The sequence below is a fragment of the Dermacentor silvarum genome, chromosome 1, assembly GCF_013339745.2.
Source record: "Dermacentor silvarum isolate Dsil-2018 chromosome 1, BIME_Dsil_1.4, whole genome shotgun sequence".
Classification (NCBI taxonomy): Eukaryota; Metazoa; Arthropoda; class Arachnida; order Ixodida; family Ixodidae; genus Dermacentor; species Dermacentor silvarum.
In genome coordinates, this window is record NC_051154.1 from 278082884 (window position 1) to 278154972 (window position 72089).

General features: G+C 47.7%; 1 long non-coding RNA gene across 1 annotated transcript; it reads right to left on the reverse strand.

The window, feature by feature from the left end:
• Positions 1-43011: 43011 nt before the first annotated feature.
• LOC119452658 (uncharacterized) lies at positions 43012-59253 on the reverse strand. The gene is made up of 3 exons (XR_007464877.1): positions 59125-59253; positions 46279-46517; positions 43012-43084 (listed from the first exon to the last, which is right to left on the reverse strand). It is a non-coding gene; the product is annotated as an uncharacterized LOC119452658 (long non-coding RNA).
• Positions 59254-72089: the final 12836 nt, after the last annotated feature.

Consider the following 72089-nt stretch of genomic DNA (forward strand, 5'->3'; position numbering starts at 1 on the left):
ATTTGCATACTTTAAATATTTGGCGCAAGTTAACTGAAACATCCTGTATATTGAAGATGCTCGAGACGAGCCGCCGCGAGAAAGACGATGAAGTGTGTCTGGGCTTTTGGCACGAGCAAGGTGTCGGCCTGGCGGTTTGATTCCAGCGTAAATATATTGTAAATAGCCTCTTTCGTGTGTGTCTTTCCACACGTAACAATATGTTTCAAAATTATGACTTAGAGAATGTGCTTGTGATGATATTTTTCTTAATAAGGACAACGTGTGAGTGCCTCCAGATTTTCGTATTTGGAGTTACTTTTGCCACGGTCCAATTGTCTGGTAGTGTGGAAGTTTAAATTGCCTTTCGGAAGATGAGGCCGAAATACTTGTTACGCAACTCCGCATATGTATTGAGAAAAAAAAACTTGACCGACGCTTAAAATTCGCCTTTAAGAGTAGAACGCGATAGCCCTAACTTCATTCTGACGCTTCCCGGACATTCAGCTTATGCGACCATAATCTTACAGGACATGCAGCTTATGCGACCATAATCTTCAGCGGCGAACACTTGCGGCAAGCGTTAGGCACGAAGGCGAGCTTTCTGTTTATTTATTTTCGTTCCTACGCACGGCCGGCTCCGCCGCGCTGCTCCGGATGCGCGGAGGCGAGCGCTCTCTTCTGGTGTTGCAAGGAACCAAGCGGAGCACGCGGCGCGCGCCGCGCGCCGCGCTGTGATTCGCAGAAAATTTTCGCACACGGTCAACGCCGGCGACTTTGTGTTTTCTGCGTAACGTGGCCCTTAAGGCTATCCCGTTAAAGTATTAGGAATGTCGTTAGGACCGTCCTTATTTAGGACCTAGTTAGAAGCGGAGTTTAAGAATTCCGGCGTCAGTGACGTGGACGGGAGCAATAGTCTCATTTGTAGCCACTCCGAGAAGATTGATATTTAATGTACTCTGTAATGGTAGCAGACATGGTCTTACTTGGGGATCAGATATACATACTGTAATATGTACCTTGCTGCGACTTGCAAATAAAATGAATGTACGAAATATAAAATATAAAATATTTGCAGTGGAACCTTGTGTGCGCGTAGGCTGCAATACGACCCGTTCAATTCGAACTAAATTATGTAGGATTCATTGTGGCCCAGTTAAAGTCTGAAAGGGTTAGTCTCTCAGAAGGATGGATCGAGAGTTATGACCGTGTTGTTGCATGAATTCTCAAAGGGAATCTATGCACTCATGGCCTGCGTATGGACTCCGGTATACGCATCTCCCGATAATTGGATTGACATTGCACAGAATCTTAGAGAACACTGCTTCAGTATCCTCACACGCAGGCAGGAACACAAAAGGAATTTATTTTTCATTAGTGGAGCGACGCCTTCATCGCGACTTGATAGATCTTTTAAATGCGAAGCATTTCTTAGCGAACATTTGCCACTTTGACGGTATCTATCTATCTATCTATCTATCTATCTATCTATCTATCTATCTATCTATCTATCTATCTATCTATCTATCTATCTATCTATCTGTCTATCTATCTATCTATCCAACCGCCTACGTCTTGGTGCTCTGGTGCTCTCGTGGTGGTGCCGTTAACTTGGTATTTACCAAAATTGGCATACTATGGCAAGAGTGTATGACGAACATAAATGATAGGTCATGACATGATCATCATGACATGCACGTCATGTAGGTCGTGAAACAGCTGCCTATGTCTTGGTGCTCTCATGATCGTTTCGTTAACTTGGTAGGTACCAAGTTGGCATTGTATGACAACAGTGTATGACGAACATAAATGATAGATCATGACATAAATGTCATGACACGGGTGTCCGGTAGGTCATAAAACAGCCGCCTAAAATGACAATGACTATGGATAAAAAGATTAACACTCAAAAACCACCCAAAGGGGTTCAACGTGGGCACTAAGTGAAGGCAACACTTGAAGATGATGCTTGAAGTCATAGTCAGAAGCATGAGTCAGCAAAAATGACAATGAATCAGCAAAAAAAGATTATCACTCAAGAACCACTCAAATGGGTTCTGACGTGGGTACTAACTGAAGGAAACACTAAAGGATGATGGTAGAAGTCATAGTCATGAGCATGACTCAGCAAAAACGACAATCACCCAGCGAAAAAAATAACACTCAAAAACCACTTAAATTGGTTCTGACATAGGTACTAATTGAAGAAAAAGGCTAAAGGTCAATGGTTGAAGTCATAGTCCTGAGCATGGCTAAGGCAGCAATGCCTAGGAGACCTTAATGTCTCCTAGGCATTGCTAAATGGACTCCTGAGGACTCATGACGTTAATGTCATGACATGCGTGTCATGTAGGTCATGAAAAGTCCGCCTCGTCTTGGTGCTCTCATGGTCGTTTTGATAACTTGGTGGGCTCTCCCCGCACACTGCTTCGCATAACATCGATTCCGACAGGCCGTGGGATCTGCCGGCTTTTCTAATCACTGAGTAGTTTGGAGGTGAAATTTCTTGGCTATGGATTGTAGTTGAAAGCCATGTTTAAGTGACGCTAACAATGTCAGGATCGCGATCAAGTAAAATATCTTCAAATGTGTCCAGCTTGTTTACCATACTTCTGGCGTTTATATACATGAGTATTAGTTCTCTCACTTCTAGCTGCTTCGAGTCACTGGTTTTCTAATCCATTCGTTGTTTTCTTGTCATGGCACTTTATTGTTTTTTTGTCACACCAGACGCTACTGAATGCTTATTCGCAGTAGAATGTACATTGGTACGTGAAGTTGCAAAATGTGTAAATAGGCTGCAGCCTGGTGAGGTACATTCAAGGTCAAAAGAATAAAATTTTATCAACAAAAGTAGAATGGGAATTTTACACGGTCGGCCACAAGTTACACAAGTAACAGCATATTTCCTTTTCGTGGGCTGGGTTACTAGCGCCTCTAAAGAAGACCATGAATCATTGTACAACGGTTGATATAAGCTCGCTTAACTTGCTTAATCTTTATCAGTGGATAGCTTCTAGATGTGAATCTGTATCCCAAGCACTAAAATGTTTTCTCTTCTTTGCAGCTCTCAGCCTCATGTGAAAGTGCATTCGAAAAAGTTGCCAGCTACACCAAAGTGACGCATCTTTCACTCACCATGGACACTGCAAAACCCCGCTGTGCTTTCAAGCCTCATGTAACCGAATTGCTATTTGTCCTCCGCCTCGTACAATTGTCACTTACGAACTTCTCTGACGTCAAACTTTCTACCATTGCAAGTCAGTGTCCCCAGCTGAAGTCCCTTCGAATAAGCGCGTGTGACATTGATGATGAAAACACCCCTATCGAAGATTTCGCTCACCTGGAATATCTTCGCATCGGTAGCGATATGAAGGAACACGCATTCTGTACGCTCCTGAGGTCCTGCCCGAACCTTCAGGAACTGCACCTCGTAAAAGTTGAACTGACGACAGCGTTTGTCGTAGGCCCGTCGTGTGGCGAGCGTCCCTGTCTAGAACACGTGCAGCGGCTTACACTTGGCACAAGAAAAGGTTCCAAATGCGCCCTCGAGGACCGAAACGACCTGCCATCGCTACTTGACTCCACTCTGCTCGGTCTTCCTTCGCTTCGCCTCGTGCGCACTGACAGCTTCAATATCCGCCTCCACATCATTAGCTGCTTCCCAAGTATTTCGTTGGAATGGTGTAGCTGTACCTTCTGCTTAGTAGAGTTTGTGAAAATCAACTGCGTCGAAGAGAAATCCCCGGAATAAGAATAAGGCTTAGTGCAGGTAAAGCCCCAAGAATGGGGCGATGAGGCCATAAAGGCTGAAGGAGCAATGGACGAAAAAGACGAGGTAAAAATAGAAAGTCAGAACGGAAAATAATTAAGGCAGGAAATACAGCGCTCGTTCCTATGCTTTTAAAATCAGAATGAAAGCCTGAGACAGACGAAGGACTAGACAAGGTCGAGTCAATAACTTGAGTAGAGTCATTGAAAGCGCTCGAACAGGGAAACTCTCAAGAGGCAGTAGATGTCGTAGATGCATTGGAAGCAGTGTAACCACGACTACCAAGTGTACAAGATGCATGACATGGTGTCTGATAGCGGTAGGATATTGTGTTAGAGCTTTCAATTTTCGGTGTAATGGCGTGATGTAGAGAATTTCGAAGAGTGATCACTAGCCTTCAGTTACTTTTTTTAACCTATAATGAGCACTAAGATGCTGTGATATCGCAGGCAGAATGCGTATTAACATGCAGTGTCAAGGCTTGCACGCCCTACGGATGTCTTTGATCCCTTGCCCACGTCATGCATTTTTCACCGACCAATTGATTTCTTTTGTATTAACCGTAACATACAACTAGAGCTTATTTGGAAATAAATGTTAGCGTTCTACTTTTGAAATGACTGGTTATGGATGACATCGTGGAATCGTGGATCAAATTAAAATTGTTCCAAGGACTCCTTGCTCACAAGTGCGGTATATTTTGGAATATTCAAACTCTGCCTAAACGTTTCAGTATATAGCGAAGGGGGCTAGTTGCCTGTCTTTCAATGCAGTCAATGTATTACTGTGAAGTCTAAGGGAAAGCGAGCGACAACTTCATTTTTCCCACGAAACGCAGTGGAATAAAAATACGGACAAGTCTGCACTCGGTCGTGCAAAGCTTAGGCATAGCGATACTGTCGATCCTGAAGTCTCACTGGCTGCTACCAGTGGCGTAGCCAGAAATTTTGTTCGGGGCGGGGGGGGGGGGGGGGGGATTGCTCACGTTGCTGCACGGCCTCTTTCTTATGGTATTTATCGAGGGATCAAATACACCATTCGTCACTGCATTGCCATTGCCAATGTCATTGTATATTAGATGCTGCACACAAATTATTGAACGCTACGCACTATTACGTAAACTGTGTATTTTTTCGTTAAAAATATATTCGTATGTCCCAAAAATTCTGGCAGACATAACTGATATCAATGCTACCGCGTTTTTTTTTCTCTATATATTAAGTAAAGAACAGATCACACGAACTTAATTTAGGACTATATCAGTTCGAAACCAGCAAAGCAGTGCATCCAGCTGATTTGAAAAACGCAAAGGCGATGAAAACAACACGTCGAGGACAAATATTTTGATGAAACTTTGTCATTCAATAACCTTGTTTACAGTTTTACACATATGGAATTGCCAGGGAAAAACCTCAGTGATGTTGTCTTTCGTCGAAATTGATTGCGCAGGAGCAGCTGTTACCGGTCGTGAATTGTAAGTACACCGAGATTATTGTTGCAAGAGTGAGTACATATAAAAAGCAGGATTTCTGCAAAATATACATTAGAAATGCGAATATGGAATGAAATATACAAATGCGAAGATACAATTCTTGATAAAGGGCAAGAAACTGTCGCTGTAAACAAAGTTCACTGCTTGTATACGCAAAATCTCGCAACAAGATATTTAATTATACTTATAAGTCTCCAGTAAATATACGTATTTAAGCAAATGTCACTGTATATAAAGCGTCAACCAAGACATACATATTGCGCCGTCACAGATTGTAAGTAAACTTTGCGTATAGAAAGACAGACGATCCAGGCAAGAACAAAACTATGATCGCAGAAATCTTGATATGTACTTGGGCCATGCGGCGGTCACGACAGATCCGCATGGGTAGAATTATAGAGGAATAATGCAGTTATCAGTACAAAAATGTGTAATTTAACTGTCTGCAGAGCGGCAACAAATATTCTGCACCCAATAATAACAAAGGGTATTCCTTCGGTTCAAAAAAGAAGTAAAAGTAGGCAGCTAAAAAGGAAAGGCCAAACGAAAGCCACAGATGATACGGCAAATTGAACTACCGAATATCCGAGTGTGTTTGTTGGGAAACGCCACCTGGGCCGGGCTTTCAATGAGCAAGGTCGGTCAAAATTGGTTATTGATGTCCTCGTATTTTCCTATTCGCATGATAATTTTGATCATGATGCTAACTCTTAGAATAAACGGTGAAAATTTCTGCGGTTTCAAAAGCTAATGAACAGTCATACGTTTTCATAATTACGAGTTTATGTGCCTGAAGGAACAGAGCTTTTTACTTGTATTGATTTTTGCTGCTTCGCTATCTAAAAGACAAACTTCACTCGGTGTGGAAGTTTAGCGAAGCGGTCAATGACTTCGGACACGTTGATGCCGACGTCTCTGTGGGCGTATACAAACGCCAGCCTAACCATGCGTTCCTCAGACATTGTAGAGCGCAAGGAGTTTTTTAGTAATCTCATGTTAAAAAATATTCTCTCTGCGCTAGCAGTAGTCACTGGAAGGGTGACTAGATTCTGCAAAAGTTTGTACACATTTGTAAAGTTTCTACCCTGATCACGAGAAAGAAATTTACAGAAGAATAAAATTGGGTTGTAGTGCATGCGGCAGGCATCGCCAAATCCTGACTGGGAGCTTATCACTGTCGTTGAAAATAAAAGTGTACAATCATTGCATCCTACCAGTGCTAACCTATGGGGCAGAAACTTTGAGGTAAACACAGAAGCTCGAGAACAAGTTAAGGACTGCACAAAGAGCGATGGAAGGAAAAATCTTAGGACTAACGTTAAGAGACAGGAATAGAGCGGTGTGGATCAGAGAACAAACGGGGATAGCCGATATTCTAGTTGACATTAAGCGGAAGAAATGGAGCTGGGCAGGCAATGTAGTGCGTAGGATGGATAACCGGTGTGCCATTAGGGTTACAGAATGGATACCAAGAGAAGGGAAGCGCAGTCGAGGTCGGCAGAAAGCCAGATGGAATGATGAAGTTAGGAAATTTGCAGGCGCAAGTTGGAATAGGCTAGCGCAAGACAGGGGTAATTGGAGATCGCAGGGAGAGAGAGGCCTTCGTCCTGCAGTGGACATAAAATATAGGCGGATGTTGATGACAGAGAACCTGCAGTTGCAATGAGATAGGCCTCTATTCCGGTGCTAAAACCTAAAAACACTCCTTCAATATCGTTGGCATCCTTGTTTAGGTACCTTGCCCAAACAGTAAGCTGTTCGATTCCAGCAATATCCGTCGTTTCGTAAGCAAGTATGGAGAAGCAGCCTGCAGCGTTTACTTTGGCGTGTAGGCTTTCTTTAAATATTTCACCACAGATTTCTATAATTTAGTTTTGTACATCTGGGCTTAAATACAAGGCATTACTCGGGCAACTTTCCAAATCGTTCTTCAGATATGTATCTCCATAATCAGCTCGCATGAGAAGAAGCGCTCCCAAAATACCAGTATTTTCAGCGGAGGCTTTGAGGTCCAGAGGTTTGAGGCAGCGGAGTACAGTGGTCCATAGGACCACTGTCCTCCGCTGCCTCAAACCTCTGGGCAGTGGTCCATAGAACCACGGTCCCTATGAACATGGAAAGCCAGACCTTGTTGCCGGCAAAAAAGAACTGCCTCAATAATAGGCTGTTAACTTTCTTCTGTTTTCTCTTATTTTACTTTGCCTGCACTGGTCCAGCTGACCGATCACATTAGGCGTGCTTCCTTAAAATGTTTGGTGAAAATTATCAGCTGCCAGCTGACAGTCATGGTGATACTTAGTATTTTCGTGTGTGTAGAAGATTGCGAGCGCATGCTTCCATTTCTGGAACGGCTTCGACACGAGGGCTCCGGTGCACGCATGTTGGCCCAAATTTATAAGAACATTAATCTCATAAAGTTCCAGAATTGAAAATCTAAAGCACTCCTTTGGAAATGTCAGTGCACCTTTCGCGTCAAAAGTTTATGAGAACTTTATACCCATAAAGTTTCGGAATTGAAATCCATGCACTCCATAGATTCCGCGGCCGCTGCGAGATGCCGCAACGCGCCTGCTCGCTATCGAAAAGCCCCTGAAACTTTGTGCTCGGATAGGGCTCCTCACGTTATGTGACTCCAGGTGCAAGGGCGTTGCCAGGAAATCCAGCCCGAGTTCGCAATGTTCATGCCGAAATGTCTTTTCGCGCGTGAAAAAGACATTGTAGTCAAAATCCAGAATGATTCCCGGTGCCGGCGGTTGTTTTGGTTGGCAGTGCATGCCAGCGCGAAAAAATTTCATACTGACTGACTACGGGGACTCGCCGCCAGGGGGCCGAGGAGAACAGACGTGTCTCACATGGGCTCCCGCTTTTCGTGCTTCTCATCCCGGAACAAGGCCAGTGACGAATCTAAGTTTTGCACCGGTGCAACCGGCAAGACGAGAGAAATCGCCGGACAATAGCCTATTTCGGGTAAGTGCACCTTATTTCAAGATATCAAGTCGACCGCACACCCACCCGGTTAAGCGTAACGCCAAAGCAGCTGCGCAATCCCAGCGGAGGAAACGCCGTCGCGGCGCACGCCACGTGAGCACGAGCGCACGAGCGCTCGCCCACGCCGCGGCGAAGAGCCGATGAGCCGAGAGGCAGCTGCAGCAAGCGAAATGTCAAAGGCGCAGAAGGAAGAGGAAGCAAATGCAATGCAAACGGACACTACGATGAGCCGAGAGGCTGCTGCAGCAAGCGAAATGTCAGAGAACCAGAAAGAAGAGGAAACAAATGGAATGCAAACGGACCGGAGGGAAGAAAACACCGGGGAAGATATGTGGAACTATGATGCAGAAAGCGGCAGAACAATCGAAGCGGAAAGCGCCTGGCTCACGAGGAGCAAAAAGGGCAAGAAGGACACCACGAATGTAAAGACGCCGGCAACAAAACCAAATAATGAGCAGACGTCCAATCCAGCACCGCCACAGCAACAACGCTGACCCAGGATGCCGCCCCTGCCACTAGACGACTTTAAGATCGTCTACCGCCCGCAGGCAGGTCTCGACCTCGCCAAATGGAACACCGTTGCAGTTATGCACGCCATCGGCCGAACAAGTGGACTATCGCAGCAAGACTTCAATGACAAAGTACGCGTGCAAGTACAGAGAATCGAAAATTTAATCATCGCAAGCACGGCCGACAAGGAAGATGCCAAGATGCTGGTCAGCATCAACAAAATACAGCTTGGAGGCACTTATCACAACGTCAAAGGCAACATACGAACCCCTGTTGACGTCTCCAGAGGCGTCATCAATGGCCTCATACCCGGAACGAGTACCGCAGAACTCGTGGCAGGAATCCTAGCACCGGCAAGATACACCGTTCTTCACGCCAGAATGCTGGGTCAGTCTACCGCGGCAGTCGTATTCTTCGAAGGACCGCACGTTCCCTATTACATCATCTTCCAGAGCGTTGATTTCCGCTGCAGACCATATCGAAAGTCAGTGCAGTACTGCCGCACCTGTGGCACAACGGGACACCGTCAAGACGTCTGTCCGAGACCAGTCCCAGATTTCTGCTACAAATGCGGCAAGACCGGACAACCACAAAACCATGATTGCAAACCAACCTGCAAGCTCTGCGGAGAAGGGCACGAAACTGCAAGTACAGAGTGCAAGAAGAGACTGAAGCCAAGCCCACCACCCTACAATATACGGCAACAGCGCCTCAACAGGCTCCAAGAAAGAGACAACCGCTGGAGCAGTGAAGAGTTCCCGGAGCTGAGCACCGCGGCCACCAGCTCGAGCAGTATCAGTGCGGGCAGCTCCCCAAGGCACAGCAGGTCCAAGTCAATACTGCGAAATGCCTCGCGCTCCCGCTCTCGTTCTCGCTCGCGCTCCCACTCGGTCAAGCGCGCGAGCTACGCCGACGTGGCAAGTGGCTCGAGCGCCTCGAGTGGTACGAGCAGCTTGGACTCCACGTCGACCGAAGCCACAGCCATACGGGTCCTCGAAAAAAAACAGCAGAACCAGCAGAGCAAACTGCAGAATCAGCACAGCCAATTGCAAAGCCAGCAAAACCTCATAGACAAACTACTCCGCAGTCAACAGAGACAGCAAGAGCTCACCGACAAACTGCTCCAAAAATGCAAGGAACAGCAAGTACTCACAGACAAGCTGCATCAAAAATGCCAGGAGCTCGTAAACATTAACAGACAGTCGGGAACGACGCTGACCAAGGCGGATGTCGAAGCCCTAGTAGATGCAAGGTGCCTGATATTTCAAGAAGCCTTTATGAACAACATTCACGCCACGATGGAAAAAATCGTCCAATCAGCAGTCGAAAAAACAGCCGCAACCTTCGAAAACAAGATCGCAACGCTAAACGCCAAGATCGATGGGATCGCGCCACAGCTCAACAACTTTATCGCGCATGTAAAGAAAAACTACGTCACCAATGCACAGCTAGGCAATTCGCGCCACACGACTCGGAAGAAAGCGCGGGCGAACAGCCACAGCGACTCTCGCTCCATCTCGCCCACTCGCGATCGCCGATGCGAATTCGAATCCATCGACGATGGCGACCACTAACCACAAGGCGAAGAACCAGCATTCAACTATACGCATATGGCAATGGAACTGTCGCTCGTACCGCCCTCGACACGCAAGCCTGCAAGAATTCATCAAGCTGAATCAACCCGACGTCATAGCACTACAGGAAACCAACACGCAGAATGTCCGACTGCAAGGATACACCACTTATGCACACAGCCAACGCACTGCCATACTGGTCAAGAAAACTCTCACGGCGCAAGAACACGACATAGAGAACACCCAGACAGAACACACCCTAATCGAGGTTTTACCGGAACGAAAGACGCAGAAAAGCCTATTCGTGGCCAGCGTGTACAGCCCCCCTCGGGACCAGTTACCGGACTTCGATCATTTTTTACGAAAAATCAAGAAGTCCACGAATGGCCACCAAGTCGTAATAGTGGGGGACTTCAACGCCTCGCACACGGCATGGGGCTATCATACCACCACGAGGAAGGGTGCTAGAGTGCACGATGCCGCCCAACAACACAGACTCACCCTCTGGAATGATCCTCTCCAGAACACGAGAATTGGAAACAGCGTCTCCAGGGACACAAACCCCGATCTAACTTTTACGGCGGACGTCCCCTGGGCAGAGTGGAGTCGGCTTCCGGAAACCCTAGGGAGCGATCACCATATCCTCCAATTAGATGTAGCACACACCCGTAGACAGACCAAGACCGGAATTGCACGACTAACCGAATGGAAATCCTTTAGGGACAACCTAGATTCCGGAGCAACTATAACCGACATTGACGAGTGGCTCAAAAATGTGCTAGATATAGCAGAACGCCACACCAAGGTCATACAACTTGATGCCGATACGCCTGCGGTTGACGCGCACCTTCTCCACCTCTGGGAAGCCAGAAGTGCCCTCCTCAAGAGATGGAAGCGACAAAAGCTCAACAGAAAGCTAAAGACACGCGTCGCTCTCCTTACCAAGCAGGCTCAAGAATATGCGGACCAAATCGCCAGGCACAACTGGCACGCTTTCTGTGACAAGCTACAAGGGACCCTGAGCACCAAAAGGACATGGCACCTCCTACGCGCACTCCTAGCCACGGAACCTACCAAAGCGGAACAGAAGCAACATCTCCACAGACTTATCCACAACCACGACGGGCCAGAGGAACACCTCCTCCGAGAAGTACAAAAGAAGCTCTGCGGAGATGCACCTTCTCGCGCGTCAACTAGCAGCAACGTATACGCTGAAAAACCGAATCTAGAACTCGACCGACCCTTCACGCAGGCAGAACTCCACGTAGCCCTAGCCAAGCTGACTAGAAATACCAGCCCCGGCAAAGACCGGATTGCAAACAAGCATTTACGCAACCTACCGCAGCAGGCCACTGCGGCTCTCCTCCGGTACTACAACGAGTGCTGGGAGAAAGGAGAACTGCCTGCTGTATGGAAGCACTCGGAGATCACTCTGATACCCAAGCCCAACAAGCCTCTCAGCTTGGAGAACCTACGCCCGATTTCCCTCACCTCGTGCGTGGGAAAGTTCTTCGAACATATGGTGCACGACCGCATTAGCCAGTACCTCGAAGATAATGGCCACCTACCAGACACCATGTTCGGCTTCAGGCAGCACCTTTCAACGCAGGACGTACTCTTACAACTGAAAGAAGGCCTCCTCGATCAGCTTAACACTCGAAGCAAGTACTGCATACTGGCAGTAGACGTCAAGGGAGCCTTTGATAACGTCAGTCACGACGCGATCCTGCACAACCTCGAAGGCACCGGCTGCGGCACTAGGACCTACGCGTACGTCAGAAACTTTCTGACAGACCGCACGGCAACCGTCGGGATCTGTAACATCCGCAGCGAAAGCTTCCAACTTCCAAACAGAGGCACCCCGCAAGGGTCGGTCATCTCACCGCTACTCTTCAACGTGGCTATGATCAAGTTACCCAAACTCCTCGAGACCATACCAGATCTGCATCACGCGATGTACGCTGATGACATCACGCTCTGGACCAGAGCTGAGAACTTTGCAAGGCAAGAAACCGCCCTACAAGAAGCCGTAAACACCATCGAAAGCCATCTCCAAAACTGTGGCCTCCGCTGCGCCCCCGAGAAATCTGAGCATGTCGTCCTGAAAGCAAGAACGAGAGGCAGGCCACCCAGCTACGAAGAGCCCACCCCTGCGTCACCCTCAATGGGACGCCAATCCGAAAGTCGATACGGTACGAATACTGGGACTCCTTATTCATAAGGACGGATCCGGAGCGGCCAGCCTACCAAGACTACAACGCACCCTTTCGCAGCTCTCGCACCTCGTCAAGAGGATCCCAAGCCAAAGAAGCGGCCTCAAGGAGCAAGACACGCTCAGAATAATACAAGCACTGCTCACCAGCCGCATCACATACGGTATGCCGTACCTGGCTTTAAAGAACGCAGAGATCGAAAAGATCAACATCATGATAAGGAAGGCAATCAAAGTCGCCCTGGGACTCCCCCCCCCCCCCATGGCTTCTACTACACGTCTCCTTAAGATGGGCGTCCACAACACGTGGCAAGAGCTCGCTGAAGCGCACAAGAACAGCCAACTGGAACGACTCAAGCTTACACCCACCGGTAGATCAGTACTCCGACACCTGAACTACAGTGAGACGTACGTCGCAGACACGGACAAGAAAGAACGAATTCCATCGGACGTTCGAGAGTCCCTCTGCATTGCACCCATCCCGCGCAACATGCATCCCATATACCACAAGAGTAGAAGGCAAGCTAGAGCCAACGCCATCAAACGAAGATTCAAGCAAGACCCACACGCCCGCTACACCGACGCGGCCAAGTATCCGCATCGAAACGCATACGCTCTCAGCGTCGTAGACTCCCGAGGCCGCGAGTTAGCATCGGCAACCGTCAAGGCACGCAACCCGGAAACGGCGGAAGAAGCGGCAATCGCTCTCGGAACCGCCACATGCAGCAGTCATTTTCACCGACTCTCAGGCCGCCTGTAGAAATTTCTCGAGGGGCCGCCTCTCGGCTGATGCACTCAAGGTACTACAACGACGTAGCACTCCACTCCCGTACACCTGCGTAACATGGGTACCCGGACACGAGGGGCTAGAGGGGAACGAAGTGGCCCACACCGCTGCCCGCGAGCACGTCAGCCGGGCTCCCCTCGCCCCACACGCCCTCCGACCCGCGGCAGAAGAGGTGGAAGCCGTACCCAACAACTATTCGGCGATATTGCAACACTACAGGCTCGAGCGCCGCGTGTACGCTCCACCGCACCCAAACCTCGACAAAGAAGAAAGCGTGGTCCTCAGACGCCTACAAAGTAATACCTACACTCACGGCACTATAATGCACCGCCTCTACCCGACATTCCACAGCTACCTCTGCCCACTCTGCAACGTTCCCGACACCCTGGCACACTTGCTCTTGGAATGCCCGTGGCATGAAGACAGCGAAATGCAGCCGGAAATGGATGCTAACCGAGCACCACAAGCAAACGAAGACCACCTGTTTGAAACGTGGGAGGCCAAGCTCGCCCTCGGGGACCTGGAAGACCAACGACAACTCGTCGCCAGGGCCAAGAGGGCAGCCGAAGCCAGAGGGTTCCTGGACTTAGGAACCGTCCCACCTAAGGGTGATACCGGGCCTCGCTCGGGACACTGTTTCAATAATAAACGTTTCTTTCTCTCTCTCTCTGACTGACTACGCCCCTGGCTGCTATTGCTAGGTATTAATTTAGGTATTAGGTATTAACAGCGCTCCTGCATGCCACAAATGCAGGCAGGCTAACCTAGGTTGGCACAGGGCCGATAACGCTGTTGCTTGCTGACGCCGAACGCGTTGGAGGCTAGCCGCTCGATATCAATTGGCCAGCTTCGCTGTGTCTTTAGCTTTGCACGGCCTAGTGCCAGCTTTCGCTTTCCTGGCTCAGCGCGCCGCGGAGAAAAGAAAGGCGGGGGTCGGGAAGGGAGAACGCTGGCAAGGAGGCCGCGTGCGCATGCGCCGCGCCGCCCTCCTGCGCCCTCCTGGCTGCCATGGCTACGGCGCGGCAGTTTCTTGATACGAAGCACAAATTGCGGCTGGCTTAAGCAGCTTCGCAGTTAAAATATTTGCTAGCTTACACCAATGCCACGTGACATTTCCTATCGATGCAGTATGTAAAATGCTTTTTTAGAATGAGCAATTGGGCTAGTTGGTTTAAGATCAGAAATGAAGGATCTCGGAACACATGAACGATAGTGGGACTATGTGTCCACGTCTTTATTTGTTTAATTGTTTATACCTTCAGGCTTATACGCATTACAGAAGAGTAGGACAAGAACAAAACAGTACAAATTAAGATGGTATATATACTATCGACAATATACAACCGGATAAAACAAATGAACTAGCGATTTGCTTTTGAGAATGTCACAGGGGACGACTGTAAGAGAAATACGACGGTAGTTGTGAAGATCATGGCTTGGTAGGGGTTTGTGCACTGGTACCATTTCAACTTCTGGCCATCATTCAGAATCGTCGTAAATTTAAGTGATCGTGAAAAAGTACAGCTTAAAATTATGGGTGACTATACCATGGTATTCTTTAGAAGTTTGCTGTTTATCCTACAAGTTACACTGGATTGTGTGTTTAAAGCCCCTGAATAATAGCACACATGCCCTCTAATGTGATGGCAATTGATTCTATCGTAGCAAAGTTAAGTGCAACTAATGTACCTAAATACTTTATCTTTAAATTCTCGAAAGTGTTTTTTTTATTTTTATATTTATTTTTCTCGAAATCGCAATCCCATACATGCAGCTTTATTTTGGTTAAACTCTCAATTAAATTATCAGCGGAACCCACCTAACCATAACTATCAATGGTAATGTGCTTAGCATTCAATAAATATAGCGCCACAAGCTATTGCCGCGGTCGAAACGAGTTATGTACGAGGCGTGTACTGTAGTGGGTCTGAACTTTCACGTTTCCCTAAGAACACTGAGCGTCATCAAGCGTCGCCTCCGCGAAGCGTTAGTGTGGCCTCAGGAATGCATTGCGCGCAGATGCGTGGGAGGGCCTACGAACGCTGAGAACTGTTCCCTCGCTTGTCGCTCTCAGTGGCATATACTCAGTGACTCAAGTTGGCAATAGGTTCATTGAACAGCGGCATATACCCAGTGCATTCATGGTGCAACCCACGAAATTCCAGGATTCCTAACTGGTGCAGTCGACAGGATGGAAGTTCGTGGGTTGTGGTGGTCCCAGATGGTGCCCCTCGATGGCGCGAGTGCACGGTGGCAACACGAAGGAAGAACCAGCGTCTGGTGGAAGACAACGTTTATTCCGCAGCAAAGCGTCCGGCCGGGCTGCGCCCAGACAACCGTCCCCTCTCATGCCGAGCGCCCATTTTTAAAGGCTCGGTCGCGCTCGGTCAAACAACCCAACAAAAACGCGTACATTCTTTGACTGTCTTGCTTTCACCCGCCCCTACGGGAGCAACACTCACTTCGTCAAAGCCCGCAAGCGTCTTTCAGTCACTCGCTACCGGTTAATTGTCATTGGTCATGCCCGCTTAAGCAAACAGCAACCGGTGGTGGCCCTCTGCAGTAACATGTGTTGAAAAAGCCGCATCCAGCGGAATTACCTGCCTCCGTAAATTAAGGAGCCGCCGTCACGGCTCATTTCCACGAAATACACTTTCCACGCGTGCTTTATCATTTCTCTGCCCACTGGCTCGGGGGACCCTGTCACGGCTTTCAGCGTAATATCCATGACAGCCCACGTGTGCATTCCTAATGCTCGGCTACACTGCAGCGGCATCCAGTTAGCCAAGAAAAGCATGGCGAACCGTAACGACCCAACCTATACACTCTCAAACTGACTCCTGACGAAGACAGCTAAGAAAAGCATAGCGAACGGTAGCAGACGACCCTACCTATATGCTCTCACTGACTTGGTCCTAGGGTTGGTTTTGAACCCTGATCCCTCACAACAAAAGCCCCGGCAAGGTCTTGATCAGGGCTAGTTGGTTCATGATTTAGAACTGAGGTTTGTTTTTAGAACTGCGCTTGTTTGTGGTATTTGTTTCTTCGTGTCCTTGTTTTATTCGCGCTGTTCAAACCTCCGTTCTAAAACAGAAGACATAGGTAGACGGGAAAACCGTTAGATAGAACCACAGCCTCCGGAAACGGCGCGAGGTACCCCAAAACTGCTAACGCATTAGAATTGTACAACCATTGCTTTCTGCCAATACTAACATTAGGGGCAGAAACTTGGAGGTTATCAAAGTATCTGAGATCATGTGGATAAATTAACGATCGATGGGAAGAAAAGTGATAGGCGTCACTTTAAAATACAGGAGAGAGAAAGAGATCGCGGCTGAAGACCATCGGGGTGTCGGCGTTTTTGCATTGCAGAAGCCATTATGTCGCAGGGAATATTATTGAATTGTTGAATAAATTGCAAAACGAACTTCTAGAGCCTATGACGAAAGCCCTGGTTGATCTGCCGTGTTGAGCTAAAGGCGTCTAAAAGTTCACATCATAACATTTCACTTTAAGATCAATAACTTCATCGCAGCGAGAATGTGCGTTTGGCACATACCAACAAATTATATATACGATGAGTTCAACTAGTCGTCGTCAAGCGCATTCCAAGAAAGAAAGGCGTACAGACGGGATAAACGTGCGGCTTCCAACCTTCCGCACCAGGCTTGTCTTGAATACGGAGGTATGTCTGCCGTTCCATGAGGAATTGGCGAACATACCTGAAAGCATTATGCCCACAGTTTGTCTGTGAGAGGTGGGTAAGAATGATGTCATGGGTGACGTTATCGAAAGCTCCCTTGAGGTCTAAGGCGAGGACTACCTTGTCGTCACTGGGGTGTTCCGCTGGTTCGATAACGTCTCGGTGTAGTTGCAGGAGAATGTCCTGTGCAGAGCCATGTGGGCGAAAACCGTACATGGTGTCCGCAAAGGTGTGTTGGGCTTCCAGATATTCAGAGAGCCTATCTCGGACCATGCTTTCCATAAGTTTCGCCACACAGGAGGTTAAGGAAATGGGTCTGAGATTGTCAATGTTAATGGATTTGCCTGACTTGGGTATGAAAGTAACCAATGCCGTTTTCCAATCAATCGGTAGGGGCTCACGCCCCTCCCAGATCTGATTGAAATAGTCGAGGAGGTGAAGGTACGCCGAGTCAGGGAGGTTGGCTAAAAGCCTAACCGTCACTCGATCCCTGCCTGGCGCCGTTTCTCGTTTCATTTGGTGGATTTGGTGGATTTGGTGGCACCGGGAAGGAACCGATGTTAATCCCTGTCTTCATCGTTGTGCAGGTTGCTTTGTGGCCTGCCGGCCTCATTACCGTGTCCAAAGAAAATGCCTTCCACGAGGACTACGCTACTACGCCTGCGCTGGACCGATGCAACATCGAAGCCGCACCAGACTCGGCATCCATCCTTCCTACGGCACTGCGCATGCTCCGACTGACCTACCCTGCGACGTCGGCAACCGCCTACCGTATAAATAAGGAGCACCCACGCGCATCCTTCAGTGGATTTGGTGGCACCGGGAAGGAACCGATGTTAATCCCTGTCTTCATCGTTGTGCAGGTTGCTTTGTGGCCTGCCGGCCTCATTACCGTGTCCAAAGAAAATGCCTTCCACGAGGACTACGCTACTACGCCTGCGCTGGACCGATGCAACATCGAAGCCGCACCAGACTCGGCATCCATCCTTCCTACGGCACTGCGCATGCTCCGACTGACCTACCCTGCGACGTCGGCAACCGCCTACCGTATAAATAAGGAGCACCCACGCGCATCCTTCAGTGGATTTGGTGGCACCGGGAAGGAACCGATGTTAATCCCTGTCTTCATCGTTGTGCAGGTTAGTAACAAACATGCGATTTCTTCCATACGAGATGACTCTCTAACCTTGACGGTGCTGCCAAGTCCACAATTCCTGATTGCCACAGTGTCGGATTGTATTGCTGTCATTAAGATGTTATTACTAGCTTCCGGCGATGTGGAACTTAATCCGGGGCCTACCTCGGATTCAGAGTCGGAGTCTAGTGCCACCAGCGAAATGTTAAAAAAGATTTTGAAGCAGCAAGCCAAAACGAACAAAAGATTGAAGGAATTAACCACTAACCTAAAACAAGTTGAATCAACGGTTGACAGCATTCAGAAGAGGGTTACTTCTATTGAAAAAGAAATGGGTAAGCTGCAGACGTTTGAACAAAAACTTGCTGAATGCGAAGCAACTTGTAGCAACACCAGCGCACAGGTCTTAGAATTGTTGGTTAAGGTAGGCGACTTGGAAAATAGAAGCCGACGCAACAACCTTATAATATGGCATCAAAGAGGAACCAGAAGAAGACGTCAAGTCACTGGAGGATCAAATTAAACATAAAGTATTTAAGGACGTGTTAGACATCGAAGTTACATCAGTGGAACGAATTCACAGAATAGGAAAATACAAGAAGGACCATCACCGGCCCGTTATTGTAAGATTTTATGATTTCACCGAAAAAGCCAAAATCCTGTCCTGCTGCAATAAGTTGAAAGGAACTGAAATCGTGATTTCGGAGGACTTTTCCAAAAGAATGCGAGATATACGAGCTAAACTTTGGCATTCCGCTGCCGACGAAAGAGCCAATGGCGTTAAAGTGTCACGTCTGTACGACAAGATAAAAATTGATAAAAAGATTTTCGCTTGGGACTCTGTTAATAATCGCAGAATTGAGGTGACATCGTCTGCGTCTGCGCAAAAGCCCTCAACGAAAAGGCAATCTGCGAAATGACAAAACCGCACCAAAAATCTCAGAATTATCTCGCTAAATGCACGCAGCATTGTTAATAAACTACATCTTCTGGAAATTATATTAATAACTCATGATCCCCATGTTTTAATTATTACTGAAACCTGGTTACATGATGGCGTTCAAGATTCTGAAATAGTTCCCTCTTCATACAAACTAATTCGCAAAGACAGAACAACGCGAGGAGGGGGCGTAGCGATTGCTATTAAGAATAATCTAAAGTTTACTCGTCTAGATGATATCGATGACCATGAAAGTGTATGGGGTATAATCACCTATCATGGAAAATCCATATTCTTGGGTGGTGTATATCGACCGCCAAATGCTCCTCCCGAATATTTAGAAATTATGCATGACTACATTGTTCAACGTACAAATTCACGGTCAAAAATAATTATATGTGGAGATTTTAACCTGCCTGGTATTAACTGGTCTGAAATAGCTCACGATGGCAAGGAGGCAGCTAGTGCAGAATCACTTTTACTAACTGCATTCAGCTTTTCATTAAATCAATTGGTCTGTTCCGATACCCGAGTTACTGACGCTAGTTCTTCATTGCTTGATCTTGTGCTGGTAAGCAGTTCACTTGAAGATTGTGCTGTTGATGTTCAAGACGGTATCTCCGATCATAAGATGTTAATTTTGTCGTGTCCTTTTTCGCCTTCTCAAAAAACTACAACACCGAACGTTACTCTTGTCAGGGATTATACGCATGCCGATGACAGTGCTGTATTTGACTATCTAGAGTCCTGTTTTCCTGAATTCGAAAAAATGCAGGATGTAACCGCATTATGGTCACGCTTTAAAGAAGTTATAAGCTACTGTGAAAACCGCTATATTCCGTTAAAAAAGAAACGCGTTCATCGGGAGTACCCCTGGATCACACGTGATATAATACAGACGAAAAGGAAAATCAAGCGGCGCCGGAGGCGCGGAAAGACGGACGAGCTTCAGAAACTTATCAGTACCTTAAACGATAAAATTCGCACTGCAAGGCTTCGCTTCTTTTCCGTCACGCTGCCTTCATTCATGAACTGCGAACCGCACAAATTCTGGCGCTACTTATCCAAAGAACGCCCTGTCATTTCACAACTTACATGTGCAAACAAAATCATAACTGAGCCTGGCGCCATCGCAAATGAATTCAATATGTTTTTCCAATCTGTCTTCACACGCGTATCTTCTGAAGCAACACTCCCAGCGTATTCCCTCAACTACGTAATGCCAGAACTTGTAATTGACGAACATGGAATATTGAGCCTCCTGTCTAAACTTGATTTAAAGAAGTCACCGGGCCCCGACAATATATCAAATACTTTTCTTAATAGATATGCAGTTTGGATTAGCAAATACTTGTATAAATTGTACACGACATCTTTGGCAACACTGTCAATTCCTGACGACTGGCGATGGGCAAAAGTTATTCCGATACATAAATCTGGTTCCAGAGCCGAGGCTAGCAACTACCGTCCGGTTTCACTAACCAGCACATGTTGCAAGATATTAGAGCACATCATTTTTAAAGCTATCATAACACATTTAGAAAGGAATAACTTACTATACAGTCGGCAACATGGTTTTCGATCAGGCCTATCAACCGTAACCCAGCTTGCAGAGATAACTAATGATATTGCTAACGTGATTAATGATAGAGGGCAACTAGATGCAATCTTTCTCGATTTTTCAAAAGCGTTTGATGTCGTTCCCCACCATGAACTAATCACAAAAATGCGTGCAATAGGTATTGAGAATAATATAATTTCATGGGTTGAGTGCTATCTGCGAAACCGCAAGCAATTCGTTGCCTTGAACGATGAAGTATCAGGCAATTTAAGTGTTTTCTCTGGCGTCCCCCAAGGATCGGTTTTGGCACCAATTTTGTTCCTTATTTATATTAATGACATTCATTTGTGCATTAAATCACCCATTCAATTACGGCTATTCGCAGATGACTGCGTCATATACTCAACAATAAATACAAAGGAAGACCAAGTTCAGCTGAATCATTCATTACAATTAATTCATGCATGGTGTAAAAAGTGGGGAATGGCACTCAACGCCAAAAAAACTGTGAGCATAACTTTTACAAATAAGAAAACTCCGCTGAACTTTGCCTACACTCTTGACAATAAGGAAATTGGTAAAAGTAACCACGTGAAATATCTGGGCGTAACGCTGACGTCCAACCTAAGCTGGGAGTCCCACATTGATGCTGTGTGTTCTAGGGCACAAGGAAAATTGGCGTTTTTGAGGAGAAAGCTTCGTAATGCACCTCCTGCAACGAAGCTAACTGCCTATAAAACTCTTATAAGACCTGCCCTAGAATATGCAGACATCATTTGGGATCCGTATCAAAAATATCTGGTTAAGAAAATAGAACGGATTCAAAATTTGGCAGTTCGGTTCATTTTTTCAGATTATTCTAGGCATACTAGCGTAACAAATCTGCTGAACAAAGCCCAGCTTCCCTCACTCGCACACCGCAGAATAACTTCCAAGCTAAAATTTTTGTATCTTCTTTATCATGGTCGTTTCAAAATTCCACGAGACGATTACCTCTTTGAACCTTTTAAACATTCTTCACGAACAAACCATAACAAAGTGCTTCGACAACCCATTAGTCACAACAATGCCCATAAATACTCTGTTTTTCCCTCCTCTATTTCTTATTGGAATCGATTACCGGAAAGTGCTGTCAACTGTGAGACCGTGCAATCATTTACTGATCACATTCAGGATTTAGAATTTGTATGAATGATAAAACTCATGTGGTATTTGTTTCTGGAAAAGAGAAATCCAGCTGTTAATTCTTGTCTATATTACCTTTTGTTCCTTTGTCTTAACAATGTCGTGAGTGTTTTGTTCCCTTTATATATTTATGCCTGTCTGTGTGACCATGCTGTATGTAATACTCGAGTGTATTCTGTTGTACCACTCCTGCTTGGACCGCCAAGGTCTGCAGTATATTGAAATAAATAAAATAAATAAATAAATAAATAAAATTTTGGACAGGGCCGCCTTCAGATCGTGGAGTTGGAAGCAACGATCCAGGTCAGCGTTCTCCGTGCCTGCATAGGAGTACGCCGGTCCGAGGGGGTCCTGTTGGCGACCGCTGAGATATTTATCTCTTAGCGCTTGTGCCAATTTCTCCGCATCTCCCGCGTATGCGTGAAGTGCACGCTGTAAGTGTTTTTGTGTTTCTGTGCGTGTTTGGCTAGGGTCTATGAGAGCCCTGAAAAGACGCCAGGTGTTACGACTTGACATCTGCGTAGCGGCAGTGTTGCAGCGTTCCACCCAGTTAGAATCGGCGAGCTGGGCCGCGTACTCGTCCGCTTCTTGAGTGAGGGCTGCGATTCGTAGTTTGAGTTTTCGGTTGTGTTTCTGTCGGCGCCAGCGGCGGACTAGGCTATGCCGAGCCTCCCAGAGGTGCAGGAGGTGGTTGTCCACTGCAGGTGTGGCCTCTGAGAGTTGAACCGTCTGCTCGGTGTGACGAAGTGAGGACACGAGGTGTTGAGACCAGGCGGCGTAGCCCTGGTGGGGTATGGGGATCGAATTGGTGTAGTCCAATCGGAATTCAGTCCAGTCGGGAAGTTTTGCCTGCTGGTAAGGACGGGTAAGGGGGTGTGTTCGGATTGTGGTGAGGATAATGCAGTGGTCGCTGCCGAGGGTTTCCTCGGTGTTGAGCCAATCTGCATGTCTGATGTTTTTGATCAGTGTGAGGTCGGGACATGTGTCGCGAGTCACAGAGTTGCCAATGCGTGTTGGGTGTGTGGGGTCCGTCAGGAGGGTGAAGCCCATGGTAGAAATCAGTTCCGCCAATTTTCTACCGCGTCGTTCCTCCCGATGGTAACCCCAATGGGTGCTGGGGGCATTAAAGTCACCTACTATGACTAGTGGTTCCCTGCCTGCAGCCGCGCGCGCTTTGCTAAAGATGTCGGTGTAAGTTATGTTGGGCAGTTTGGGTGAACTGTAAATGTTAAGAATGTGTATGGATGGGTCCTGCTTCCTAAGTGGGAGGAGGGTCGCCATAGCACACGAGTAAGGCGGGTCGCATTCTAGATCCACCAAGTTGGCGGTGTAATTTCGGTGCACGCATATTGCGGTTTGTGCGTCCCTTTGATACACGGTATAATTTGTAAGGGCGGCGTGCTCGCCTGGCTCCTGAAGAGCCACTACCGCGGGTAAATCGGGATAGGTTTCTAGGTGGAGCCGGAGAGCAGCCCGCTTAGTACGGGCTCGAAATCCCCGGCAATTCCACTGAACGATTGTAAGAGGGTCCGAATTAGTGCGGGTACGGCGTGATTTAAGACCGTGGCCCGCCATCTTGGGGATTAGAATTTTGGGTGGCTTCCAGTAGAGCAGAGAGGTCCATAGGCGCTCCGCTGCTCGTTCTGGGGCTATTATCCGGGGTTGCAGTCAAACTGACAGGCTGCCGATCAGCCTCGGCCATTGAGGTAGTGGCCGTTGCATCTGCGATTTATTCACCCGTTTAAGCTTGGTGGTGGGTCGACGGGTGCTGGAAACGATTTGAGGCAACTGGGCCACTATCATGGCCGGGATGCGGTCGAATACGGTTTGAATGGCAGCAGCGAGTCTATCCTCGATAGTGGTTACTATGGAGGCCATTTGGCCCTCCAGGTGGCTGAGACGCGCTTCAATCGGAGCGAGGAGTGCCGTGCAGTCCCTTTGTTCAGAGGGGGCACTGTCCATCGCTTCCGGTGCTGGCCCGGAAGGTGTCGAGGTAGGAAGTGGGGGCGAGCGGTTCACGAGCGCCTCCATTGCCTGTGTTAGCGAGGCCACTCTGGCCTTAAGTTGCTGGATTTCGATTTGTTCCCGCGAGGGAGTGGGAGCTGTGGGTGGTTTGGGTGGGTTCGGGGGGTGTCGGGGTGGGGAGACTGCCGTACCCGTGCCGCTCACCTGAGGTCCTTGTCGGATGCGAACAGCCCATGTGAGTTCCCCTTGGGCAGCAGGCTGGAGTCCGGGTGGCGGCCGGTGCGATGTGGAGGAGGCAGGTGGGCCCTGCCTCGATGGAGACCTCTCGGTGGGAGGTCCCGGCGGAGTGTGGCCTCGCTTGGAAGGCCCGTGGGTCCCCGCTCCAGGATGCGGGGGTGGAGGAGATTTGGTGGCAGGAGATGGAGTCACCTGCTGTGGAGCCCGGGTGTCGGGCGGCCTCGGCTTCCGTGGTCGCTGGCGTTTGCCTTTCGTGGGGCCGGGTTGGCTCTCCAGTGGAGGGGTGGGCGATTTGGGTGGTGGTGCCCTGTAGCGCTCCTTACAGCTCCGGTCCCCGGTGACGTGGGGTTCGGCGCAAATAGCGCACTTTGGTGTGCACTCGTGAGGTGCGCGAGCGCCATCCATAAGTGGCACCGTGTTGCCACAGGTGCCGCAGAGGTCCGGCTTAGGGCCAGGGCAGGCGTCGGGGCGGTGCCCAACAGATGCGCACTGGCTACATGCTGGTATGGTTTTTTTGTATGGATGTACCAGGATTAGCAGGGCGTCGTAAGTGACGTACCTGGGCTTGACCTTGCCGGAAAAGGTGAGCCTCACCTTGTTGGTGGTGCCTAATCGCCGGATGTGGAGGATCTCGCCCTCCGGCCAGTAGAGGCGTTTTTGAAGTTCGGCTTCGGAGTCGGTACTACGCACTGTCACCACTCCGTAGCAAGAGTCCTGATTATCCGCGCGTAGGTACCCGAAAAGGGGCACCGGTCCGACTGAGGAGAGAACTGTGAGTTCGCCAATCAGTTTGTCCGCAATAAGCGGGTCGGCGGTGTAGGCCAGGATGAGGTTTTGGTCCCGCGCCATCACTACTGTGACCAGCCGGTTGGCGTTTGCTCCAAGGTGGGCGATGAGCGCGCTGCCGGCTCCGTTCTCGGGGAAAACGGCGGTGAGGGACAATCGAGTCCGCGGTTTGAGGACGACGACTGAAATCCGTCGTTTTCGGCTTTGGCAGAGGTAGAGGTTGCCACGTGGGTTTCTTCTTCCCCTGTTGCGGGCCCGCGGAGCGCGTCGCAGGCAGCGGGAGTGTTGTGGAACAGGTTTGAGCTGCCGCGTCAGCAGCTGCAATTGCTGCGCCGCTCGCCCGCTCTCGTCTTGCCACCGCGGCGGCAGCAAGCGCGGTGCTCTTAAAGGTTTGGGGCAGCTCCGGTCTGCTGTCCGAGGTCTGGATGGTTGTCCACAGCATGCCGTGGGGGTCGTATCCGGTGTAAGTGTCCGCCTCAGGTGCGGGAGTAGTTTGGGGACGATTCCCCGTTCTGCCGGGAGGCGCCATAGCTAGTAGGCCTAGCTGGGCCGGCACCGGCGTCGAGATGTAAAATGCCCGAGAAGGTCGTAAGATGAGTCCACTTGCCAGAACGTGGTGTCCAGATGAACCGGATCACATTCCGGAGACGGTGGTAAGGTTTTCCTAGGGGTCCGAAGAGGTGGCTAGCGATTCCGTGCGAAAAACGACGGAGCCGAAACACTGCACATCTGATCCGGTCGCGCGCTCGCAGCGCCCCCTTGGCGAGCGGGCGCGTCGCGGCACCTCGCGGCGGCCGCAGAATCTGCGGAGCGCATGGATTTCAATTCCGACACTTTGTGGGTATAAAGTACTCTTGACGCGAAAGGTGCACTGACATTTCCAAAGGCATGCTTAAGATTTTCAATTTAACGTTTGAATTTAATTTTTTCGGTTTAATCTTCTTATTAACTTGGGCCAACATGCGCCCACTGGAGCCCTCGCGTCCAAGCCGTTGAAGAAATGGAAACACGCGCTCGAAATCTTCCACACGCACGAAAATACTAAATATCACCGTGACTAACCCGGCCGCTGATAATGTTCCACAAACATTTCCAGGAAGCGTTGAATGTGATCGATCAGCTAAACCAGGGCAGGCAAAGTAAAATAAGAGAAACCAGAAGAAACCAGAAGACAGCTCTTTTTTGCGTGCGACAAGTCTGGCTCTCCGTGGCCATAGGAGCAATGGTCTTATGGATTTAAGCAAAGTCCCCGCTGAAAATGTTGATATTATCAAAGCGCTTCTTCGCATGCGAGCAGACATAGATCTGAAGAACCATTTGGAAAGTTGCCCCAGTAGTGCCTCGTATTTAAACCCGAGATGTACAAAACCAAATTATATAAATTTGTGGTGAAATTATCAAACAAAGCCTAGTTGCAAAAGTAAACGCTGCAGGCTGCTTCTCCGTACTTGCTGACGAAACGACGGATATTGCTGGAATCGAACAGCTTTCTGTTTGTGCAACGTACGTAAACAACATCGAAAGAAGTGTTTTTTAGGTTTTGTGCCAATTCAGGACCAAAATAGCAGGGCCCTCGCCGACACCATTATGCAATTTCCGCTAGACCTTGGAATAAACATGCGTCACCTTCGTGGCCAAGGTTATGATGGTGTCAGCTCGATGGCTGGTAAAACGAACGGAGTGCAAGCTGCCGTTCGCCAGAAATATCCAGCCTCAGACATTGCACCAGCCACTCCCTCAACCTAGTTCTCTGTGCTGCGTGCTCCGTCACAGATATCCGAAACTGTTTTGGAACGCTGAAGACAACCCCGCACTTTTTCCGCAAATCTCCTAACCGCTCACACGTTTTACGAGAAATGTTGATTTGGATGTGTCCCGAGTCCACCAGGCAGCGACTTTCGGGATTATGTGAAACGCGCTGGGTGGAAAAACATGATGCAGTTCTGTCATTGGTGAACTTGTTTGAACCGGTGATCGCGGCTCTAGTGGAGATAAAATTAAATGGCAGTGGCGAAAGTCCAGTTGAAACGAATTAGTCTAGCTTTGGCACTTTTGTCACCGGCATTCCTTACGAGCCTGCATGCGGCGATGCATGTGTTAGCGGTGACTCTGCCTCTGCCAAAGAACCTGCCAACCAGGAACATCGACATGAGCGCCGCCATTGACGACATAGATGTGGTACAGCAGGCGATCCAAAATGCCCGCAAGAATGCGACTGCTTCATTCTCAAGAATATTTGCACAAGTGCAGGAACTGGCCAAAAAACTGGATGTGGAAATCCCCGGCCGACGAACCGGTGTCCGACACCAAGATCGTGGGAGCGTTGCATTAGAAAATGCTGAGGAATATTTCCGCAGAACTGCGTTGACTTCATTCATGGACCACATATTAGCACAGAACTGTGTTGACTTCATTCATGGACCACATATTAACCCTCGCGGGATCGAATCCCGGTCACGGTGGCCGCATTGCAATGGGGGCGAAATGCGAAAACACCCGTGTACTTAGATTTAGGTGCACGTTAAAGAACCCCAGGTGGTCCTGATTTCCGGAGTCCCCCACTACGGTGTGCCTCATAATCAGATCGTGGTTTTGGCACGTAAAACGCCATAATTAAATTTTTTAACATATTAGCACAGTTACACCAACGATTCGAAAAGCACAGGACAATCTCAAAGGACTTTCCTATAATTGTACCATCCGGATTACCACTAAGCTGTATCTTCGCATCTGTATATTCCACTCTATCTTCGCATTTCTAATGTATATTTTGCAGAACTGCTTTTCATATGTACTCTCTGTTGCGACTATAATTTCCGTGCAATTACTCACAATACACGAACGGTAACAGCTGCTCCTGGGCAATACATCGGAACGAAGGACAGCGTTATTGAGTTTTTTCTCTGGCCGTTGCATATGTACAAAAATGTAAACAAGGTTCTTGAATGACAAAGCTTCATCAAAGTATTTGACCTCAACTTGTTAATTTCATGGCCTATACGTTTTTTATATCAGGTGCATGCACTGCTTTGCTGGTTTCGAACTGATACAGTTCTAAAGTTCGCTAGATATTTTCTTTACTTATTAATTAGACAAAAACGTGGAAGCAGTGATATCAGGTATTTCTGCCGCAATTTTTGGGACACACGATTATATTCTTCTGTGAAAAAATACAAATTTTACTTGTCTTGACAGTGCGTAGCGCTCAAGAATTCCATTGCAGCATCTAATATCCAATGGCATTGGCAATGGCAATGCAGTTATTATTCATGTATTTCATCCCTCGACCAATTCTATAAGGAGGAGGCCGCGCTGCAACGTGAGCCCCCCCCCCCCCCCCCGAACCAAATTTCGGGCTACGCCGCTGCTTTAGTGCTATTCCATCGTATGTCGTAAAGTATACGTTGCAGAGTGGCTCCATGCGCTAAGGCCACGTGTTCCCATCCGCCAACTCGAGAATGTTCTTGCTTCGGGTACACGCAGTAAACGAGATTCTTACGTCCTTACATAGTTCTGAAATCCCAGCTCGCGACTCTTTTTTTTTCGTATTGCTCTTCTTTCTCGTTTCTCGCTTCGGGGGAATTTCAAGCGTTCGACGATTGTTGTTTTTATAGCTCGTGCATCATCCTGACTTAGCAACTTGCTGAGTCACTCTCCTTACTCACTAACTCACTCATTCAATCCGCAGAAGTGAGCGTTTTATAGCCTTCTCACATGCAACATTTCTGTTCGAGTTAACTGCGAGAAGGGACGACATGGCCGATTTGCAAATTTCAACGCAGGTCAGCGCATATGAAATAAGACAAAAAAGTATACGCATCCCCGTAGCATTGCAAAAGGGGTTCATGCGACATATTAGTCGAGTAAACCATCACCCCATATTGTCACCACATATTTTCCCTCCCATAGAAGCGGACGAAGTTGGGCTCGTCTTTCTCTGTCTATTATTTTAAATCTTGTTCGTCTCCTCATAATCTTTTTTTTTTTTCATTTTTTTTCAGGCGGGGACGAACTGACTCTATCCGGGAATCAACACACACATATGGACCTTCTTCCGATGGGGCCCCTAGTTACGAACAAAATAATTAAGTCATGCTCAAAACCGCAGGATAGACTTGTGCCTGAGAAACATTATGGTTAAACAGCTGCGCTTACACAAAATGTTCGATATACGAACGGGAAGGCGGCAGCACGGCGGTCCCTCGTGACATACCGCATGAACTGGTAGGGCATTTCGCTTTAAAACATGCGTGGCAATTCACGAGGAGCACTCTGCGGCGAACAGTGTATACGTGCAACAAGAGAGAGGGCAGTAAAAAAAAATGGGGGGCGGGATAAAACACACAAGAAAAGAACAGGGAGGTTAACAAGGTAATGTCCGCGGTTGTAAACCCTGTACCGGAAAAGGAAAAAAAAAAGGCACAAGCTGCCTCGAAAGGCCAGGAGACATTACCGACCGTGTTATGGAGAAGTAGGTGCAAATTCTGCGGGCTATACAAGGGGCGCAATTATTGCCTGCAGGGCCCAATGGGAAGTGACTAATACGGTTGGCGACATCGTGGCGGTGACTGTGGCTATTCCGGCGCTTCGCAGCTGAGCACGAGGAGGCGGGTTCGATTCCTGGCCTTGGTGGCCGCATTCCGATGGGGACGGAATGCAAAAACGCTCGGGTATTTAAAGTTAGGAGCACGCAAATGAACCACATTCGGTCAAAATTAATCCGGAGTCCTCCACTATACAGCGTGGGTGGTTTCGCGACGTTAAGCGGCTAAACCTCACATTGTAAAACAGCGCGGCGCGGCCTGATTCACTGAACCTTTGGATTTAAAGTCGAGCTTATGACATGTTATGATGACTGATGACATCTTATGATGACCTGATGACTAAACCAACTAACGCTCGCAGTGGCGCACCGACGCGGGAGTTCGTTGGTACTAAGCCCCCCCCCCCCCCCCCCCCTGTGGCCGAGTTAACCTGTATTTTTGAACTTTATTAAGTTCCTGTTAAACATAACCATGTACAATGTAAGCTCTAACTGACGACCTATTCTAATGCCTGTGTAATTGTTAACGTCCCTTTACGTGTATTTTTTGTACTTATCATTGATCGATCTTATGTGTATGTCGCGTGAGTTTGATTTTATTTGCTTCATTCTTGTACTCGTATCTCGTCAGATATAAAGCTATATTGTTTTCAACCCCAGACTTTGCTCCTTTCACTGTGTCTGCTTACGTACGAAACGACCAAACCCTGCTGTCATTTTGCATCGCCGCCTTCGCGCTGACGACGCGCCAGTGACAGCTTGTAACATACACATCATTATTTTGGGGCTCTATCCACGCTATTACTGACATTCCCGAGTACTCCCACTACATCAGTCATAAGTCGAGAGACTCAGAGACTGCCACCACTCACTGCTGCCAAGACCGTTTAGGTAAGAGGTTCAACGGACGACCACGTGCACTGCTCTGCAGACCGGCTTCTTGACCCTATCAAGCTCTTTCAAGACTTTGAGTAAAACGACGAAGAAATAAACATCTTCATCATCCTTGGTGTCACTATTATTATGATTATTAGGCATTATATTTGCTGTTGGATTCCTCTGGCTAAAGCAAGGAAATTGCATATTATGCAAAGTGCTTGCTACCCCCCCCCCCCCACACACACACAAATTCAACCCCCCCCCCCCCTGGCAGAGATCCCGGGTGCGCTACTGAAGGCTCGCATAAAACGTTCATGCTGCATAATTTTGCATAATTTCGTAATCGCCAAGTCGAGGGGAATTGGAGAAATCAGCGCCACTGTAGCGGCAGCGCGAAATAACGTGGACACTAAATCAAGCATCTAGAAATCCCTATATTGCGAGAACAATATGTCACGCTCTTATAAGAAGGCCCTTCTTATAAGAACCAAAAGGCGATGAAATAAGCAGTTTTCACCTGCTCGTGGTCTTGACTGTAATGTTCTGGGCGTCATAATTACGCGCCAAGTGACACTTTCTTAACATTCGGTTGCTAATTCAGTCCATATTTTCGCCAGAAGTAATTTTTTGTAGACGGCAAGTGCGGTGAAAGGCAGCGCCAAATGTGCCGCCGCTGCTCAAGTTTAACCGAAGTGTAGGGTTCCTCGATGCGCGCGCCCTCCCTCCGCCGCCGTGGAGGGTGGAGACAACCGCGTCGTCTGCTACGGCGTCCGCCATTGCGATGCCCTCTCCGCAGGCAGCCTATAGCCAGGATATGCAGCAAGCGGTACTTTGCGCCACTGCACGTAGAATTCGTCATGTAAAACGTGTGGTACTTTAACGATATGACGAGAACACAAAGTTTTCGCATCGGCGCGTGAGGGTCTCCGATTTACGTTTTGTAATCTTTATTTTTAGAGCGGAATTTGCAGCCGGTCTCGCTGGCAGCGGAAGGCTACCATCCAAGCCAGCTGCGTAAACACCTTAAGGTAACGTCTTGTTGGGCTATATATTGGTTAAACGTGCGAAACACACACACACACGAGTCCCATCGCATTTCGTTGTGTCTGTGTTTTGTGCCTTCAAGAAAATTGTAAAAAAAAACATTCGTGTTTTCGAATCAGTCATCAGCTACCCCATTTACGGACTGCATGCTGCAACGCAGGGTATTCTGATTTTTTTTTATTTCGTTTACCGTCCTGTAAATGTGCAGATGGGTAAAACTTGTTGGAATACATGTCAGATGATTTGGTGCTCTACATATGGCTTTTGTGGCATTATATGATGGCTCTCATGCAGACATTGACTATAAAACCTTGTTGCGCATGTTTTCCGCAGCAATATAGCGTAAACCGGTAATTGTTATAAAGCGGCCAGTCATCGATATCTTTAAAATAAAGCGGCCGCACGGATTCTCAACGTAGAGGAAACAAAATGCATTCAATACATAGCAATTTCTCATATCGTGGATTGTTTATTTGGTTGAGAATTTTTTCAAGAACAAGCGGTACAACTCACTGCAAATTATCTGCAGCGCATGTCTTGCTTCCACTCCCACTGATTCTCGCGGCTTCGAGCTGGCGCAGGTGAATGCGTAGCCTTACTCGTGCATAACTTGATATCAACATGTTTTCCAGGGAACCCTTATGTCGCTGGCACGTGTGTAGACTGCACTTGGCCCTCTTGATTAAATATTCTGTGACAGCTTTTAGGGGGGACTTCAGGGTGAACAGGTTTTCAGTCCAGGATGTGATCCCCTTGAAGTGTTCTTCACAGGATATGAGCAAGCTCATAACCTCACCGCTCGGATAACACAAGTTACTACCATCTTGAACATACTCTTTCAATGCAGTTAAATATGCATGCTCATGGCTCGCCGAGCCCTGCATTGCAGCCCTGCACTGCTCGCAGTCCGTTATTTTCAAAATTCCTTTCACAAGAAATCCACCAATATGGTGCAGAACGCTGCACTCAATTGAAGTCAGTGCTTCAATGAAAATAATTTCTGCATCATCGATTTCCTCTTCAACATTTCCGCCACACTCTCGTTGTCTTTGTGAAATCATGTCAGCCAGATACTCAGAATCATCTGTCCCATAACTCGAGGTCGCTGGCGTGTGCAAAAATTTACTGACACACACGAGCTTTAAAGCGCATTTCTTGTCGTACGCGTTTGGAACGGGTTTTCTTTGGCGCACAACAGAAAAAAAAGATTCTCCAGGCAGTCCTGCGGAAGTCTCCCAGTTAGGAAGAACTTGTAATCAATCATCCGTTTTAAGCAAAACATCTTGCAAACGAAGGACCACTGTCGTTGCAATCATGAGGCCTGCTTGTGAGGGCTTCCACTGTGATGTGCTGCCCATCTGCATGCCTTGTATTGTTTCCAATGCCAAGCGCAACGTTTCGCGAGTGGTTTGTGCACACTGCACTGTGGCACGCAACACCCGGGCATTTTGCCCTAGAAGACGCCGCACACGTGTCTCACTGAACCAACCGCGACGATGCGTGGGGAGAGCAATGGCGGCCGCCGGTCGAAAGGCGGCATTCACCCCTTCACAGAATGGCTCCACCCTCCACGGCGGCGGAGGGGGGGCGCGCGCATCGAGGAACCCTACCGAAGTGGGGTGCCTGGCGCCATCGTGTGACTGCTTCCTACACTATAGTTCTCCGAACCGATGACCGCGCGAAACTTTGAACGCAGGGGCGCTGTAACGTAAAGCTATTCCAGTCTGTTTCAATTCCATTTCCTTAGTTAGCCCTCCGCGATTGGTCAAACATTTTGGAGGCCACGCCCACTTCGCTTGTCTGTTGTGAGAAGTTTCGAAAACCACGAGAACTCCCCATGTCAAGATGACGTGACACATTGGTGACGCATGCTTACGCAAAACAAAAGAAAAACATTACTTTCCCATTCTACGCCTGTCACCATAAGCCTTCGGCGAATGGTGAAAATGTTTTCGGGTAACACCTAGTTCGCATGTCGGTCACGCGACATCACAAAACCGCAGAAGCTCAGCATGTCAAAGGGACGGGTACGCACTAAAGATGCATTATTATGCTGAACAAAACGGAACTTTTTTTTTTCTTTTTCTTTTTAAATAGCCGTAGACAACCCCGTTCCGACAGGATTTGAATATGGCTGCCCACTATTCGTTCCGGCCCTGTATACTCAGAGCTGCCGGCGAGAAGTGATTTCTTTGCGTATAAGCAAAATTTTGCGCGGTGGTATAACGCTATGATCCCTTTCTGCGCGCATACGACATCGATCTGCCAAATGTTCACTTAGCATCCTTTTTGGCGGCATTTTTACCCTTCTGTTACACGCCGCCGCAGTCGTCGACGAATCACCGCAAGCAAAGCAACGGGAAACGGACGAATCTGAGACACCAAGACTACCATCCTCACCCGGTCATACATTTTCATTGCGCTATCTCTGCTCCGCCTACAAGGCCTGTCCTCTAGTGCACACGCATCGCCTCTCGTCAGCCAGTCAGATAAGGTAAACCTGTCACGGTAACCATGCTTTGTGCTTTGAAACCAAGCAAAAATCGCCTGCCCTATAGGGGGGAACGTTTTACAGGGCTGTTAAACTGCCTTGCGGTCTACCGCCCGTGCTTCCATCGGTGGTTACGTAAATGGAACGTCAGGAGATTGAAATAAAGTCCGAATAGAATAAATTTACGTTATAGCACCCGATAATTGACGCGCATACTTATTCGTGTACTTCTATATCATTATTATGAAAGAACATCCGCCGAAGAAAGGAAAAGAGGAGTTGGCTGCATGATAGGACAGACGCTGTCTGCGACTTCTTTCTTTGGCCTCTAATTACGGAAACAAGTATAGTGTAGGAAAATTAAACAGTCTCCCCACATCATGCAACGTTTAATTGTTTCACTTTAAGGTAATCTAAAAGCAACTTGCTCACCCCCAAGCAACCCTCCCTACTTATTCTCCCCCATACGCCATCGTTCTTTATTATTTTTTTCCTCAATGTGAATCATGTCCTCCGACAAGGATGGAAATGTATCTCATTAAACATATTTCACCAACATATTAAAGGTATACTGCACGCTAATCTCTGGCTGTTCACGGTATGGTATGGTATGGTAAAACTTTATTATGGTCCCTCGGAACGCGCGTCAGCACGTAGCCGGCCACTCCCACGTCGGTACAGAATGGCCACGTATACGAAACTATGTTGGTGCTGTCTATTTTTGTCCTATTCTCATCACAGGCTTACGCATTACGCTTAACACCCTCACAACGTTTTAAGCTACACCTTACATTACAGGATCTGCGCGCTCCCCATCAAGTCCTAAAAACTAACATTCGAAAGGACACCGCGCCTTAATTCACCCGTATGTCTGTGTTCCTCTACCTAACCTCACGAGCTCGCAAGAAGCATCTCTTCAGAGGCTTCGGGCTGGAGCGGCCCTAACCCCATCGGTCATCTGGCCCTGGGGATCGACAAAAGTCAAACAAGCAACGTTTGCCAATTGCCCAGCTACTGTGGCAACGACAGACGCACGACACCTACTGTTGGCTGTGCCCTATAGTACGCGTGCAATAAGGTAGAATATGTTGAGAAAGCCCGTATCAAAGCCGAATGCACCTGACAATCTTTGGGTGACGGACACGTTTTCAGAGACGTTCATTGAGTTCTTGCACGATGCTCAACTGCAAGCTTTTATATAACTTTTCTAATATGCTTTGCGGCAAATCATTCCGATTGAAAAGGTCCCTTACCGCAGACTCAGAAGAAAAGCAGCTATTCCTTCTCGGATAGGAGACATTCAGGTTGCATAAGTAAATAAGGAGAGAATAAGACACACTTTCAGCCTTTATAGATAAGCACGAGGCATTCCGCAGTAACTGACATATCCTGGAGAGTCATAAGCTCAGTGGCACATTGGAACGACAACTCATCAAGAACTTCTGAGAAAATTCAAAAGAGGATCACAAGAACTTGCGTTTAATTTGATTGAATATGTCATTGTACTTTCAGCAATAACTCAAGGAACGTTCTATTAGAGGGCCCAGTCACTAATCTAGCTAATGCCTCCAGCCTGCAATGAAGATTTATACGTAAGATTTAGAGCATTAGAGCGGCCATTTTTAAGTGTTATTATTGCAAGTGTGCACAAGGAATTGTCAAATGTAGCCGCCTCAGGTCGTACTTGTTTGCAAAACAGTCTTTACCGAAGTTACGGCCGTGGCACGGTTTTATCACATTAGTGAGTGTCAGTATAGCGTAAAACGCTTGCGTTAGCGTTAGCGTGCGACGCAACGCTAACGCAAAGAAAGGCTGCACTGCGCGGCACAAGGTAGTGTTTTAGAATAGCGGAACGGCGCAAAACGCTAACGCTAACGCAAAGCATATACGGCGGCAGCTAGACGTAAAAACACAAAGTACTGGAAAGCCAAATCCACACGAAATGTCGAGCTGATCCAATGCCGAATCCGCAAGTGTGTCCTTAAGTCAAGCTTATCCAAAGCCAGAGTCGCTGCTTTAATTATGCATGTAGGTGTTTGGTTTCAGTGTTGTTTTGTCAGAGTCGCGAAACACACCGATTATTTTTGCATGCCGCGATCGAGTGTACTGTGGGACCCATGTTACCTGTCCTTTTTAAGTTTGGATGACATACACGCCCTCATGCTTCGAGAACGAGAGCGACCGCGCAGGTTGTACGTGTCCTCAAGAATCGGCCTGCTCAACATCGCGGCGTTACACCGAGCGAATAAGCGAAATACACTTGGGTGCCATCTCTAGGCGGATACAGCAAACATGAGCAAACCCTCTCGTTAAGCCTACTGCGAAGATATACGAGAACGTATATCTAAAACAACGCCCATTTGTCACCTGTACGCCGCTGTCGAAGCTTCATCACACAAATCTAAAGATAACACGAGCATTAGTGGGGAACGAATGAGCCGAACAGTGCCGGCCGACGGCTCGATAGATCCGAAGCGGGCAGCTCTCACTTCGACTTTCGCCGCCATGTTGCCGTACGTAAGGCTCCCCTTGCGTGCGTTGTAGCGTTTCCCGCTAAATTCCGAAAATAGCGTACTTGCGTAAGAGCTGCAGCGCCATTTACGTACCGCGCATGCGCATTGCGGTGCACGCAACGCTAACGCTAACTCTTCGCGTTTGCTGTTTTACGCTATGCTAAAACTGTCTATTATATGCAGCGTTCCAAGCAGCCGACCGCTTTTTATGTGCACTATTATGGATTGTGTGGCAATCATATTTCGAATCACGTAAATTAAATTAAAATGATATAGAGACCAGACAGGTAGCAGCTTGCAACACCCATGGAAAGTTGATAAACAAAAGAAAACAAAATAGCATTAGTCCGAACAAGCACTACTAGAGTAAAGAAAAGAGGAGGATGTGACGGCGAAAATGTAACAAGCTTCAACCATTCGTCAATATGACGGCAGTGAAAGAAAGACGTATAGATTTTCCCATGCTTTCGTTGATATCCGGATGGACAGTGCTTAAGTTGTGTTAAAAAAGATTCCCTAGCTTCTCTCTCATGATGTGATTTAAAGCGTTCCTGTGAGATTGTCGCTTTAATCTTGTGGAAAAAGAGGCCAGGCGTGGTAACCATGTTTCCACAATGGAAGATTAGGCGCACTCCTGACTTGTCCTGAAAGTTTGTTTTTCTACTATAAATCAATTTAAATGAATTTAATTTAATTTTTTAGATATGCATCAAGATACGTGCCTTCAGTGGCAGGACGCCCATTGTGGTGATAAATGTGTTTCATGCTGCAAAGTCCCTTGTTGTATTCCTACTAGATAAAATATTTCGTCCTACTCTGTAATCTGTCTAGAATTCACCGGCTGTAGCAAACGTGTCAAGCGCACACGTGTGTGTGTTGTGATTCAATTAAATTCTGGTGTTTTACGCGCTAAGACCACAATATGATTGTGTGGCACGCCATAGTGGTGGACTCCGGAGTAATTTTGACCACGTGGGGTTCTTTAACGTGTATCCGATGCACGGTTTACGGGCGTTCTTACATTTCCCTCCCATCGAAATTTCGGCCGCACGCGCTCTCGGGCGTGCGTGCGTGTGTGCTCACGATAGAAAAGCCAGACGAAATGCTAGTATTCGTTTCTGAATATGGTCATATATATGAGGGCGAACATACCCACATAGTTTGCGGCAGGGGTGGCCGCCTGCATGCACTGAAGGCCTTAGTTTTTTAATGAAATAAGCGTATTGCGAAGCGTTCGCAACCGTCTGCGGGCACCATGCACTTTTTCCTTTAAGATGTCTTTGAACGGTTGTCTTCGCGACAATATATTCCAGTTTCTTTTCTGAATGTGGCCTGTACTCTTGAAATCGATGCAGACCATTGAGCTAACACAATATTTGTTAGCGTGCGAGGCGTAGTCTGCGTATCACCACTGAAGAACTTCGTGTGGTCGCGCGAGGCTACCAGCGCCGCTACAGTGCATAGACCATTCTTCGGGGCGACCATTTCTGTTCCGCGTGTGCTCTTCTGAGTTCGGCATAATTGCGATTAAATTCTCTATTATCGAAACACATGTTTTGGTATCGAATGGTCTCGTGTACGGTACGCTCATTCTGGCGGTTACGGTTAAAATAGAGGTACTTGTGTCGATCACTGGGTATCCTTAAGTAGAGCACTGCACGGGCCGATTTTTTCAGTCCGGGCCCGGCCCGCACCCGTTTTTACGTTGGGCTGCCCGCCCGAGCCCGCCCTAAAGTTTTATGGCGAGACTCTGGCCCGGCCCGGGCCCGGAAATAATCTACGTTACCCGCCCGGTCCGGCCGGCCACCCCTTTACCTTAAGCCCGAGCCTGGCCCGAATCCGGCCCGAACCCGGCCCGAGACCGAAAAAGACCACCGAGCGGCATTTAAAAAAAAAAGGAAGACAATGAAAGGCACGAGCGGCATTAAAAAAAAGGAATACAACGAAAGGCACTTAATCTTAAGGCAGAAATGCATGTCATATAAAATTATGAGCACTATTTGAGTGGTCTGAACGCCAATACCTGCGCGCAAAGTAGTACAAATGACCCTGCCGAGCAGTATCGCTGGCAGTTTCCAACGGCGCGACCTTGATGCGGCCCAATCCACTTCTATCGCAGCGCCGCCACAGTATTTTTCCACGTCGGGCGCCTCACTGCAAAGCATGCGCCGCCCCATCCGCTCGTCCCACTCAACCGTATTCCAGTACACTATAGCCGAAGTGCAGCCGCGACCGGTCGTTAGCGCAGCGCATGAATGGAGTGAATGGAGAAAGAAAGCTTCTCCCTCCTCCATGGTGCAGTGTAATGCGCTGCTGCTAGGCGACCGGTTGAGAACATGCGCGAAATCATGGATAGACGCCGTGCCATACGTATTTCTGCCGCGTGACGAATTATCTTATCTTACCAGTCATCGTTTTACCAATTCGCCTTCGAAGAATCTGCAAGTTGCAAACGCGCTTACACCACGCTGAAAGCATTAATTACATTGATCTAGCTAAGGAATACAATGGCATCCTTTGAGTGGAGGTGACTTCGGTCTTCTGGACTTAAACATTCTCTTCACACAGCGCAAAATACGACGGAAGAAGAAAAGGGAAGTACACAGAAGTAGCACTGCTAGCTTCCAGCTGCGCCGGGGCAACAAGTTTTTCAGAGTCGAGACACGCGAGGATAACTCGCTGCACGTTACGTGCACACCACGAAAATGTCCGAGCCCGGCCCGGGCCCGCGTCAAAGTACCCGATCCCGCCCCGGGCCCGGGTCAAAGAGCACATGCCGTGCCCGAGCCCGGCCCATGCCCGTTAAAAAACTGCCCTACCCGGCCCGACCCGGCCCGCGGGCAGGGCCGGCCGGGCCCGGGCTTTCGGGTAAGCCCGACCCCATGCAGTGCTCTATCCTGAAGAGCTCTGCCTCAAATTTACCACTACCAGAAGCGATCACACGTCAGGCAGGTTTATACTGAGCGGTTGAGTAGGAATGCGAAAAAGATACGCCAGTAACGCTAGTATTCATAATGTTGAAGTCAGCAATAAAAGAAAGGTTCACGTTTCCTTGCTGTAGACTTAGTATATCTTTGTGTTTTTGTATGTGCGTGCGTATATAAGGTGGAATGGGTATTCTTGCAATTTCTCAACTGTATATTGAGATAGCCGGCAAGACAACAAACATTTTACAAGAAAAGGGTTTCTGATTTGCCATGTTGCCATACGGGATGTTGTTTATAACGTATATATATATATATATATATATATATATATATATATATATAACAATGACTGGTTTATAATAAAATACGCCTAATGTTGGGCTTGTAGGGAATTCTCTTCCAGTAAACCTGTAAAAATGTTAGCTTAGTTCGGATTGATTCTTGTTCCCATGAAAAGTGCCGGAGACCTGGACGTAGTACGGCCCACCGTTGTGCCAAACCAAAATTCCTATTAGTTAAATGGTGAAAGTATTCTGTCAACTATAGATTCGTGAATCTGTTTGTCAGCTTTGCACTCATTATAATCACACAAAAAAAGATCGGGTGCCATTTGATGGCATCGGCAAGTTGCGGGAACTTGGCCCGACCAATGTAGTCGGGCCTCTTGTTTCGTACGCATTTGTGCTAGGGTGGATCACGAGTTCCTCAGTCTGTTTTCATTTCTTGCGTTATTGTTTGCTTCTTTCTTTAAAATAAACCGTTTATAGCTGTATCTCTCTCACTTCTCACATCCAGATAAAGTCATACGCAGCAGAAGCGGGCGCGCGAGTGAGTCCTTAAAAGCAGATATCGTTATCATTGCGCCGATCAAAACGCGGTAAAGAAATGTGGCCGTCTTGCTGCCTATGTTGTTATGATGTATTGGAAGTAGATGGCTGCGCCCCTGTGATTTCAGCAAAAACACCCTGCACATTCGAGTATTCTATACGTGTGCAAAAAAAATTCAACTGCGATTTGTGTTTCAATAGTTCGCCAGTTCCCACAGCAGATTACGGTTATGAAAATATTTGCGCGCGCAACAGAGCGTGATGTCATTAGTGCCACAGCCTCATTAGGCCAGCACGGAGCACGAATATAATTGACAACTGATAAATGGTGCCATCGCCAGAAGTATTTAAGCGGCAATGCGAAAATTAAGTATGCCCATCACCAGCTTGCCATTCACAGAAAGCGTTCTCAGCCACTGTAATGCTGCATTTAGGCACCTAGTCATTCCAACACTCGCATTCATCTTTAAATCAGTTGCTGTTAGGCTACTTACTGCATACTTTAGCGAAACGCGTTGGCGATCAAACGAAATAAAAGCGGTCGAACCGCTGCTCAACAGCTTCCGTGCCGGCAGCTCGATCGTGAGATTGCTACTCGGGAAACGTCCTTATTCGTGCTTTGAAATCTCATTAAATGAAACTGCGGATGCTAATGTGAGTTCACCGACAATTCCACCAAAATGCTTTTGATCAATAAACGTTTTCTTCTTCTTCTTCTTCTTCTTCTTCTTCTTCTTCTTCTTCTTCTTCTTCTTCACCGACAACCACTTTTTAGCAGAGAGGACCTTGCACATTTTGGAGATCTCAAAGATATATCCGAGAAGTCCTTTCTCGAAACAAATCTTGCCGTTGTCCGAAGTGTGTAGTAGTAGTAGTAGTAAAACTTTATTATAATCAGAAAGCGGACAGGCTCCTACCCCAGTCCACAGAGAGGGTAGGGGGTTAAAGACGAAGTTTGGCCAGCAGGGTTGTGCCCCTATTCCAAGGCCCCACTAGCACGGGCCATCCGCTCAGCTCGTTGGATCAGCCGTAGCTGATCTTCCAGGGCCGGGCTAGACAGCAGCGCCTCCCATTCGTTCCACGTGCCGTTTGTTTCGTGTTCTTCTCCGTGTTCTGCACACTCCCACGTGATGTGAAAGAGTGTTGGTGTCGCTCCACACCACGGGCATATGTCTCTGTATGCCGTGGGGTAGATCAGCCTTCAGGTGGAGTGTGTGCAAATTTATGTAGGTGTTCGTCTGGAATCTTCGCAACACGCTTGCCTCCATAGCGCTGAGTTTACCGTGCGGGGGTGGATAGATCTTTCTATTTTCTCTGAAGTATTTCAGAATTGTTGCAAAGCAAGGGTCTAGGGGTGTAGGGTCCTCTATTGCAGAGTCTGGGGTGGCGCGGTGGTTTGTAAAGCCTCGAGCCGCCTCGTCCGCATGCAGGTTCCCGGTGACGCCCTCGTGCCCCGGTGCCCAGGTCACAGTTTGGATGTATTGAACCGTGGGGTCCCATCCAGTCCCGACAAGTATTCAGAGCGCCTGTGCTCCAACTTTGAGGACATGCTTTTCTCACAGGATAGTGTTGTCCGCCCGTCTGGAATTTTTTCATGCGGTGCTTTATGTGCTGACTGTATGACTACTTATTAAAGGGGCCCTTAACCATCCCTCGGGCTTGGTTAAATAACAAAGTCCGTGGGTAGCATACGCTGCTGTGAATATCTCAGCCAAGTTTTGCTGTCGTCCGTGGTGCGTGGAGCTCGCAGGCGGAGCGCGAAGTTACCTTTTTTTCAAATGCTCTCGTTTCAACAGAAGCCATGATCCTCACTCTCTTCTGTGTGCTTTATTACGCAATAAAACACATTCCAATACGTGGCTGCTATTGGTCGCTGCGGTCGGCTACACCACGGCCGCCGCGGGGTGCCGCCTCGAGTTCACTGGCTGCTCGCTGTGGGCGACCGTGTTTGGCTTACGTTTAGCGCGTCGTAGGCACCAAAATCGGAAGTCGTGGCGCTCACGTTAACTCGCTGTTTACAGTCGCGTTTGGCTTACCTTTAGTGCGTCGTAGGGACCAAAATCGGAAGTCCTGGCGTCTACGTTAGCATCCAAAATAAAATTTGAACTGCGCGCCAGGGTGACTTTTCGAAGGCGGAGCGTTGTGGCCCCGCCGTAGGCCTTCGCAGTGCAAGGCATTGAATATAAGGAAGGGGAGCACAGCGGAGGCCATGTTTGATTGCCAATAACACCACTTCTGTTAAACGCATTGAAGTACTTTTTGCGGCAAAGTATTTCTGAAATAGCCTATTTTTACTCCAAATGCCTTTCTCCACTCGATAATAAGTGGTTCAGGGCCCCTTTAATAGGGGCATTCGCAGTAACGATAGCCCCCATATGTACTCCCCTGAGCAAAAAATATGTGGACCATAGGTTCCGCTATCAAGACAATTTGCTTCTCAGCCTATGAATTTGACTTAAAATTGAGGACTGCAGTCCAAACTCGTAATATCGAGCTTTCTAGTACACTCATGAATTTCAGTTTGTGTGGCTGAATTACGAATAAATTCAGTTGTTTAGGTGAAGTAGTGGTCACGTACATTTTTGCTCACGGGTATACGTATTCTTCCGCAATGCTATGTTCACTTACCTAACTGAGAGTCCAGCTTTCATCACTTCTCAGAGACATACGAGACATAAAGCGGAGTAAAACTGCTCACGTGCATCGCTTGCTGTTCCACGTGGTTTGGGCTTGCCAGCTCAACTAAGCTCTTCCCCCCAACCGTAACCCAAACCGAGAGGAATGGGAGGCGGCCCTGCGTGGTTGCTCGGATCTTCAGGCCCAAAAGGCCTTGCTTTGGAGGGCTAATCTGGCTTCTGGTACCAATGGGGTCCCGGAATAGGGACTCCACCCATTGCGAAGCCCCCTAAGGGCTCCACCTCTCTTTTTCTTTTCAATAAAGGCTTTCAAGCAAGCAAGCAAACTGTTTCAAGGAAACTTTATTTGAAATTCGCAGGGGTAGACGCAGGCCATGGTGATCACATGGCCTCGATGTCTGCAAAAGAGAACGTCATTATATTATGAGTTCACGTCTGCGGTCTATCATGCGGGTACTAAAGACAAGCCTTAGTACCCGCATGATAATACTCCCATAAAATATTTAGCGGACAATGCTAATGGCTGAAAGTTTACCAAGCGTCACAAGAAGATGATGATGATAATACTCCCATAAAATATTTAGCGGACAATGCTAATGGCTGAAAGTTTACCAAGCGTCTCAAGATGATGATGATGATGATGTGTTGTGTTTAGTGGCGCAAGGGCCAGGTCACAAGATATGAAACGTCATGTATATCGTGTTAGTGCAGTGTGCACCGAGTACACTGTGCATGCTTAGTTCACGCAAATATCTTAGTGATTGCTTGTAGCTGATAGCGCGATTACAGCTCCAAAACCGGGATTATCTAATGATAACCTGCAATGTAGATAATCATTAAAATTATCCTAATAACCATTGTAGGTAATCACTTTATGGAACATATTGCAATTATGCTGATGAAGCCGGTCAGGGTTCAAAACATGCCCCTTATTAGAAATCCGGAACCTAGCCTGAGTTTTGGAGTGTCCACCCTCGAAATTCGCAGCAACATACAAGGTGTCCCGGGTAGTTTTGTCACGCTGCGAGCAAGAAGGCTTCGTAGCAAAATAATACTTAATGAAAGGTTATGGAAAGGTTAATTGGTTGTTTAGTACTAGCTCTGTGCACTAATTAGCCATGCAGAGTAACGCCACTTCCATGAAATAATACGTGGAGCGCCATGCAGCGCGTCTTCGCGTGGAAGCTTATGAAAGTCTATCGGAAGACTCCTGCTTATGTCGGGATTTTTCGCAGATTTATTATGTCACTTTATCGTTGAACGACTACAAGCTCGCAATCCTAAAACGTGCCCTAAAATAATTAATGCAGCCGTTAATTGATATGTTTTTGCTTAAAAGAAATTTTAATTGTGATTTTTTGTGCAACTGATAATCGCCTCCTCAAGTACCACCACTGAATTGGCGGAATCGTTCTATCACCACAGGCGAACCTTACAAAACCTGCATTACACTAAAGAAAAACAGGTGGTCAACCAACGATTGTTGTTCAAATGCAAATGTGAAGTTTCATCAAAGATGCCCAATTGCTACTCAGCCTTTTAATGTTCACCCTCAGGATCCTTTCTCAACTTTACACTGGAGCGAAGTCAATTTTAGCTCTCCAATACAACATACGCTTTATCTTTCACATCGGTCCTCTCCGTATCGGTACCCAAAAGTAGTTCATGTTCGCGTCGATGAGGAAAAACAAAACGTTGTACTACATCAATCTTGAAGAAAGAACAGCCTGATAAGATGACACACAAGAGGTAGAGGAACACAAAATAAATGCTCAAGATGTGCAGATCCGCCTCGAGTACCCTTTTTAACCCCATTTCTTTCAAGAGTTTCAACTCGCCCAGTCTTCCATACTTCTACATGTACAGCATCAATTAACCCGCTGGTCATGAGATCATGTTTCAGATCATGACCTCACACACCGCAACTGCAGAAAGCCCCGGACAGGTGCGCAGCTGAGGTGAAATGTAGCGTTGCAACACAAGCGAATAAAAAATAAACTGACACGGAACACAAGAAAGACACAATACGACGGACAGACTCCTTGACGAACGGTACCCTTGAAACATGAACCAGCACTAACTTGCTAAGTTTACTATTCTTCTTATCAGAAGGGACTAATCGCCTGTCATGAAGCGCTCAACATTTGTGACTCGCCTGCTTCCCCAGAATTCATCTGCTATCTTTTCCTGCTTATTACCTTGCCCCGGCGTAGTTTAGCCAACCAGAATCAGTCCCCGTGAAAATATACAGGGTGTCTCAGCGAACACTTTCAAAATTTTTTAAAGGTTGCCTGTGGCAAATAGCACAATTCTAGTTCATGAACTGGTCTACGCGAAGAGGCGGACATGTACGAAAAATTGAACTGCACAATCAACTAATTAAAAAAATTCACTAACGAAGCTTTTAACTACCTTATGGTCCATGTTAAAATGCACAAATTCTAGCCGTGCAGTTCGGAAGCCTGATCCACTTGGAATGAATTTCCGGATGACACCAGTTTGGAGATATTAATTCCAGAACTTCGCGGAGAAATGCATTGACGTTCCAGTTACCTTCTTAACGAAACGTCGTTTTATGCATTGATGCACAGAAGCAACTGGAACGCCAATGCATTTATCCGCAAAGTTCGAGAATTAATATCTCCAAACTGGTGTCATCCTGAGAATTCGTTCCAAGTGGATCAGCCTTGCGAGCTCTACGGCTGGAATTTGTAAATTGCAATATGGGCCAAAAGGTAATTAGTTAAAAGTTTAATTAGTTAACTTTTGTTAATTAGTCGATTGTGCATTTCAATTTTTTGTACATGTCCGCCTCTTCGAGTAGACCAGCTGATGAACTAGAATTGTGCTATCTTGCTGCCACAGGCAACCTTCAGAAATGTTTCAAAGTGTTCGTTGAAGCACCCGGTATGTCCCTTTCCTTAATATCTCGCTCCTTCTAGACACGCAAAAATAATCAGCAGTTGGTCGAAGATCACTTTTTTTCCCGTGCTCACGTTGGTTTTGACGGGAATTCAGGGCGCAGGCTCCTTTCTCAAGCGTATCACCCCTGAAGGAAGCCGAACGCCAAGCTGGGGTACACTTGTACCCATTTGAACCAGTGGGTGCCCGGCGGCGGTGGGAATCGAACCCACAGCCTCCCGCAGCCGAGGCGGGTGTTCTACCACTAGGCCACGGCTGCGGTCTCAGGAGCACTCGTTTCGAGAACGGGAATTGTCTTCGATACGGAACCCTGACGAAGACAAGATTAGTTGTCGAAACGTTCCTCGAACATGGCATTCCTTATTGGAACCACTGTTAATCGCTACGTCCAATTCCCCATTTTCTTGAAAAATGGCTTTTCTTGCTTATAAAGATTTACACCCAAAACTTTCCACTTCTAAAAATAACGTGTTCTTGGCCAAGTTGGTTGACAGTTGATGAAGCCCATTGTAGCCATAATAAAACAAAGCCAAAGAACAGACGAACAGGCACCACGCCCGTGGTCTCCGCTCTTCAGTTCTTTGTGTCTGTTTCATTTAAGCTACAATGGCTTCTCTAACACGTCCCATCTCGTATCACGCGCCCTCCCCCCGCGTGCACCATTTCGCACCTTGCTCGGCGACCACTGCTACGGGCACCTGTCGCGGGTGACGCACACCTTCTGCTCGTTCCGGTAGAAACCGTCGGCGCAGTAGCAGCCGTAGCGGCAGTCGGAGGTGCACTGCGGCCCCACCTGTGGCCGAGCGCAGGTGGCCTCGGCGCAGCTGCCGCTCACGCACTGCTTCCACGTCTCGCCTTCACCGCACGCCCGCGGACGCGGTGGCCACTCGATCGTCACCGGCGTCTCTTCTGCATTAAGAATTTCACGTGGGGCAGGTGTAGACGCGCGTCTGGTTTGCTACCCTACCCTGGGGGACGGGGATTAAGGAATGAAGACAGGATAAGGAAGGAAGCACTAGCAGTGCGAACACGTCATCACGATTCAATAAGCGATGAGTATATATGCTTTCCTAAAAGCCACCCCTAACCACAGGCGACGCAGTAAAGTTGCATCCCGGCGGGAGAGGTGCGATGGCATTTGCAGCTTCAACGTAAGGACGAAAGGTCACGTCTGTGCACACCACATTTGAAGGCACTAATCGTGGGGCAGGTATAATTTTGCGCACTTCTTCCGCGCCGTAGGGTTCACGTGCATTCTTTCACTGTTTAGTTTTATGTCCTTGCGAAAGACGCGTTGGCGGCATCAGATTAGTAATTATTACATTACAGTTGTATAGTAGCGAGCGTGACGGGCCCATCGTTATACCAGATGTACTAGATGCTCGTACCAATTGCTCTGGCATTGTGAGGGTGACTAGTGGCTGCTACATGCAGAACGCGCGTTGAAGCGATATACGACGACCACGCTAAGCGTGCGGTCGCTGCCGCCGCATTGTACTGTTTCTTTAGCAGGCGCAATAAAGAATCTTAAATTTCATCAGTTCGTCGTCAACTGCCTGCCTGCCTGCGCTCGTTCCTTCGCAGGTGACAATATAGTTCATACTATAGACTTAAAGCGCAGAAAAAAACGAGGACACAAGGAGGAAAACCAGACAGAACGAGTGGTTTCCTTCTTGTGTCCTTGTTTTTTGCGCTGTAATTCAAGCATGAATTCTTACAATATCAGTTCTTGCAGACAGCGCTTTGGCACAGCGCCGACGCACTAGCCCAGACGTAAGTACTGGCGAGCGTATCCGAAAGTAATATCTCCAGCGTCGACGTCTTGTAACGCAATGATGAACCACAACGTGTTATAAAAACGTTCGTGCGTTTCCCACGCCCTTGTCTTTAATCAATGGATAGCGCAAAAAAATGATCACCAGCCCTTCCCCTTTCGAGAAAATGGGGGTAAGCGAAGCTTGTCGTGTGTGTATCTGACCTTCCTGGTGATTTTCTCTCTTTCTTTCTCCCTTTCTCTCTCTATATCTTTTTCTTTCTCTGTGTCTTTCTTTTTTTCTCCTCAGGACCTTTCAATAAAGTTCTTGTCAACTGTCAACTGTGTCTCTCTCTTTCTCTCTCTCTCTTTCTCTCTCTCTCTCTTTCTCTCTCTCTCTTTCTTTCTGTCTTTCTTCATTTCTCTCTCTCTTTCTCTCTTTGTTTTTGTCCCTGGTATGTGTCATTGAGCTTAGACTCTTTCTGCACTACCACCAGCATCGGGCCACTTTTCAGCGTGACACCACCACCACCGCAGACGCTTGTGAGCCTATAAAGCTTCGCTGAAACTTCGGGCTCATTATCCCTCTGCTGGATGTTTGCACCAGCATAGAAGTAATATATAGCCGCTATTTATTACAACAAACGGTTCTGCACGCTTTGCTTTAACCAAGCGTAGCAAGGTTTCGGCACCAGCGCTGGTGGTCGCGTCTATACGCGTTCAGGCTTCCTGGCATGTCTTGGTATTCTGAAACTCTGCCGCGACGACGGTTCAAGCAACAGTATGCGAAGGGCAACGAAAACGTAGTAGTAGTAACTGAGGTTTCGATAAAGAATTATTCCAGGACATATCGGTGTAAAAAGACTGAAAAAACGTGCATCATCTGTCTTTTGTCGGATGATAAGAAAACAATGGAACGTGAGATGGGACATTACAAAATGAGGATCCTGGGTCCGTATTTTGTTACGTTTCATATCTCACTATCCATTCTTTTCTCATGCTGCGATGCACGAATTGCCCGATACCCGCGATAACGGCAGCGTGGCAGTGTCTTGGCGATGTCCGAGCCGTTAAGGAATGGCGCAATAGGAAGGGGAAATTAAATGAATCGTTAGAAAATGCGGAACGAAAGTAGGCGAATGTCGCCTGTTCTGGTAACCAAGGTCCCTCGCGATTACTGCGTCGTTACAGTGGCCGTGAAGCTAGAGGATACACTACGCAATCCTGGATCGCTGCTTGCGATCCAGGCACGCGCAACTAGCACACGTGGCGCGATGCCAAGTAAATAGATGGTGCACAATTTCCCCTATTGGATAGAAAGCACTATGACAACAAAGCATACGCCCCACAGCTGACGCTTCATTGTTACCTGTCAGTATGAGTGCAGCAAAAGAAAATGCAGTTTTTGACAGGTGTCCGCAAAGCGAAAGACGACGAATTCAAAACTTCTACGTTAAGTCCACACGAGCACACACTTTGTCGCAAATATTTTTTTCCACGCCGTTAGTAGCGTATATATAGCGAAACAGGAATGATCGCGAAAAAAATTCTGTGCCTCCCTCACCGTCGGCGCCAAGCGTCAGGGCCACAATGCTGATGAGGAGAGCGACGACGAAGACCTTCATGCTGGTGCGTTTCGACCGTGACGCAGTGCGAAGCCGCACGGGCGAATGTGCGCTCCTTTTTATATGCGCGGACCCGTAGACCAGTGTTCACAGGTGAACGGCCCGTATATATACCCGAACTATTCGTTTCTCAAGCATGCCCGCATTTGAGGCGATAAGCAGGGCGCATGTATACGTCTGGAGTGCGTGTGTTATGGGATACTTATTTTGCTATCTCTATCTTTCTCTCTCGTTCTTTATCGCATCGCTTTTCTTTTTCTTACTCCCGCCCCGCTCTCGCGCTCAGTCTCGAACGCTTGTTGCTTTCGATTGCGCGACAAACATAAACGGACTCGATTCCAAAGCGGCTCTCTGGAGAAGTGTGGTCCATAGCGAAGGATACAGCGGGAGACTAAGCGTGCATGCCAATGAGCGTCGGATAACGATGCGGTTGACGGGCCAGTGAAGAGACGCATTTCCGCTCGAGCGGCTAAGCGCCGGGATGTCCAAGCTCTATTCAGTATTCCTTCTTCGCTGCGCCTCCTGCTTATTTATTTGACCAGGGACCTCAAGCTAGTGCATAAATTGAGCGCCTTCTTTTTAAAAAAAAACTGCGCTCACTTCAGAACTGCCTGTTGGGTTAGTTGGTCTTGAATGCTAACTATAGGGTATTTTTGCGCAAAATGCTGGAACAGACACACACTCAAAACTGACAAGGACGAGCGCTTGATCTTGTCTGTTTTGTTTTTGCGTCTGTTCCGCATCTGATAGACCGTTTACTTGGGTGTGCGAAATCAAAGCGTCTAAGCTCTGAAGCATCACGTGCAGCTGCTGGCCAAACCTGAATGAAACAATATGAAAAATGCTACAAAGAAAGAGCGGCTTCGAGGTGAGGTGTTCGATGAGAGGAGGAATTGAGTCACAAGGTGGTTACGTGGGCTGCTGATTCTTAGGAAACGCAGCACCGCTGTCGTGGCTCTGTGAATCGCAGACTCGCGATGCCGCGCTACCAAGATCTTCTCGTCTGAGAAAGGAGGGTCAGGCCACAACAGCTCTGGATGTCGACTTCTTGTAACGCAGTGTTCAATATGAACGGGCGAGAAATGTTCTTTCTTTCCCCGCCACTCTTGTTTTTGCACAATGGATGGTTCGCACAGCCAATAAGGGCTTATAATTGCAAGCCGGCGATCATCGTATGAAGGGAAGTCGCGCAACGAGTGCGTTAATGTTTCTTCTGTATACTAAAATTCACGTGGTGTGTGTCGTATTAAAGCAACCTTTCAATCAATTTTTTTTTTATTTCTCCTTTTTCGGGAGACAGCATCAATTCAACGTCGCTAAATGGAGACACCAGGTCATGGCAGTTCGATAAGGAGAGATAGTGCTGACGAAGAAAGCGATAGCCGCTGTAAAAACTTTCTAGCATTATCCCCCAGTCTAAGAACACTTCACGTAAGTGAAAGTTATTTATAGGAAGTTTTCTTATTCGATTCGTAGCGACAGATCTCTTCGTACTTACTTGATGGGCGACGGTGTATGTACCCAAGGTCACTCTCAAGGTTGACAAGCTGCTTATTTGGTACGGAATGCGCAATGATTATTTTTTGTTTTGTTTATTATACCCCGAAAACAGATACCAGGGACAGGAATGTAAAAAGTTGCTCGAGCCTGTTTAGTCCTTGTGATTTTCGCATGCCTCTCATCCTTTAAGTCTGTTTTTTCTGAGATTTTACATTGTGCGTTCCACTCGCCAGTTAAAGTCAAGGTCTCGTCTTTAGATGATCGATTCAGAGCCGGTTGTTAAACGCCGGTTCGTTTTTTAAATGTATTCCGTTCTTTTTCTTCTCTGGCATTCTTTATTTTTCTCTATTTGTTCGTATCTTCTTTTTTTTTTTAGATCCCATCAAGAAAAGCAGAGTAGAGTGTATTTGACCCTTCCGCATACTACCGGTTATGTTCACTATGCTTGCCTAACGTCACTGAAAAAATGGATCGCGCAACACTGTGCAATTTAACGCGACGTTGGCGTTTTCCGCTGATTTGCATTCAATTTCGTGGACCAAGCTACAAAGAGGGTTGGTACACTCTCTTAGTATTTATGAAGCGGTTACAATCACCCTGTATGTCGATCACAACGTGGAAGCGCTCAGACACGTTCCAGGTCTGCTACCATTCAAAAAAGGGCCATTAGATTGTTGTAAATGGGTTGATTTGGTCTGACGGAAGTACCAAAGACAGAGTTGGCGTTGCATACAATGCAGTCCTTGCATGTCAAGAGGCGCCACAGAAAAAAATGATGGATTACCTGAGCTAAACCCAGAACTTCTCTTACGACTGCCCAACTCCGTGGCAATCGCCTCGTTATCGCGCGGAATGCTGTAATGAGTGGTGGGTATACCCGAATGTCGGTTTATGAGAAAACACTTATTTAACAGATAACTTTTGTGAATACGTATTCTGATTTGGTAGAAGATGCGCAGATGAGTGTATTCTGGCGCGAAAAGATCCTACACCGTCGAGCTATCTCTCAAAGCGCCAATTTTTTTTTCAAAAGTAAGCATTAAACGATGACCTCGTTGTCTGGCATAGTCCAATCTATGATCATACGGTCAATAAAACACGTGCTCATGCAGGATGAATTCAATAGATAATGAAGTAAAAGAAAGAATCGGGTAACTTAACTGTTGTTTCTAATTGAAATGTATAAATGATAAAGTAAAGGGAAATAGAAGTGGACGAAAATATAACTTGCCTCCGAAGCGAGAGAAACGCACATCGCCCATATTACGCATGCGATGCTCTAACAATTGAGCTACGGCGCCGGTTGGTCTCCCGTCCAGTTTTTTTTTTTTTTTTTTTTTTTTTGGGGGGGGGGGGGAGGGTACTTTGTGTGTGTTTACTAGATCTGGCCTGGGTGTGTTAGGAAGCGTAACTCAATGCCATGGCCGCGAATCTGGCACATCTTTTAACCACAGGCGTCACGTGATACGTGAACATTGAAGCACGCAACTGGAGACCGATAAACCCTCGTATGCTACCTGAATGAAATAAAGCTACCATAGTCGACACCATCGCTGTGCAATGAACGAAAAGAAATAAGGGTGACTGAGGGGCTCGAATTCTTGTTAGTCAGAAAAGAAAATCGAACCTCTCGGTTCCCATGGTGGCAAATACTATAGTGGCAGATATTTTCCCTCATAGTAAATAATGTCTTATTCTTTAAAAAGGCCCTGATCCTCCCCTCGGGTTTGGTGAAAAAACGCTGTCCGCGGATAGCAGACGCTGCTGTGAACATCTCAGCTAAATTTTTCAGTAGTGTACGGCGCGTGGAGCTCGCAAGCGGAGCGCAAAGTTACCTCTTTTTCAAACACTCAGTTTTCAGCAGCAGCGTGCTCCTCACTGTTTTCGGGCTCTATATTTCGTAATATAGCATATACCCATACACGGCTGCAGTTGGCCAATGGCTGACATCAATCAAAAAGGGTGTTTGGATAAGTGCGCTTCTTCTTAGAGTTACTGTGTATATTTAGTGACGCAGTTTAATAAACAGGCTCAAGTAAGTGAAAGTCTGCTTTCGAATTTCGATAAGAATTACAAGTTTCCAGAAGAAGTCCACTATCGTATGCTCACGCTCGCCCGCGGTCGCCCGCGTAGGAACTAAACTTTGGCCAGACTGCTTACTGGTATCGTAGCCGTCGGGTCCCACTTATTTCTACTAGTTTTGAACTCTCAACTAGCCTCGAACCCCGCTAAGCTTAAGGTCGTACCGCACACACGCTTGCCAGCTCGTGCTCACTCCTGGCTCGACGCCTTGGCAGACTTCGTTTCCTATTGAGTTATTGACAGCGCATCAAAATGCGCAAGTTGGATGTGGCTACTAGCAGTCCGTCAAGCTGGCGCCGGACAAAGCCGGTCCGCACCGCATAGCACGGCCAGACAGGAGCATGTGAGCACGAGCGCGCACTCAAGCCCTGTCGTGCACAAAGCAAACGCTGCAGTCTGCTATGTAGCACAGATGCCGCGGCCGCCGCGTGGTGCCGCGACGAGTCCGGTCGCTGATCGCACGCTCAGGACACGGCCGCTCGATGACACGCACGAGCGCGTTTCATCGAGCGGCCGTGCTCGGGGCAACCGCGTGTGACGCTTCAAAATCGGAAATAGTGGCGTTTACGTGAAAATCCTTCATTAAATTTGAACTGCACGCCACGGCGACGTTCGGTAACTTTAAGGCTTTGCTGCAACAGTTCCATTTGGCAAGGCGGATAAGAAAGCAGGGGACAAAAAATTGTACAGACGACACGTGCATCTCGGAATCTACGTTAAGCGAAAATTTACCCATTTCAGGAATGACATAGAATTTGTCCATTTCGAAGCTGGTGTCAAGGAACCTGCCAGAAGCAACGCGTCCCTAATCAGTGAGAAACAAGGTGACCGTAACAACACGCTGCCGGCACCGTACACAATTGACACGGCATTGAATGACAATCGACGCGAGATTTCGGAACCGGCGCCCAGTGTCTCCTTGCCGAGCCCGGAAGAACAGCAGCAGCCGGGAGCAAGCATAACCATTTCCTCCAGAGCCAAGGACACGAGGTAATCGTTGCACTCAAGACCATCACCAGGCATCTGCATAAGGTGGAAGAGAACTGTCGTGTACGGAGGAACTGAAATGTACTTTAATGCGGCCCCGCTTTCGGTAGTTGGCGCCTGCCGCCTGACGAAGAAGGAAATGAAATATATCTTGATTGCGCGGGCCACAGAGAAAATCGTAATGAACATGAAGACGCTTTTCTTGAGGGCCTAATGCATGTCGGAAAACACAAGCGCCGGATGGTACTGATATTGCTCTTAGCATTCTCGAGAAAATTATGGCTTTAATTTCTTGTGTTTCAAAGTGTTCACAGTTATTTCCAATTTCACTTTTAATAAATTCACGTGGCTATTTCGTCTGAGGAGCTGTTGAAATAGATGAAACGGCGTGCGACCGGGGCTCATAGGCGCTGCGACTGCGCTGACCCAGCTGGCATGGCCCACCTGAACCAATGCTCGTAGCATTTTGACAAAAAAAAATATTCGATGATAGGGCACTATTACGGATTTCTTGGTTTCTGTTAATAACCACACGGCGATAACGACGGTTTCCAAGCTGTTTTTCGCGGCTTGTGCGCGTCCCCGCCATATACCTCCGCTGGCCATTTCCTTCTGTTTCTACGACTAAAAAATGTGCGTGATGTCAGCAAGGGGGGCGCTGCGTGCCCGTTCAAAACACTAGCGCTGGTTTCCCATAGGCGCAGTGCATCTAACATGGCGGCGGTTGAGATAATGGCGACGCTGGCGGAACGTGTATACGTTAGGACAAGAGCGCAGTTCTATGCGCTGCTCTGCTCTCTCGCTGCTGCTGCCGCGCCGACCAGCGTCTGTGTGTTGTCTTGTGGTGCAATTGTAGAAACGGTAGCTGTTGACGGCGCCGAGAAGCGTCTGCACCCTTTCCCAAAGCAAGCAAAGCGGTGCTATCACTCGACAAACTTGGTTTAACCGCGTTCAACCACGGCAAATTTTTTCGCTTCTCTTTCGCTATCTTCGAAACTCAGTATCTCGTCTCCCTAAGTCGCAACAGGCCACATTAGCTGCTCGATTCATATTTTGTCTCTGCTCTCGAGATATCCTCGCGCTCCACCAACGAGAACGGGAATTCCCAAGCAGAGTGCATGAAAAACGTCCTACCTCACGTACTCTCGGCATTAACAAAAAGTTGAAGAAAAACGGCTGTTCACGCAAAAGCGTGTTGCAAGCCCTCCCTTTTGTGCATGCAGCATAACAGCATGCGCTCGGCGGAAACGCCACAATATAGTACGTCGTCGATTCAGGCACCTATGCATATAGTTACCGGGGCATTGCTCCAGAAGGATGCAACGCCCTTGGTGGCGGTAGAAGCCGTCGGCACAGTAGCAGCCTTGGCGGCAGTCAGCAGTGCACGCGGGTCCTGGGACGGGCTTTTCGCACGTGCCTTCAGCGCAGCTGCTGCTCACGCACTGCTTCCATATCTCGTTCTCCCCGCAGGTCCGGGGCGCCGTTTGTGCTTTGGAAAAGGAAGCGAAAACCGACAGTGGCATAAACTCGCCCCTGAACACCGACATGTGCAAGAGATATAAAAAAACATAGCGTAGCTTGCACTGGAGGTGCAATGCAAAAGAGACAGCGGTGCGGATGGGCTCCAAGCTAGTTCACTTCAGTTCACTTTATTACCTTAAAGACCCCCAATTTGGGGGTAAAACATTACAATTTGGGGCTAGTCCTGACTTTTGGGCTAGGTAAGCACTACCAAGTCATCCCCAGCATTTGCTAGGCTAAGCACTACCAACTTATCCCCAACATTTCCCGGAATTTATTGATTATTGATCGATCATTGATTAGCTATTGATTGGATCGCAAGGTATTGGCCACGTATTTGGGCTAGGCTAAGCACTACCAAGTCACCCCCAGCATTTCCCGGAATTTATTGATTATTGATCAATTATTCATTAGCTATTGATTGGCTATCGATTGGCTATCGCAAGGCATTGGCCACGTATTTGGGCTAGGCTAAGTACTACCAAGTCAACCCCAGCGTTTTCCGTAATTTATTGATTATTGATCGCTTATCGATTAGGTATTGATTGGCTATCGATGAATCACTAAGCTTAAGTAGTGCCAACCAAGCTTAGCTAGACTAAACCAGGCTCAGCTTCGCCAGTTCACAGAGGTACGTGCCACTGCGCTTCGATCCTTTGTGCACAACCGCCAGGATCGGCCCACATTTTCGATTCGCACGTTACGGACATCCCATCGTAATGCTGTGTGTGTGTGCGTGTGCGTGTGCGTGTGCGTGTGCGTGTGTGCGTGTGTGTGTGCGTGTGCGTGCGTGCGTGCGTGCGTGCGTGCGTGCGTGCGTGCGTGCGTGCGTGCGGGGGAGGGGGGGTGTAAGTTCCAGGCGCGCCGCGCATCGAGACATCGTACAGCGGGGTGTTAGAAATCTCTGAGGCCATAGAATTGACTAATGCTCATCTGCACGCCCTCCTTGAGGCTGCAGGTATACACAAGAAGCCTAGCATCACTTGTTCATTTAACAGTACTTCGCGGGTTTTGTTTCAATCACGAAAGAATGGGTAATTTATCATGCTGACTTTGATGACCCGTTAAGACTATTTTGTAAACAAGGAGAATAAGGTTAATTATGATGCAATTTTTTTTTCAAACGTGGGTTGGGGGCGGGGAGGGGGGGGGGGCAATTGAGTGCGGCTATTAAGTTCTGGTAGAGCGCCCGTATCACAACCGTGGGGTTTGGGGTTCAAAGAAATGGCAATATTTCATTTCATTTTTTTTACGTTTCCCAGGAATCTGAGCATCATGTTACGTGACGTTACAGAGGCCGCCGGAATCCGAGCTTATAACTGTTTAACGCAACGAAATGCTCATCTATACTCAGTTTCATACATCAGCAACGCTGTGGAGGCTAGAGATACTTTTTGCGGTGGCTGCGTTCGCACTTAGAAGTAGTTCGATGTTTGTTGACCAATTTTTGTAAAAATGTTCTTTATATATGCTCAGAATTTACCCATAGAAACAAACACACTATGTACTCTACGGCTACTAACACGTTTTTTAGATCAATTTGCTATTCATTGTTTTTTTTTATTATTTGCAGCCCGTCGCGACAGCCTCACGTGCAAGCTCGCGCAAGCAAACGCCGCTGGTGCGCAGCGAAGCATAGACGGCACGCGCGGAGTGATACATTCTAATGACCGTACTTCTTGCGTAGCTTCAGCAGCGTTGCACCTGATGTATGAAACAAAGTATAGACTTAAGCGCACGTGAAAGAACGAACTCTAAAGCTGGTCAAAATTAAGCAGGAGCGGTCCACTACGGCGTCTCTCACGGCCTATAATGCAGTTTCAGACCTTTAAACACCTACAATTTAATGTGGGAGTAAGTAGGCTGATTGCCTGGTTTGGCGTCAATGTCTCGCCGAGTTGGAGAGGAAGCACTTGCGTAGGGACGCTGGTTCATGCGCCACGAATGCCATTCATATAGTTAAATGTGACCCTAAAAGACAGTTATCAAAGTATCTGTTGGGAGGAAGCAGTGACAATCATTCATATCTTTCAAGTAATAAAGAAGTCAAACTAATCCACTCTCGTGTATTACGTGAGCACAAGCAACGTCGTCACATCCATCACGTCAACATTGCATTTACATAAAGAACAAAATATCTGCATGAATTAAGCTTTTCATAACTTTTCATAACTTTTCATAGCTTTTCATAGCTTTTCATAACTAGCCTTTAAATCAAAGAAGCTTCCCGTCCACCGATTGTCTAAGTGCGTGCAATCCGCATGCCTTTTTTTTTTTTCGCCATAAGTTGATGCTCTGCCACGTTCGTCAAAACTTCTTTGGAGCGTGAGCGCAATGACTGCCTTGGTTGCAGGCACTGCCTCTCTTTAGCTATACCATCGCCAACGGAACTTGCTTGATGTCACCCGCGAGAGAAGACGACGCTCTCTCAGCGCATTTCATAGTGAATCGTACGCGAAGAAAAGGAACATGAAAATCGTTGGTGAGGTCGCGTGTGCATGGAAATTAAAAGCAGTTGCTGTACGGGCTCCACGATGTTTGGGTGAGCCTTTGACCAACCACCCTGTGCCCCGAATTTACCAAGGGCCGTTACGGCTCGTCGCACTTTTCTAATGAGGTTTGTTCAATTGTTTAGTTCGCTCTACTACTTATAATGGTCTACAGCTCAGGGGGCCAAAACAGACTAAGGTCCACAGGCTTGAAGTGACTAACAGTGGCGAAGCGAGAGAAGCCTGAGGCAGGAGCCATGTTTTCGACAAGGGGACTTGGCTTTGCCTGTCGAAGACAAGGCCCCTTGTCAAAACCTCGGCTCCACAGGCATATTCCCTGTTCGACCACTCTTTATCTGCAGCAGAGGAGTAGTGTACAGTCTCAGCGGAAAAAGTCCCAGCAGAGGAGTAGTGCACAGTCCCAGCGGAGAAAGCTCCATAGTTTGCTCTCTGCACTACGCCGTGAACCCCACGAACGACTTGTCACGGATACACGCGAAATTTACCATGTGGCAGTTGACAAAGGAGATGACATCTTCTTTTAATGGCTGCCAAGTCACTGTGGTATCCTTGAAAACGAGCAAGCAGACGCAGCCGCTCGATCTTCACATACCAGTGCCGATTGCGTCGCTATCCCGATGTCCAGAACATACACAGCGGGAAAACTCCGTGCGCTTGCTCCGGCGGAGAAAGATTAGCACAAGGTAATGGTGGTCGGAGCGGCCAAATCACGACCCGAGGCACAAGTGACTGGTCGCCGGAGCGGCAAAATACCGACATGCTTTTTGACGGCCACCCTTGCTTTAGAAAATGGAATGTGCCGCTCCAGCCACCAGTCACTTGCTAATCTTTTTCCCCTGAGACTGTACAATGATGTTCACTGTTAAAGGGCGCACGTGAATGTTACAGCATGTGCGATTTTTTTTCCCTCTGACAAGTGATTAATCATGACAAGTGAGTAACAACCATGAGTAATCGCCCTGCTTCGCGGCAGATTACTCATGGTTGTTGACGCTCGTATCTTTCTGCACACCTGTGCAGGGCACTGACATTGTTCCAGCTCGCACTTGACGCTTGAGGGCCAGCAAAGTGAGCGCCGCACACATTAACGCACTGTACACGTTCCTCCCTGCTTACGAGCGCTTGCGGTCGCCCTCGTCAGCCGCTGCTTGAGATGAGGATTTTCGCGGCCTCATTGCCAATCCCACTAGTTCTTCTTTTTTTTTTTGCACATACATTACAAGCTCTTTTTCTGAGAATATGTGAGGAGCCCAGATGTAGTTTTATCACTGCATTTACATTCATACATTCATCCGTCCAGTTATACGTTGCCATTGCAAAATCACAAAACAGGCAGCTACATCAATGGTAATTCACCACTCGCGCTACTTCATTAACTGATTGTCAATCATTCACACTGGTCTTGACAATTAGCGAAAGAATTAGCGTGAGCCTCAGAAACAATAACCATTGAAAGACAAGGCTTAAATCAGAATTTAAAAGAATACAGAGGCACCTTAAGCAACACTGAAAAAACATCCAAGGGAATTTCGTCTTACCACAGGCAACTGCAATGACGCCTGCCAACAGTACCAGAACCTTCAGCTGCATGATGGCTACTTTCAAACAAGGATCGAGCGAGTGTTTCCCTTATTTATACACTGTGATCGCATCTTGTCTGCTTCGACGGGACGCTACGTGGAACTTTGTGTGTCGCTGAGGTCTCCTCCAGCCTTATCATGCGTTGTGCCCACGGCGCGCTCGTGAGCTTGAGGCTATGCCTTCTCTGGCAAAATTGTGCTTCGTGCATCTTTTTTTTTCGTTCTGCGCTGCATGACACACGTTCCGACTGGCTTTTCAAAAAGGACTGTCCTGTTTTGTCTGTCTTGACGTGATGCAGCAGCTTTTCGCGGCAGACATCAACACCTCCGATATCGAGTCGGCCTGTGGCAGTCAAAGAGGGTTCGTTTGTGTTCACTCCTCATGAAATATATTCTGAAAAGCCCTTGACTGTAGTTCGCAAAAATGTGAAGCCTCTAAACCGCTAGATTGCCTTTGTAAAGAAGCAATGCACTCCGCTGTGAAGGATTTCGAGAGCCTTGAGCTTGAGATTCCAAGACGAAGACACATGAGTCCGGAATACCTTTCCGGGGCAATAGTGTCTGAGCGGGATTCGTGGCCATACGTTGTTTCAGATTACATGCGAATGCATGTGAGTGCGTTAGAAAGTGTGCATCGTTTCCTTGTTAGTAACTAGGAACAAATCGTTTGGTCCCTTAGCGACAGTAACCCTGAGTCTATCACAACTCCTTTTGTGCTGATATGTGGGATCTGTTCAATAGTTTACCGGATTAGTTCCTATTGCAGTATGTGACGGGAACTATACCTTATTTTAAAAATAAAACCACCTTCATAAACTCATGCGGTATATCCAAAGTATTTTTCTACGTTTTATTATTTTCATTCTGTCGTCGTAGTCTGGCCAAATGACGTGTATGTTCAATCATTTTGTGGGTTTACGGTCTGCACTCCAAAAACACTTCATACTCTATGGGGCGCATGTTTGTCCAACAATTCTGGCTATCTATCTTGCGTCTTTTTCCTTTCTTTAATGCTGCGCGCCCGGTTCCGCCGGTCACGAACGGCATGCGCCTTATCAGCGCGACACTGCGTCCTTGACAGGAAAGTATAGCCAGCGAAGAGTTTTCAAGAAAGGAAACGCAACCAAGTCAAATGAAGGTTAATGCTGTGGGAGAGGGAGAGAATAAACTTTAATCCAAAGAGCACGCAAGCGTAGGTAGCTTCTCCGCTCTGCAGTGGGTGGTCCCCTCAGTCCAGGAGTCCAGCGGCCTTAGCTGCCCTTCTGGCTCGATCGACCAGGTTGAGCTGGTCCGTCAAGTCGGAGCTGGACAGCGCTGCCTCCCATTGCCGTGTGGTGGGGTGTGTTATGGGTGTGAGCTGTGGTGTGTTTGCGCAAGCCCATACCATGTGGTAAAGCGTTGCACATTGATCACAGTGTGGACATTTATAGGAATACAGCGCAGGGTGTATGGCGTGGTAAAGACTCGCATGTGGATATGTGTTTGTTTGGAGTTTTCACCATATTACGGATTCCTCTCGCGTCAGAGCATTGTGCGGTGGGGGTAGTGTTCTTCGTGAAAGGCGATAGTGTTGTAGGATGTGAGTGTAGGTTAATGGTATGGGCTCTGGTTGGAACCGCTCGGCGCGGTCATCTCGCGCCTCCCGGTGTGCATGCGCTCGGACGTAGGCGTGTGCCTGCTGATTGCCGCGTAAGGACTCATGCCCCGGAGTCCACACGATTTGTATGTATGGTGGCAGCTGGTGCGCTCTATTCAGAAAGCGATGTGCAGCCCTGGAAATTTTGGCCCTGGAATAAATTCTGCATGCCGTCTGAGAGTCCGTCAGAACTATGACGCAATCCCAGCGTAGTCTCGTCATGATGGCTAACACTATCGCTAGTTCCTCTGCCTCCGCAGCGCTCACTCTGGAAACCGACGACGCATTTATTTCGGTCCCGTGATTGTCGACTACGCTGGTGACGAATGCGGTGCTTCTCGCAGTGCTGGCCGCGTCTACGTACAAGACATTGGGGTGGTTTCCATACTTTCTCGCGAGCGCCTGCGCTCGGGCTTGTCTCCGTCCGATGTGGAAGTTTGGGTGCATATTCCTGGGAATCGGTGAGACGTGCATAGTTTCTTGTATTCGTGTTGGGATTTTGGTCAGTGCGCTGGTCTTCCGTACGCAATATCCAAGACGTTCCAAGACGCAGCGTCCCGCTATTGTGCGTAGTAGTATTTCCTTCTGGCTTACCAGGTGGGCCTCTATGATTTCCCGTGCGTTGTTGTATACCCCTGTCTCCTCGAGGCGAAAAGTAGCCGTTCCGGGTGGGAGTCCGAGCGCTTGCTTAAACGCCTTGCGTATCAGCCGGTCAATTACCTCCACTTCCACGTTACTGAAATTTAAATATGGTGCCGAGTACGCAATGCGGCTCACAATCAGAGCCTGCACTAATCGGATAAGGTCCTATTCCTTGAGTCCCCTCTTTCTGCTGGTAATTCGTTGAATCATGCGCAAGATCTGCGTGGTCGTTTGTTGTAGCTTCTGTATGGCGTATCCTCCGCCCCCGTTCTTTTTTAAGTGTAAGCCGAGGATCCGAAGTCTGTCTACCTTGGTAATTTCTCTAGGACCTATTCGCAGGTGGATGGTTGGTGCCGGGGCTGTTCATCGTCCTCGTGAGCGCTTCTCGATTATAAAGACCTCCGACTTCTCCGGCGCGCATTGCAGTCAGCATGTCTCCGCATAGCTTGCTACGACGTCTACTGCCTCCTGTAATGCCTCTTGTTGTTCTCCTATGGACCCTCCGACCGTCCATATCGTGATGTCGTCTGCATAGAAGGCATGTCTGATCCCTGGTATTTTCTCGAGTTGGGCTGGGTGTTTCATCATGGCCACATTGAAAAGTCTCGTCGAAAGCGCTGCTCCTTGTGGCGTTCCTCTGTTAGGTGTGTCTATTCGCTGTGACCTTAAATTTCCCAGCCATATTGTGGCTGTGCGATCAGTGAGAAAAGCTCTCACGTAGCTGTACGTTCGTCGGCCGCAATTCGTGTCACTGAGATTGGTTAGTATGGCTTCGTGCCCCACGTTGTCAAAGGCTCCCTTTAGGTCTAGTGCGAGAATTGCTTTTGGGCAGCACGGCGCTGCTGCAGTCAGTACTTCCTCTTTGAGCTGCAGAAGCACGTCTTGCGTTGACAAGTTGGGCCGGAAACCAAACATCGTGTTTGGCTGCGGGACAAAGATGCGCCCTAAAACGATGTACAGAGGGGTACACTGTTAAAGGGAACACCGGCCGGTGGCTTCAACAAGTTTCGCGCAGGCAGAGGGAGTTTCGCGCTGGCGCTGTGAGCGCTGTGGGCGGTGTCTCTTTTGTCGTCTGCTACCGTCTGCTGCCGCGCTTCGGATAGTAGAGAAGCAAGCCGATCACGCCTTTTTAATGTTGGCCGGTGAGTGCATGGCCACATACTGATAGCCAGCCATTGCAAAGCTGAAGGAAAATTAGACGAGGCAAAATATTAACAAGCAGGTATTTTTGCCGTTTCGGCTTACAAGACAAATTTGATCATTTTTTTACGGATGTCACTTTGTGGCACAGCTATATTAGAGAATACTTCTCCGTGTGTATCTGCGTGTCATCTGCAGGGGGTGCGGTATGAACAACCCCGAAGATAATCACGTATGTTCTCCCAAATGCACCCTCTGTGGAGGGCCTCACATCACGGCAGACAAGGCCTGCAAGCAACGCTACCAGATGCCCTACGTAGTCCGTCCACGCCGTAGAAGACGACGACAAAACAAGCAAACAGTCCGGCTGACGAATTCGCCGGCTCCCTTGAAGTCAGCGCTAAGCGGAGGTTCCACGTCACGGAGTCGTTCACGTGACCGCGTCTGCACCTGCGGCGGATCCCGCGGGCGCTCGGCGGAGCGCTCGACTTCCCGGAGACGCACGGCTTCGCGAACCAGATCCGGCTCCAGAGGGCGGTCTCGCTCTCGCGTCCGGGCGCACACCAGCAGCAACAGCGGCGGCGGCAGTCCGGGATCCAGCTGGGCCGACCGAGTCAGGAACCCGCCGCCCCCACCGAAAAAGGTAACGGGGGGTCCATCTCCAAAGCATAATAGAATCACACAACTAGAAAAGGAAAACAGATTACTAAAGCAGGCACTTGACCAGCTCCGGTCTGAAGTAGCCGCACTCAAAAAAGACGATCGGACGACGGGAGAGGAGTGCACCAGTCAATCTCCGCTACCACCTACCCCTGTGGTCGAGGATCCCATAGAAGTTCAAGTAGCAGAACCGGTGATTCCAGTAGAAGTTCCAGTAGCAGAACCTGTGGTTAATGGTCAGACCAAAAAGAGAGCACTATCTCTGGCGGGCGGACAGCCGAAAAGCGCCCTCTCCAGCCGATTTGACAAATTTGAAAACGCCACCAACAGTCGTTTAGACAAGCTTGAGGATGTATTAGACAAGGTTGTAGAAGCAATACATACCCTAGTGGCCAGGTGCGACAAGCTAGAGACGGCAGTCTCGAACATGTGCCTGATGCAAGGACACCAGACTGGTGTCAACACTAACACACAACATGGCGGTACACCAAAATAATATGGAAATATGGCAATGGAACTGCAGAGGCTTCCAACCAAAAAGGAATGTCCTCCAACAGTTCATTCGGTCCACAGTAAAAAAGACACACGTCATTCTACTACAGGAAACCCTCATAAACACGGTGTCAATACCCGGCTATACAACACAGACATGTCAGGAGGTAGGAAAACGAGGCATCAGTACCCTGGTAGCCAATCAATTCACTTTTATCGTACACGACATTGGCTGTAACTCCAACAAGGTCGAGTATTTGCTCATTGAAATTATTCCGGGGAGGTACCTCAAAGAGAGCATCTTCATCCTCAACATGTACAGCTCGCCCAACGATCATAAACAGAGATTTACCAACATCATCAATAAGGCAGTGAGCCGGGCCAAGGCGTGTCCGTTACTGGTGGCAGGGGACTGCAACGCCCCGCACCAAGCGTGGGGCTATCCCCAGTCCCGCCTCAAAGGGATAGACTTGTGGCAGGTCACAACCAACCACAACCTCCTCCTCACAGATCCGGCGTTCCCCACAAGAACCGGAAACTCATGTACGCGCGACACTACTCCCGACCTGTGCTTCGTCAGGGGCTTCAAATCGGCCTCCTGAACCAATCTCAACGAGAATCTAGGAAGTGATCATAACATTCTGGTCACAACCCTACAGGTTGGATGCAAACCTCTACGTGAATTTGTGTTTACTGACTGGGAAGCCTTTAGAAAAATCCGGAAAACGCGCTGCCAGCAAGAGCAACAGAGCACGATAGTTAACCTGGATCAATGGACCGAGCAGCTCAGGGCAGATATTAAAGCGGCGACAAGGAAGATACAGACCGACCTCGAAGTCGACCGGGTGGATAGTCGGCTGGCACACCTACTCGAAGCAAAAACATCGCTACTGAACAGGTGGAAAGGGCAAAGGCTCAATCGGCGGCTTAGAAAAAGATCGCAGAGCTTAACAAAGTCATTGAGGAGCACTGTCGGGTACTAAGCCAACAGCAGTGGGATGAAATATGCAATTCGGTTGACGGACAAATGAGAGTGGGCGCCAAGTGGAATCTCCTCAAGCACCTACTCGACGCAACCAATGCTAGATCCAACCAAAGTAAAGTACTGGAGAGAATCGTACATGAGACCACTCGCCAAGAAGACGTGTCGAAAGCCCTGGATAACCTCGCTTGTCGGTACCTCCCCCTGGGCTTGGCCAACCCAGACGACTACCCAACGTATAGGGGCGGTTCGTGCCCCGAATTGGACGCCCCCTTCAAAGTCTACGAGGTCAGGGAGGCCCTACACTGCCTCAATGCCAGGTCCGCGCCAGGGCCTGATCAAATCACCAATAAGGCTTTTAGAAACCTTGACGACGACTCCATAGCGTGGCTTACAGAAGAAATTAACAAGGCCTGGCAAACAGGTGAAGTCCCACGAGGTTGGAAAGAGGCTCTGGTAATCCTCATTCCGAAGCCCGGCAAAGCTCCAAACCTATCCAACCTCAGACCGATTTCCCTTACATCCTGCGTAGGAAAGGTAGCGGAACACGTAATTCACAATCGGATTTCTAAGCATGTCGAACGGAGCGGTCTCCTTCCCTACAACATGGTGGGCTTCCGACCAGGCCTCTCGACACAAGATGCAATGAAATTAATCAAGACTCAAATCTAGACCAAGATACGAGAGACGTGCGGGGAATTCTCGGGCTTGACCTAGAGAAGGCCTTCGACAACATATCACACCGACATATTCTGGAATCCATCTTGGATCTTAACTTAGGACAAGCCTTTCACGGTTACGTAAGATCATTCCTGGAGAACCGCAAAGCCACGTTAAAGCTTGGAGACCACAAATCACAAGGGTATTCACTCGGACCCAAAGGCACGCCTCGGGGAGCAGTGCTATCGCCCTTGTTGTTCAACCTGGCCCTCAGGCAACTGTCGGTATCCCTGTCGGGAATCGAAAGAGTTCACCACACGATATACGCCGATGACATCACTATCTGGTGCACCGGCGGCAGCGAAGGGCAAGTGGAATCGAGCCTACAAGAAGCAGTCGACCGTACTGAAACCTTCCTCGATGGCACAGGCCTACGATGCTCGACAACAAAGTCTGAACTACTACTCTACCGACCGGTCCGCAAAGGTCCTAAACCCAGGGGTTGGAAGCCCCTGGACGAAGTTGACATAGAACTACACACCAAAAGCGGGGCGAGCATTCCTAGGGTCGACACCCTAAAGGTGCTGGGAATGTTCATCGAGTCTACCGGAGGTAACATCACGACGCTCAGAAAAATCACGACCAAGACGGAATGCATGATTGGATTAATCAATAGAATCTCCAACAAGAGGAGCGGTCTAAAGGAGGACAATCTCCTACGGCTATTCCATGCATTCTTAATGAGTCACATAATTTACGTGGCTGCAATGCACAAGTGGTACGCTTCTGAAAGGCACAAGCTGGACACGCTCATCCGTAAAAGCATCAAAAAAGTGATAGGAGTACCAATAAACGCCAGCACGGACCGCCTTCTTCAACTAGGTGTACATAATACACTCGATGAAATCATCGAAGCTCAGGAAACGGCTCAAGTATCACGACTCTCTAGCACCCCTTCTAGGAGGGAGATTCTCGCGGTCTTAGGAATCGGCTCCACTGTAGCGATGGAACGCACATGTGAAATGCCAGATTACCTACGGGACATTACGGTTGCTCCTTTTCCCAAAAACGTGCATCCACAACACAATGCGAGCAGGCGCAAAGCTAGGGCTGTGGCATTGCTCCGGAGCATAAAAGCCTCACCTCACATGGTCACTTTCGTTGATGCGGCCCAGTACGAGCACACATCGGACTTCGTCGCAACGGTAGTCAATCACGACGGACACGTCACTTGTGCGGCCTCCATCAGAGACAGCACCCCGGCTAGGGCAGAGCAGGCTGCGGTCGCTCTTGCACTTCTCGACGATGAGAGAGCTGAAATATTTACTGACTCGAGGGCGGCGGTTCGGGCATTTGCCTCTGGTGCCATCGCCAGGGAAGCTCATCGAATTCTCAAAGGCAAAGTCATCCAGCCACATACAATCACGTGGTTCCCGGCCCATCTCGAACCCCAACTCGACTCCCTCAGCAACCTCAATGACATCGCACACGTCCAAGCGCGCAAACTAACCCTCCGCGCTGACGCCACTGCAAGTCGAGGCTCCGTCGATTCTAGGCTCGTCGAGTTCCGTGACACTCTCTCCACCTTCAACGAGGTTACCAAACACTACTACCTTGGTAGAAGACTATACCCTCCCCCACACGGGACACTAACCAGACCTGAAGCTGTCACACTACGCATGCTTCAGACGGGATCATATCCCAACCTGAATTTATTTCACTACATCAATCCAGACTGCTTTAGTCCAGACTGCCCTAGCTGCGGACAATGTAGTACTTTGGAACACATGCTCTGGGGATGCCCCTCGTTACAGAGGGGCCCGCATCGATGCACTGCAGAGGAGTGGAGCTCTGTTCTTCGGAGCTCCGACTAGTCATGCCAATTTTGGGCTGTCCAGAGAGCCCACGATGCGGCGCTGGAGCTTGGTCTCCCCGTCCCGACGTGGGTGCGGCCCGCGGCTTCGTCGCCTCCCTGAGAGGGGGCAACAGAGCTTCTCAGGACCTCCATTAAAGTTCTTTGTCTGTCTGTCTGTCTCCGTGTGTAGTGCCCATCTCATTTCTACAACTGCATATTCGAGTCGCTGCATTGCGTAGGCTGCACAAAGAATCCACAAGCGCCTTTAACGAGCATATTAATTTATAAACAGCTATCACGCGAGTTATCGTTAAATCATGGGAATCGGCGTGCACAGTAAACATTTTTTGAGGTGGGCAAAAAATCTTTATGAAGCGAGAAGAAGAATAAAAGACGGCACGGTCATTGCTGCTGGTGTTAAGGGCATTTGTCTGACTTTACATCAATTCAGTCGCTTTCCTTTCAACTGGAAGCAAAGTGGCTGCGTTCAAACACAAATTACGCGAGATGTTTGCTTCGTGACGAACCGTAGCAGACGACGAAAGAGCACCGCCCACAGCGCTCACTGCGCCTGCGCGATATTCGTTGCGGCCGCCGACCGGCGGTGGCCCCGAGCAGACGCCACGCGCTCCGGTGTTCCCTTTAACAGTGGACCCCTCTGTACACTGGTTTTGGAGAGCAGGGTCACTCTTTTGCTTTCTAAGCAAGGTGGGCCGTGCCGAGCGCGACTTTGGTGGTTTATTTGAAATTAAGTTCTTGGGCTTTACGTGTCCGAACCGCGATACGATTATCAGGCATGCCGTAGTGGGAGACTGAGGATTAATTGTGACCACCTTGGGTTATTTAACGTGCACCTAATGCACGGTACATGGTCGTTTGGGCATTTCGCCCCCGTCAAAATACGGCGCCGCCGGAATTTTGTCTGCGCTCTCGGACTTACCAGTGCAACGCCATGGCTACTACGCGAACACGGTAGGTTTTGACGGTCTGACGACATAAGTATTCCCGTATGTAGATAATATTTGCGGCCTGTGCCAAATACACCCAAAGTACGGTCAATGTACCAAAGTGAGTTAGGGAAAGCGGTCAGCGACTTCAGTTCACCACGGTCGAAGTCCTGCATCCATGCTGCACAGGAACGTCTGTAATTGATCGCCTGAAGTCAGCTGGCTTTTCTGTGATGATCTTTGCCTCTGCCTCAGAAAGGCCCAGTAAGAAATTGGCCGGAGAAGTGTCTTAAACGCGGGCCTTGTGTGTCTTCGTCTAGCGCGCGCAAAACGTTCACGATTATTCCACGCGTCCATTCAATCTCGCGCCTTTTAGAGAAAATTGCAGGGTGCCACAGCATCAATATTATATTTTTCTTCAAGAAAAAGACATGACAGTTATTGTGCAGGTGTAGAGAATGGGTTGAAAACGCGAGCAGACGAGATTGCTTCAGGTTGGTCAATCAACCACGTTAACAGGTGCACTTAATGTGACTCAGGGGTTGCATGTGTACAACCTACCATTAACCTGTAGCCGAGTATACATCGGGCAGACGGGACGTTGCATTAATGTTTGGTTACGTGAACATGCGAATTCTACAAAGAGGGTACCAGCTTCTCCCCTTTCGAGTCGCTGTCGCCAATGTGGTGGCGTACTGTCTTTTCACTGCACGAAGGTAAACACGAGGCAGTATAAGATATATGACCGAGGGCAAGTGCATCAGCCAGGATTCAGTAATGCTCTCAAAAGAAGAAACATATTTCATTGATGGTTCTTGACCTTTATTGTTCTTGTTTTCTTTATTTTCTTTGTTCCAAGTTTATCCTTTTCATTTTCGCACATTATCCTTAATAAACTTTCAATTCATAGACAGCGCTCATCCTGCATTCTCGCTAAACCATCCTCGCCTGTTTCTGCGCTGCTTACAATGATCAATATGCAGAAGCAGCTCGCTCTACCTTAAAAGGATACGGACACAAAATCTGAAAATTTTACGAAAATGCTGAAAATGAATCCTCGGTTTGTGATTACACCGAAAACAAGTCTAGTCACAAAGCTCATTTTTATTATTTATTTATTTCATTTATTTCACAATACTGCAGGCCATGACAGGCCCAAGCAGGAGTGGGAAATCGAAACATAATTAGTATAAATCGGGATTACAAATGAATAACGCCATTAGCAATCAAACAGGGTTACATCACTACACATATAATACGTACTTAGTAACAAGCAAAAAGAAAACTAAAACAACAATTTTTCCAGTGCGTTTGAAAATCAACCTCCTCAAAAATACTTTTAGGAAGAGCGTTCCAGTCAGAAATTGTCTGGAGAAAGAAACTGTGTTTGAATGCATTAGTTTTAGCAAATATCGGTTTCAGTTCGACACAATCATGGTCATGATTGTGTCGAGTCTTCCTGCTGTCTAAGGGTTTTACATATGAAGGTATGGACATGTCAAATTTACCTTTCAACATGTTATGCAAGAACACTATCCGAGCATATTTTCGACGCACCTGTAATGTTGTAACCCCGTGTTCTTGCTTAATTTTAGTAGGGGAGTCACACCTTTTATATTTACCAAAAATGAATCTGATTGCCTTTCTTTGCAACATCTCAAGTTTATATATATCCTGCTTATTTTCGGGATCCCAAATTACGGAAGCATATTCTAATTTCGACCTTATGTAAGTATTGCACGCTAGTAACTTTAGCTTTGCTGGAGCTTTGTTTAGTTTCTTTCTTAGGAAACACAACTTCTTAAATGCTGATGCACATATATCTGAAACGTGACCTGACCAGGATAATTTAGAAGTAAGTGTAACGCCTAAATACTTATAGCTCGTAACCTCTGCTATATCTTGGTTACAAAGAGTATAGGAATAAGAACTAGGCTGTAATTTACGTGTAACTGTTAATAAGACTGTTTTTTGAACATTAATTTCCATATCCCAAGTTCGACACCACTGTTCAATCTGGAACAATTGTTCCTGCAATACAACGTGATCACTCTCACACAATATCTCCTTGTATATAGTACAGTCATCAGCAAAAAGTTTTATACACACTATATCAGACAAAAATTCAATGAGATCAGTCACATAAACTAAGAAAAGCAAGGGTCCGAGTACACTGCCCTAGGGCACACTAGAAGAAACAGGGAGCATATCAGACGCACACTCATCCACTACAACAAATTGTTTTCTGCTATGCAAGTATGTTCAACCCATTTCACTAAGTAGCAGGGAAGGCCGGTTAATTTCAGCTTATGTATTAGTTTCGTATGCGGCACCTTGTCAAACGCCTTGCTAAAATCTATAAAGAATGCGTCTATTTGCCCCAAGTGGTCCAATGTCATTTTAAAGTCATGTACAGTGGTGAGTAACTGAGTCGTAGTAGATCTTCCCTTGGTAAATCCGTGTTGATAAGGCGACAAAATTTTATTATTAGGCAAGAAAGACCTTATATATCCATGTTCCAACTATGACGCGTTCCATAAATTTCGAACAAGTAGATATAATCGACACGGGCCTATAATTTCTTATGTTAAGCTTATCGCCCTTCTTAAAAATCGGCACAACGCGTGCTATCTTCCAGTTATCAGGAAGCTCACTAGTGGTTAAAGACAGCTGAAAAAGATTTGCCAAGTAGTCGGCAATCTGCGCTGCAAAGCGTTTCAAGAACGCGGTAGGGATACCATCCTTACCCGTGCTTTTTTTCTCGTTCAATTTAAGGAGCATAGGTAGAACCACCTCGCTTGTTATCTCTGGAATATTTGTCTTCGAAAGTTCCTTGTGTATGCTGTAGTTGTCATTAGAGGAAAAACACTATGAAAATATGCATTAAATGCTTGAGCTATATCAGCTGCGTTATCGACAAGGTGATCATTTACTGAAATTTTTCGAACAAACTCATTTGTCTTTCCGGGATAACGCCAAAATTTTGATGGATCAGTTCTAAGAAATTCTGGAAGTGATAAAGTGAAGTAATTATGCTTTGCTTGTTGCACCTTAATTGCCAATTTGTTCCTCAGTTCCATGAGGGTCTTCTTACACATATTTTGTTTCTTTCTCAATCGTTTTAGTTTACGTTTAATGTGAATGATTTCACGACTAACCCACGGATTTTTGTGATTTTTAGTAGCCCTTCTCATAGGTACAAAGTTTTTAGTACAGAATGACACTAGTTTTTTAAGATGACACCATAGGTTATGAACATTCCCAGAATGAGCATCAATAACTAGTGTTTTCTCTAAGTAATCAATAATTGAGATATCATCACTTCGTTCAAAATCTCTATGATTTGTCGCACTAGACCGACTGCATCTTGCGTCCCTGGGACATGACCAGGTGAAAAACAACAATTTACGGTCTGAAATACCCGACTCAACAGCAATAGTACATTTACAAAAAGATTCACTGACAAAAAAAAGGTCCAGAAGTGCTTGCTCTCTAGTAAAATCACATACAATTTGTTTAACATTCAAAGCAAGCGTTATATCAAGAATAGCATCCATATTAGCACACTCACCGTAAGCCAAATGTTTCCAGTTTATGGATGGCAAGTTGAAGTTTCCTGTTATGATATTTCATTTGCAAAACTTTACCAATTGATAACACAGTCTAGGAAGAAAAGACACATCACCATCAGGTGCCCTCTAAACAGCACAGAGTACAAACGACAACTCATTTGTTGTGATGTTTAGAAGCAAGCTCTCATGATCTTAGATTTGTTGCATGACATGAACATCTATACCAGACTTAGCAATCACTGCAATTCCCCCACCACGTGAACCACGATCGCGTTGATATATGCTAAAACCGTGCGGAATAATTTCACCCTCACAAATGTTTTCATTTAACCAGGTC